At 36.5% G+C, this 54,691-nt stretch overlaps 4 protein-coding genes and 1 long non-coding RNA gene across 5 annotated transcripts; 3 read left to right on the top strand and 2 right to left on the bottom strand.

Moving 5' to 3' along the window:
• Positions 1–5,409: 5,409 nt before the first annotated feature.
• LOC141817988 (cytochrome P450 94B3) lies at positions 5,410–6,917 on the top strand. Its single transcript, XM_074705590.1, has one exon. It carries the CDS (start codon positions 5,412–5,414, stop codon positions 6,915–6,917), a length of 1,506 nt encoding a protein of 501 aa, XP_074561691.1. The 5' UTR covers positions 5,410–5,411.
• A 676-nt stretch (positions 6,918–7,593) lies between these two features.
• On the bottom strand, positions 7,594–10,198 carry LOC141817984 (uncharacterized). Its single transcript, XR_012600890.1, has 5 exons — positions 10,097–10,198; positions 9,193–9,308; positions 8,060–8,136; positions 7,907–7,969; positions 7,594–7,816 (listed from the first exon to the last, which is right to left on the bottom strand). It is a non-coding gene; the product is annotated as an uncharacterized LOC141817984 (long non-coding RNA).
• A 13,994-nt stretch (positions 10,199–24,192) lies between these two features.
• LOC141817986 (6-phosphogluconate dehydrogenase, decarboxylating 3, chloroplastic-like) lies at positions 24,193–25,971 on the top strand. The gene has a single exon (XM_074705587.1). The coding sequence runs from the start codon at positions 24,271–24,273 to the stop codon at positions 25,759–25,761; it is 1,491 nt and encodes a 496-aa protein (XP_074561688.1). The 5' UTR covers positions 24,193–24,270; the 3' UTR covers positions 25,762–25,971.
• A 2,576-nt stretch (positions 25,972–28,547) lies between these two features.
• LOC141817987 (uncharacterized) lies at positions 28,548–29,539 on the top strand. Its single transcript, XM_074705588.1, has one exon. The coding sequence runs from the start codon at positions 28,602–28,604 to the stop codon at positions 29,295–29,297; it is 696 nt and encodes a 231-aa protein (XP_074561689.1). The 5' UTR covers positions 28,548–28,601; the 3' UTR covers positions 29,298–29,539.
• Positions 29,540–39,300: 9,761 nt separating this feature from the next.
• Positions 39,301–43,967, bottom strand: LOC141817985 (uncharacterized). The gene is given in 7 exon segments (XM_074705586.1): positions 39,301–40,868; positions 40,946–41,125; positions 41,211–41,369; positions 41,443–41,549; positions 41,552–41,863; positions 41,948–43,639; positions 43,776–43,967. Coding segments are annotated over 6 exon segments (2,715 nt in total). The 5' UTR covers positions 43,632–43,639; positions 43,776–43,967; the 3' UTR covers positions 39,301–40,595.
• Between the last annotated feature and the right edge of the window lie 10,724 nt (positions 43,968–54,691).

The following is a 54,691-nucleotide window of genomic DNA, read 5'->3' as shown; positions in this document are numbered from 1 at the left end:
AAAGAATAAGAAAAAACAAAACAAAGAAAACCACTCTCGTGAGATCGACAAATAATGCTCGATCCATGTCGTCGTCACACAAGTTGTCGCTCTCAATCATAGAGATGATGACGATGATGATGGATGCATATATATACAGATAGCATGCATGTCGCATGCAGCTAGCTAGCAACGTTTCCCACGTGCACCGGCACACCAGTCGCATTGCGATGCGAGTTGTAGAAGAAGCCGGGCGAGCTAGGGCACTTTCGTCGGTGAAGTCGACGCAGCTAGCGCGACGATCGAGTTTGGTTGAATTTCCACATCGATCTAACGGTGTGATGCATCCACTGCACGCTAGCTGAAGAAGATGAGAAAGATCAATGTGTTCCCGATCCTGGCGGGGAGACCGACCGGCCGGGGACGATGGCGACTGGGCAGGACAGAGCAGGGCAGCGCAGCTTTGGGGTTTTGAGGGAGATGGACGCTGCACTGCAGTATTAGGGTTAGGGTTCCATCGCCTTTCGAGGGAATCTGCTGCGCCGCCTTTTCGAGTTCGGGCTAGGACTAAAGAAGAGCACAGGACTTTTTGTAATAGGGCCAAATTAAAACCGAGTGCTTTCATTTTATTATTATTATTTTTTAAATTATCTCGTTTAATTTTATCCCTCTGTTATATGATCGAAATTAGATTAATGAAACTTAAAGAAGAGGGCAAAGGTTCGAATCCTGGCGAAGTCAGGTAATTAATACCCTCCTGCGTCATGATCAACTGCAGTTTCTCGATTTACCTCCTCACAGATGGTCATGGGACCGACCGTATGGGGCCGCTAAGGTGGCGAATTACACCTTTTGCAGAAGGAATTAGATTAATGAACTGTAGAGTTGGTTACGACGTAGTAGAGAGTTGTAGAAGAGGACAAGGATTCGAATCCTACGAAGCCAGGCAATACCCTCCTGCGTCGTGATTAATTATAGTTTTTCGATTTACCTCCTCATAAATGGTCGGGGAGCCGATCGTGTGAGACCGCTAAGGTGGTGGATTTCACCTTTTGCAAAAAAGAAATTAGATTAATGAAATATCTACAATTCGAATACAGATTATAATGTTTTTTTAGTGGAATGAAAATTTTAAAGCTGTTAAATAAGAGTTTATTTGTACTTTTAAATTTACTCCATGAACGAATTAATAGGGAAAAACCGTCCGTCTATCGAATTAGATGAGCTAGAGGCTCAAATATTGGATTATAAAAAAAACAAAAATATTATATAAAAAAATAGATTCGCTATCATCAATGTTGAAATAATATCGATGATAGATTAATTTTAATCAAGATTAAAATAATTTTAATCAACATATATACATTAATAAAAAGAAATATTTTTAAGGATGAAAAAAATAGAATGGAGTATTCTTTAGCCTTTTTAATTTTTTTGACACGTGTCATCTGCACATTATTCACGTGCTTGCTATTAGCTAGAGAGCATCCATTTGATGATATTAATATGGATGTTCTAATACTGACAGGCATGATTAAATTAATTAATACGGGACAGATTTATTAAAGTAAATAAGAGTTAAATATTGATGATCATGTGAGACCGATCATGTGATCGATCATGTGAGACCGATGGGGTGACAGATTCCACATTATGCTAAAAAATGATGTTATAATACTCAAATGCAAATATTCTTTAAACATAATTAATAAATAAGTAATTTTTTTTAAAAATCATTCAATTGAAAATATATTTATTTATTTAATATAAAATGAAAATATCTTGTGTGTTAATATTAAAATGAATGTGAGTGTGTTAATAAAAGAAATATATTAATATAATTGATCCTATGTTTTTTAAAGATCAGCTGATATATATTATTTTTTAAATTAAGGGTATCAATTCGGACGACTTGAATGGATTCAGATTTTGTAAATTAAAAATATTATAAAAAATCTCAATTAGAATATGAATCTGAATTCAACTTGAAAATCATAAATTTAAATTTAGATAACCCAACCAACCTAAATAACTCGACAGACCTAATTAAATTTTTTTTTACTATTTCATCTAATAATTCTTTACTTCTATCTTAATATTTTATATATTATTGTCAAACTAATTTTCTATGATCGATATAGGTAAAACATCTTAATTTTAAAAATAAATTTTAATTTAACTAAAATATATTTTTTATCTTAAACTCAAACCAAATCGAGGTAATCCGAATCTAATTTTAAAAAAAATTGAGTCAGATTTCGAATCCAATAAGATCTGAACTGAATCCTAAAGCTCCTAATCATAATTTGATATTTTTCAAATTAATTTAAATTAAATTGACGAGGGGATGCTTTTACAAAATCTCTATCCTTATCGTATTAATTTTCCATATTATATATTTTATTATAAATGCTGCAATTAATTAGCTTTAAGTGTGAATCGCCAACTGTAATCCGGAGGAGATTAGGAGACTGACGGCTCTATTTTCCCACGTGTTTTAATCGCAATTAATGTCGGGCACACGTGCGAAACGTGCCCCGAAGAAGACGATAAGATCTAGTAGCGGCTTCACTTCACACGGCTAGCTGTCCAGTCGACAACGAGCCGCAGTCATGGAACAACGCCAACTATTTTAACTTTTTAAATCAACATTTTCTAAAATGTGAAGAAATCGATATCGTCCACTCATAAACAATTCAAATCGATCACAAAAGATATTAATTATTTTTGTTTTTTTCTATTATATTAGTCGTGATCGCGATGACTTTGATAAGGAGACAGTCGACTGTTGCTCGCTGACCTAATCACAAAGTGAGAAAACTCTTGGAGGTTTGCCAAAGGTCACAAGGCACGATTGAATTATTTTTTTAGTTAGTATTAAGGGATTACTGACTATTAAAATAAATCGAAAAGCATTTGCAGTGGATAGTCCAATCAGAGACGGAACTAGAAAAAATGTTAAGTGCACGTAGTGGTCAACTCAGATGCCTAGTATCCTCTGATTGCGATCCCCATTTGGAGGAAAGAAAATTCCTACAAATACGTCATAGCTGGGGATCGAATCGTGGGTACTTGAGTGACAACCTGAATGTCCTACCACGGTACCATGACCTCGGGGACCAGAGACGGAACTAGAAGTTTATAAGGTGGTGGTCAATTATTACAGACCTAATCTCGAAGTGAGAAAACTTTTGTGGATTAGCCGAAGGTCACAAGGCACACAATCAATAGCTAACCATTGAATTATGAGTTTGACAAAGAAAGGTGGAATCGCATTTAAACCTCATGCGTAAATATTTAATCTAGAATATAAGAATTGACATTTATTTATTTAAATGCGAAAAGTATTATAATCTACCACAATTTCATGTCGACTTCGAGAAAAAGCCAGAGATCACGTACCAATCATGATGCTCCACGTGGGAATAAGGAAATGTCATAGTCGTTACGGTTGTGACTTCAATTGTGACTCGTGTCGCTTCCAACAAGATGAGCATGTCTACATTGTAACGTGTATCATATCGTCTTCCTCTCTTTGTATATTATTTTTTAAAATAATAATAATAATATTGTCTATTTGAAGGAAAGAATTCTTAAAGGATATCAAGATTGACCCCTAAAAGAACTGGTGCTAACATTTAATTTCTCATCTATTTAGTTCATAATCGATTGAGAAAAATGTTCATCATCCATCGTACCTAAGCTGCACACATAGGTTTTTCTTGCCCCTGGAGTTACAGTGCAACGGTTAAACCCTTCAATAAATAATCAAATATCTCAAATTTGAGGTTCAAGCATGGTGCATTGTAAGAGATTTTTCCTTCAATAAAAATAAATATGTTCATGTTGAGATCCGTTTCTGGATGTGCAGACTCTTCTCCGCACCACACTTGAGCGAGCTTGAGAAGGAAATGACGTGGAGCTTCTAGGACTTGAACCGTGACTCACACTCTGATGCTTAAGTCAGTTCGTGGAGGGAAGGCAGAGTGAGATGTGAAGATTGTGAGATTACATACCTCCCTCTGGTACAGAACCAACCTTTTATATAAGTCTAGGGCGTCATGTCACATCACGGATGTGATTGGAGTTTCATCATTGTTATGAATGTGTCAGAAGGCATGGTATAATCAGAGCATATGCCCCATCGCTGACTTGTATTTAAAAGGTCATGTCACTGCACAACCGTCCGAGTATTGCCATGATGGGTTGTAGAGATCGCAGGAGGGCATTCACAGCCGTATGATAGGGGGAGTGGTCTTTGAAAAAGGGGAAAAGTCTGTATTGGGCCAGGGCAGAATTGGGGAGTCGGCATAACTTGATGGGTCGACTCGACTCGGTCGGGGAAGCTGCTTTGAAGATCCGGACCGACCCGGGAGATGATGTCCATGCGAAGTCGAATTATCCTGGAGGGGCCTGTTTCCTTGCGAATCCGGCTTGGTCCTCGTGTCGACTTGATGAGTTCGACGAGGGGATATATTCGGCTCCGAGCGTTTGAGAGGACGAGACTTGATCCAGCTTCGCGTGGGGATGAGGAGTCGGCTCGGTTGATTCGAGAACAGAGAACCTTATTGAGAGGATTCAGACCCGTTGCGGAGGACTTCCATCAGGTCCCGACCCGATTTTCCCGACTCGACTTGCAGGACTCGACTCGTGTTGTTGAACCCGATAGCCGCTCTCGGACTTGACTAATCGCGACCCATCCCTTACGCCCATAACAGAATCTAAGAATGTTGGTTGTTTGGATGAGCCTCCGTGAGCATTTTTTGATTTATCATATGATGATTGATAAAAAATTTTCATAGGACCGGATCGATCATCTTCAAAATTAGTCGATTCTAAGAGTTTGATACGTGATGCTAATTTAAAAAAACATAAATAGATTTTTCCTTTGAGAGCAAGCTAATTAATAAAAGCATTAGTCATATAACAACCCTCTTCTTCTGCAAAAAGGTGAAATCCGCCACCTCACACGGTCGACCCCACGATCATCTGTGAGAAGGTAAATCGAGAAATTGCAGTTGGTTACGACGGAGGAGGGTATTGTTTGGCTTCGCTGAGATTCAAACTCTTACTCTCTTTTACAAGTCTACTTCATTGTAACCAACTCAACTATATCCCAAAATAACAATCCTCTTTCAACTTACATGATGCCCTAATTGTGTCAATTACTACACAAGCAATTTGTTTACTTGACCAAGTCAAGTACCCTATACACTATTAAAGTTGAATTCCACTACTAGCCATTGGTCAAGTTTTTATTGATGTTCTACAAGTATTAAATATTTATGAATTTAATTTTTAAAAAACAAACATATAGATATATATATATATATAAAATTACATTTATGCCCCTAGAGTTTTATTTTTTGCCTATAAATAATCAATGTTTGAAGCCCACTCTTGTACCTTCGACGGCTACTACTACAGCCGCAATGGCGCTGCTCTTCGTCTCCTTCTTCTTCTTCTCTTCCTCCTTCTTCTTCCTCTTCTTCTTCCTTCTGTTGCACCGCCGAGCTGCAACATCCAACTTCTACGGCCCCAAGAACCACCCCCTCATTGGCAGCGTCGTCGCTTTCTACCGCAACCGCCACCGCCTCCTGGACTGGTACACCGACCTCCTGGCGGCCTCGCCGTCGCAGACCTTCGTCCTCCGGCGCCTCGGGTCCCGGCGCACCGTCGTCACCGCGCACCCGGCCAACGTGGAGCACATCCTTAAGACTAACTTCCCCAACTACCCCAAGGGGCGTCCCTTCACGGACATCCTCGGCGACCTCCTCGGCTCGGGCATCTTCAACGCCGACGGCGACCTCTGGCTCACCCAGCGGAAGCTCGCCAGCCATCACTTCTCCACGCGTTCTCTCGCCCACTTCGCCCTCACGGTGCTGCACTGCGAGACCTACTCTCGCCTCCTTCCTGTCCTCCACTCCGCCGCCGCGGCCGTGGACCTCCAGGACCTCCTCCGCCGCTTCGCCTTCGATGCCGTCTGCCGCGTCTCGCTCGGCACGGACCCCGCCTTCCTCCACCCGTCGCTCCCCTCCTCCCCCCTCGCCGACGCCTTCGACCTCGCCGCAGCCATCAGCGCCCGCCGCGGCACCGCCCCGGTCGCCGCCGTTTGGAAAATCAAGCGCGCGCTTCGCCTCGGCTCTGAGTCCCGGCTCCGGGCCGCCGTTCGCCAACTCCACGCCGACGTCTCCGCCATCATCGCCGCCCGTAAGACTGAAATCATGGTCAACGGCGCCGGGAACGACCTCCTGTCGAGGCTCATTGCCGGCGGGCACAAGGACGAGGTGGTGCGCGACATGGCGATCAGTTTCGTGATGGCTGGGCGCGACACCACGTCGTCGGCGCTGACGTGGTTCTTCTGGCTGATGACGCGGCACCCGGCGGAGGAAGCAGAGGTAGTGGAGGAGGTGGTGAAGCTGGTCGGCCGTCAGGGGACGATCGACTACGCCGCCCTGAAGGAAATGAAAATTCTCGAAGCGTGCCTGTGCGAAAGCATGAGGCTGTTCCCGCCCGTGGTGTGGGACAGCAAGCACGCGGCGGCGGACGACGAGCTGCCCGACGGGACGCGGGTGCGGAAGGGGGACAGGGTCACCTACTGCCCCTTCGGGATGGGGCGGATGGAGGCGCTGTGGGGGAAGACGTGGGCGGAGTTCGACCACCGCAGGTGGCTCACGCCGACGGCGGACGTGGTGCGGGCGTCGCCGTACAAGTTCGCCGTGTTCCAGGCGGGGCCGAGGCTGTGCCTGGGGAAGGACATGGCGTTCGTGCAGATGAAGTACGTCGCCGCGGCGGTGCTGCGGGAGTTCGAGCTGAGGCGGGAGGAGTCCGACGACGGGCGGGCGCCGGAGCTCGTGCCGCTGCTGACGGCGCACATGGCCGGCGGACTCAGAGTGCGCGTGGAGAAGAGAAAATACAATAATGATGTAATTAATTAATTAATTAAGTAGCCCATTATATAATCTCGATGTCATCATATCTCGTCCCCGGAGTAATGGTGCTGTGGTAGGACATCCAAATTGTCACCCAAACACTTGTAGTTCAGGACATCCAAATTGTCACCCAAACACTTGTGGTTCGATCCCCAACTATGAACGTCTGAGTTGGTTACTGAGTGTACTTCCCGATTTACACCCTGATTACTGCGTGCACTTTCTGATTTATCCTGATGGCTGATGGAAAATTTTCGTGGGACCAAACCGAACCGATCACTCTCAAAGATAGTCAATGGGACTAACTTTTTATGCCATCACTATCTTATCTTTATGAATTATTATGTACATTAAAAATAAAATATATATAATTTTAAATAAATTAAACTTGTTATTTTAATACAAAATAATAATTTTAACTTTGTGTATGGCGGGACCATCTCAATTGGGCTTTTCACGTGGGGATTGAAATAGGACCAACAAATGATGTACCCACTCATAAAACGAATCTTGTGTTTACTTTAGAGGAAAATAGAGGGGAGCAAAATATCATTCATAAACTACAAGACACCAATGGATGTGTTTAATGTGGAGATCTACGTAATGATTAACTACACTTTTCCGATTTACCTCCTTACAGATAGTCGTGGGATCGAACCGTGCGAGGCCGTTGAGACTTTTGCTGAAATGTGGAGTTCTTGCATTGTATTCTTATGTGCCACAGGATTGACAATCAACAAATTGTTCCAAACCTAGCCACTCGAGATCGATTGTTCGGCGCAACGGGAGATCTAGACACAAACCTGGCCCTGCACAATAGTTTTTTTCTTCACCCCTGAACAACCCCACCCCAATTGTGCCAGATTGTTGTTGTAGCTCCTTATCAGAAGGCCTGAAACTATCATCTGTATCGTAAAGCCACAATCGAAACTCATTAGTGGTTGTCGCGAAAAAAAACTTTTCGAACAAAATAAGAGGAATATCAACCTCCATACCTCCCACCACAATTGTGCCAGATTGTTGTTGCAGCTCATTATCAGAAGGCCTGAAACTATCATCTGTATCGTAAAGCCACAATCGAAACTCTTTAGTGGTTGTTGCGAAAACAAACTTTTCGAACAAAATAAGAGGAATATCAACCTCCAAACCTCACACCACAATTCACCTATTGCGCAATGGATGAAAAGAGCACTGTAATTGGCATGGGCAAAACCTACTCTTTTTTCTGCCCACAGTATAACAAAGGCCATGACATGAGCATGCTTCATCATATGCAAACAAAATTATTTATCTACTACAATCATTAAATACATTTGACACTTTTCTTGTTAGTTCAAACCACAAGGATAATTTAGCAATATCAACAATTAGGAGCTCTAAAGTAGTTATAATTTACCAAATTGAAGGTGGGAGAGTTAGTCACCATTTATATTTCTGCATAGGATCTAATAACTTTGAAACCATGGTTCTCTCGGAGGGGTGTAAGCAGATCAAGACCTAAACACAAAAGAAATAACTAATGCAGACGAGGAATCAAATAATGCAAAAAGGAAATAATTTTGAACAAGTTAAAATTGAAGATAAATTTTAAGTTGGTACATCCGTGAAAAAAAAGTTAAAAATTATCAAGAACAAAAAATATTCAAAATTAATGCATCTACAATAAATGAAAATAAATAAAAATATATATTCAAAATTTTTTTATTTAAAATATTATTTTCATATTTATATTTTTTATTAAAATATTATTTTCATATTTATTATTGATCGAGTCAATAAAGGAGTACAGAGTCTTGTAGTTTAATCATATTTGAATTAATATAAATTCTAATTTTACTTTTCTATGTGAGTATTTTCTTTGTGTGAGGTTATTTCTTTTTTTACTTCATCTACTTCGTTCCTAGTTCCTAGGTGGTCCGACAGTTTGAATTTGTTGCTAGGTCAATAACATATGAGAATAACAATGAATAATAACTAAGAATACAAAAGCAAATCACTTGTTCTTGTTCATTTTGCCATTTACCCAAGGCAATCATTGTCATCAAAAGAAATTTCAACAAAATTAGTTTCTTAAATGGAGCTTGAATTCAACTCTTTAAGTTCTTGTAAGTGATGTGTAAACCTAAGCTCAATTCTTAAAGCCTGAACAATATGGAGCTTGATCAAATAACATGAGGACCATTTTATACTATGTTTTTCCATATTCTAGTATACTATGCAATAAGATAACAATAGATTAGATGTTAAACTAAGCAAGGGATTCCAGGAAGGTATGACTAACCAGCTGCCTTTGCAACGGCTTCTTGATAGACATTGGTTACAAACAAGATTTGCGATGGTTTATCGACTCCAACTGACAGTGAAATTTCAGAGTAACTGTGTGGCTCTCTTTTGTTGCTGCAGATGAGGAAGAGGAAAACCAAGTATAAAAGAATAAAATTGAAATTTAGACCTGAACTAGCTTATCTCATTGAACTGATTTACTTTTTAAATTATTTACTTTATTTGCATCATTTTTATCCTAGAATTTTATTCTGAGATGATCAAAAAATAAGGCATATTTTTATATCCCATGAAGATAAAGAATTCCATTCTTGATAAGAGCTAGAGCAACTTATTTACACACACTCTCTCGAACTTTAGCAATAGTTAGTAGTTTTCTTAATCTGAATCTACAAGATAAACCTCAAAACAGACATTCAATCAAAATGTTTTTAGAAGGAAAGGGTGAAGTTACATTGATTTATCCTTGAACTCCTTAGTAACTTTCTCTTGCACAAAACTCATTATTCCTTGGTTAAATCACATATTAATATTGTTTTTGCAGATTACTGGTCAGATTGAGACAATCTGAGAATCTAATAACGCAAACTATTCCATTTTTGGTCAACTAACTTTGAAAGACTTGGTTCTCTGTGTCACAAAAATTTAAATGAAATACATTGCTTCAAATCATGCTATTGAATTGACTTTTTTGAACACTCTTAAAACACCAAAAAGACAGCTTAATGCAATCTACTCCACAACTGTTTCTGAATCACAGATTTATTTTTTTAAAATGAATAAGGAATGAAGGCTATGCTAAAGCACAGAAGATGGAACTTCACTAAAATGAGCTACAAAGAACAAGTATTAATTTAAAAAACGATAAATGAATGCCTTTGTCATGAATGTTTAGATCTTACTCTGAACTCCTTTGCCGAAGGATTGACCATTGTTATGAGACAAGACTCCAGTCCATGACTGTGAATAAGCCCCAGCATTGGGCATTAGATATGCCTACAGAACAAAATAAGTAAAATTGAAGGCAATAATATGCTAATAGAAACATCTCAAGTTAGGTGCATTATCAATATATGCCAATTTATGCCATTTTAATTGAGATTTGGTGGATTGATTTCGAAAATACAATAACAATTAAGTCTAACATTGCCTAACAAGGAAGTTTTTAGAAAGTAACAAGGAAAATAGAAAAATACTGAAAAGGGCCAATATATTTAAAAATGGATCACCTAATTTTTTTTTGAATAACAAATATTTCAGAATTGCATTGCCTTGTGGCATCAAGAACACTCCAAATTTGCATTCTAAATGAAGGGCTTATGATAAAAGAGCCAAATTCATTTTTTAAAAGAAAAACACAAGTAAATTACAAACATGAAATAGTTCATGCAAGATGAACTAAGACAGACAAATTGTGCCGTATATTCTTATCTAGAGAGCATGGTCTCAATTTCCAAACATATATGTTCAAATAACACACGACTCTTGTTCGACTCTTTTGCCTTTCTTCCATAGATTTTTTGTAACCAATGTATTGAATGTTATAAATGGAAAACTAAAAAGCTTATAGTAAATAAGCAAAATATTGATGTATAAACCCCATTGATCTAGCAATTAACAAGCTATGACGCATATGTCTACATCATTAAGTTTGTCGAAAAACAATCTGTGTCAAGCTTTCAGGGTTTTGCTAATGTCGATAAAGCTACAATACTGAAATCCATGTGTTCAAAATTGAGAAGAACAAAGAAAACGGAGAGCAATTACCTTCATAAAGAGGGGAGCGCAGTCAGTGCACTTGGGTGGCTTATGTGGGTAGGGTTTGGACGATGAGGCAGATAGCACAGCGCCACTTCCAGACATGACGCATATATCCTCCGGCACCATCCGCTCCTTCTGAACCCCTGAATGCATCAACGAATCACTTAGATTTCGAGCAATCCAACTTTTAAACTAAAAAACTAGCGGCAGGAAGAACGATTCGAAGGGATCAAAGGGGAGCCGGAGGGGAACATGGCGATCAGCTGATGGGGATTGGGGACGGCGTCGTCATGGACCTTTACGGTAATGCTGACGCCGGTGCCGGTGACCCACCCGAGGTTGTAGAAGTGGCGGCAGAAGCGGCAGAACGTCCTCCGCCGTCGCCGTCGCCGTCGCCGCCGCCGCCGCAGAAGCTATCACTTGATCGAGATCGCTCGCGAGTGGGCCAGTGTTTTCACGGCGAAACGGGAGGGGAGAGGTACCGTCACTAATCGGTAAGCTCACCTCCTTGAGTCTACAATTGATTCGATTCGAGCCTCGGACCACTTCGCCGGTAACGTTACTCTGATGGTCTAGGGGCGGCCGCCAACTCAGCCCTCTGACGTGGAGACAGCAGAAAAAAAGAAAGGTTATTGTCATCATTTATGCGAGCTAGCCCTCTACCATTAGAAATATTCAAATCCGATCCTCTAATTTTTCAATGGAGTCATTTGCATTAGTTTTGATTTTAGATATAGGATTGTAAATTAATCAAGTCAAGTCAAGTTTTGTAGTATTCAAATTTATTTGATAAGATAATTAAGTCAACTTTAGTTAAGCCTAAAATGAACTAAACTATTGAAATGATTGTTCAAGCTTGATTTAATTTCTTTTTTTATGAGCTTGAGCTTGGTTCATTTAGGTTTAATAGAGCTCTCAATTCATGCTTATTTAATTATTTAAATTTTTTACATTTTAAATTTATTTGATTATTTTTTGAGGTTGATAGTACAAACTTATTTGTTCATTTTAAAAGTTTATTTATTTAGCATGTGGATAAGGACATGTTTGGTTGGAGGTTATTGTTGATAACTTTAATTATCTACCGAAGGTTATGTTGTTTAATCCTATTTGGTTCAAATAATGAATGATTCTTAGGTAATGGAGTATACCTGTCATGTCAATAAATGTGAGATATAACTCAGAATGTGATTACTTTAGAAGTCTAAGGTGTTCCATGATTCCGAGATTAACAAAAATAATTTCTCAAAATTATCTTCTGATTTTTTACTTGCATGCTAGTGTTTGGTTGCAAGGGTGCAAGCATAGCCCCACATCTAAAGTACATGGAAAAGATCATGTGGTTAAAATAATGGAATGTATCTCCATTAGTATGAAGCCTTTTGGGGAGAGCCCAAGAACAAAGCCATGAAGACTTAGGCCCAAAGTGGACAATATCATACCATTGGGGAGATATTTTGATTCCATCGGTTCTAACAAGTGGTATCAGAGTCAGGTTGCTCTTCACCGGACTAACCGCCTGATGAGTCATGATCCAGATCTAACCATGTGGTTTGAACCTTAAACAAAGGAAGTGGATGCTCCCGTGTCTGAATTAAGAGGACCAGACACCAGGTGAGAAGTCCTAGTAGGTCGGGTGGATCGAGGGGCAAAAAGTTTTAGTTGCGACTAGGTGGAAAGTCCTAGTAAGTCGGGTGGACCGAGGGGCAAAAAGTCCTAGCTGCGGCTAGGTGGGAAGTCCTAGTAGGTCGGGTGGACCGAGGAGCAAAAAGTCTTGGTGGGTCGAGGATTCAGACATCAAAAATGACGTTGAGGGGGGCCTGTGGTCCTTTATTTGAGGGGGGATTGTTGGGTTGCAAGGGTGCAAACATAGTCCCACATCTAAAGTACATGGAAAAGATCATGGGGTTAAAAGGATGGAAAGTATCTCCATTGGTATGAGGCCTTTTGGGAAGAGCTAAGAACATGTGGCCATCACCGCCAGTGTTCTCGTGGATGGCCGGAGGAGGCATCGGAAGATGTTGGTGGTGACAATGTTGACGAGCTCCTCCTAGACCTGATCAGAGAGGCACTCGGAACGAGATTAGACAAAGTCAACAATCGGAACCGAACTAGATAAAGTCAACGAGCTCCTCCTGGACTTGCTCAAAGAGGCACTCAGAACTGAATTAGGCAAAGTCGACGAGCTCCTAGAATGTCCACCACTTTGTCTCGCTCATGGGCGCGCGGAGGAGAGGGTGTCAGAGAAGTTGAAGACTATGGCGCAAAGCTAGAGCTTGCAAAGGAATGACTTGGTGCTCTTTGATGGTGACCTTGTTGAGTGACAGGAGAACCTTGATATTCAAGTTGGCAGGGGTTACGTTGCAGCAGGGGATGGCAACGGAGGAGGTGGTGTAGCTACAGTGGCCCAAGAGGCGTGATTAACAGTCACCACAGGGGGCTCCTCCGCTTCAGGTTTAGGGCCGAGGGGTCTCCAACCTCTAAACTTCATAAACCGGTTCAACATCTTCTCCTCCTCCTCCGCTACCTTAGCTTCCTTGCCCCCTTGAAAAATCTAGCCCAAATTGGAAATCACCACTGTCGATGACGACGTCGACAACAACGATGACAAAAGGCTCACAAATCAATTACCCGTAGAATCACATAACAACGATGAATTTAACAAATTCGAGAAGAGATTTTCAATCTATTATTATTAATAATAATATTAATAATTTAATTTATTCTAAAAAATTAATTAAATATCAAATTGAATGAGTTGTAAAAGTGTTTAAGGTTAAACCAAGGGTAATACAATAAATATTAAACTAGATTATATATTAAAATCTCTAAATAAATAAGTTGAACCAAATAATACTAAGTTATATTTTATTCTCCATAACCTTAGTTATATGATTATCTGATAATCACATAACTAAGGTTATATATGATAACTTGAATCAAATACACCCTAAGAGTTTTATTGATGAACATTATTCATAAATATTATTCACGAACGTTATTCAAGAATATTATTCATGAATATTAATGAGCTGAATATATATATGTTCAAATTTGTTCATTTAATTGATCTTGTATACATTGAACGAACATAAAAAAACTTTTATCAAGCGAAATATCAAACTTATTCATGAATATTTGATTCATTTATAATCCTATTTAGATGTGTCAAAACTTTTGGAGAGTATTCACGAATATTTGATTATTAAATACCTTAGTTAAAAACTAGATTGAGGAGAATGTTTCGAGGAGAGATCAGTAATTGTCACTCAACGACTCTACAAAAAGTTTTGGGGCAATGATTTAGTGTGCAACAAAAAGAGGCTCGAATAAACACATGGTGAGCAAGTTTGTAACACGACGGATCACACGGGGCAAAGTTAGTACATGTTGTTTCTCAAGGGCTCAGATGCTCATATTGTGCTTGTTGGACAATCTTCACCCAAGATGATGGAGATTTTTTTGAATTGAAATTATATAAAAATTAATTTCAGATTTATCTATCTATTGAGATGACTTAAGTAGATAATCTTAAGCAGCTAAGTAGGAGAAGATGAGCTGCTTGGGATGGTTGTGTTGCTTGGAAGAGTGAGCTATCTTATATGGGTGAGCTGACTTGGCCGAGTTGTTAAGTTTGTGTGTCGAGACAGTCGATGTCGAGTGTCGAGTCATTAAGTGCTAAGGCTGAGTCATTGAATGTCGAGTGTCAAGTCACCGAGTATCAAGTCAACTGAGTGCCGAGACTGAGTCACCGAATGCTAAGGTTGATTCACCGAGTATCGAGGCTGAGTCACCGAATGCCGAGGTTGATTCACTGAGTGCCGAGGCTAAGTCACCAAGTGTTGAGTCACCAAGTGTCGAGCCCGAGTGCCGCGGCCGAGTACCAAGTTACTGAGTGTCGAGTCTGTCGAGTGTCGAGGTTGAGTCACCGAATGCCTAGCCACCGAGTGGCGGGGCCAAGTGTTGAGGTTGAATGTCTAGTCAGTCGAGTTGTTGAGTACTTAGGAAGTAATCCCGAGTCTGAGTGGGTTTCTGAGGAGTCGGACGACGGGCGGGCGCCAGAGCTCGTGCCGCTGCTGACGGCGCACATGGCCGGCGGACTCAGAGTGCGCGTGGAGAAGAGAAAATACAATAATGATGTAATTAATTAATTAATTAAGTAGCCCATTATATAGTCTCTATGTCATCAATATCTGATCTTTTTGAATTATTATGTACATTAAAAATAATATATATATATATATATATATAATTTTAAATAAATTAAATTTGCTATTTTAATACAAAATAATAATTTTAACTTTGTGTATGGCGGGACCATCTCAATTGGGCTTTTCACGTGGGGATTGAAATAGGACCAACAAATGATGTACCCACTCATAAAACGAATCTAGTGTTTACTTTAGAGGAAAGTGGAGGGGAGCAAAATATCATTCATAAACTACAAGACATGGGGCCAGACACCAATGGATGTGTTTAATGTGGAGATTTACGTAATGATCAACTGCAACTTTCTAATTTATCTCTTCATAGATGGTCGTGGGGCCGATCGTGTGGAGCCGCTGAGGTGGCGGATTCTGCCTTTTGCTAAAATGTGAAGGTCTTGCATTGTATACTTATGTGCCAGAAGATAGGTACTCAACAAATTGTTCCAAACCTAGTCACTCGAGATCGATTGTTCGGCGCAACGGGAGATCTAGACACAGATCTGACCCTGCACAGTAGCTTTTTTTCTTCACCCCTGAACAACCCCACCCCAATTGTGCTAGATTGTTGTTGCAGCTCCTTATCAGAAGGCCTGAAACTATCATCTGTATCGTAAAGTCACAATTGAAACTCATTAGTGGTTGTCGCGAAAACAAACTTTTCGAACAAAATAAGAGGAATATCAACCTCCATACCTCCCACCACAATTGTGCCAGATTGTTGTGTCAGCTCCTTAACAGAAGGCTTGAAACTATCATCTGTATCGTAAAGCCACAATCGAAACTCTTTAGTGGTTGTTGCGAAAACAAACTTTTCGGACAAAATAAGAGGAATATCAACCTCCATACCTCACACCACAATTCACCTATTGCACAATGGATGAAAAGAGCACTGTGACATGAACATGCTTCATCATATGCAAACAAAATTATTTATCTACTACAATCATTAGATACATTTGACACTTTTCTTGTTAGTTCAAACCACAAGGATAATTTAGCAATATCAACAATTAGGAGCTCTAAAGTAGTTATAATTTACCAAATTGAAGGTGGGAGAGTTAGTCTCCATTTATATTTCTGCATAGGATCTAATAACTTTGAAACCATGGTTCTCCCGGAGGGGTGTAAGCAGATCAAGACCTAAACACAAAAGAAATAACTAATGCAGACGAGGAATCAAATAATGCAAAAAGGAAATAATTTTGAACAAGTTAAAATTGAAGATAAATTTTAAGTTGGTACATCCGTGATAAAAAAGAAGAAATTAAAAATTATCAAGAACAAAAAATATTCAAAATTAATGCATCTACAATAAATGAAAATAAATAAAAATATATATTCAAAATTGAGAGATCTACAATAAGTTAGAGTTTTGATTTGTTTGTTATTTGATAATTAATATTTTTCTATTTAGGCAATACATAGGAAATTAATTATAATCTCTACTAAATTATCATATTTTTTAGTTAAAATATTATTTTCATATTTATTATTGATTTGAGTCAATAAAAGGAGTACAGAGTCTTGTAGTTTAATCATCTTTGAATTAATACAAATTCTAATTTTACTTTTCTATGTGAGTTTTTTCTTTGTGCGAGGTTATTTAATTCCTTTTTTACTTCATCTACTTCGTTCCTAGTTCCTAGGTGGTCTGACAGTTTGAATTTGTTGCTATGCCAATAACATATGAGAATAACAATGAATAATAACTAAGAATACAAAAGCAAATCACTTGTTCTTGTTCATTTTGCCATTTACCCAAGGCAATCATTGTCATCGAAAGAAATTTCAACAGAATTAGTTTCTTAAATCGAGCTTGAATTCAACTCTTTAAGTTCTTGTAAGTGATGTGTAAACCTAAGCTCAATTCTTAAAGCCTGAGCAATATGGAGCTTGATCAAATAACATGAGGACCATTTTAAACTATGTTTTTTCATATTCTAGTATGCTATGCAATAAGATAACAATAGATTAGATGTTAAACTAAGCAAGGGATTCCAGGAAGGTATGACTAACCAGCTGCCTTTGCAACGGCTTCTTGATAGACATCGGTTACAAACAAGATTTGCGATGGTTTATCGACTCCAACTGACAGTGAAATTTCAGAGTAACTAATAGAAACATCTCAAGTTAGGTGCATTATCAATATATGCAAATGCCAATTTAATTGAGATTTGGTGGATTGATCTCGAAAATACAACAACAACAACTAAGTCTTTATCCCATTATGTAGGGTAAGAAATATGGATCCTCCTATGTCATTGGGCTCGATTCCCAACTATATCATCATCTATATTTAAATGAATTTTATCTTGTTTTATCGTTACTAACTAAATCTTCTTTGGTCTCTCTTTTCCTCAATTAATGTGTCTATTTATCAATGTCTAACATTGCCTATCAAGGAAGTTTTTAGAAAGTAACAAGGAAAATAGAAAAATATTGAAAAGGGCCAATATATTTAAAAATGGACCACCTAATTTTTTTGAATAACAAATATTTCAGAATTGCATTGCCTTGTGGCATCAAGAACACTCCAAATTTGCATTCTAAATGAAGGGCTTATGATAAAAGAGCCAAATTCATTTTTTTTAAAAGAAAAACACAAATAAATTAAAAACATGAAATAGTTCATGCAAGATGAACTAAGACAGACAAATTGTGCCGTATATTCTTATCTAGAGAGCATGGTCTCAATTTCCAAACATATATGTTCAAATAACACAAGACTGTTGTTCGACTCTTTTGCCTTTCTTCCATAGATTTTTTGTAACCAATGTATTGAATGTTATAAATGGAAAACTAAAAAACTTATAATAAATAAGCAAAATATTGATGTATAAACCCCATTGCTCTAGTAATTAACAAGCTATGATGCATATGTCTACATCATCATCAAGTTTGTGGAAAAAAATGTGGCAAGCTTTCAGGTTTCTTCTAATGTTGATAAAGCTACACTAACTAGGTTTTCTCGCATATTATACTGAAATCCATGTGTTCAAAATTGAGAAGAACAAAGAAAACGGAGAGCAATTACCTTCACAAAGAGGGGAGCGCAGTCAGTGCACTTGGGGGGGGCTTATGTGGGTAGGGTTTGGACGATGAGGCAGACAGCACAGCGCCACTTCCAGACATGACGCATATATCCTCCGGCACCATCCGCTCCTTCTGAACCCCTGAATGCATCAACGAATCACTTAGATTTCGAGCAATCCAACTTTTAAACTAAAAAATCAGCGGCAGGAAGAACGATTCGAAGGGATCAAAGGGGAGCCGGAGGGGGACATGACGATCAGATGGTGGGGATTGGGGACGGCGTCGTCATGGGCCTTGACGGTAATGCTGACGCCAGTACCGGTGACCACTTCGCCCGGTAGTGTTACCGGGGTGGTCTAGGGGGGCCGCGGCCGGCGGCCGGCGGCCGCCAACTCAGCCCTTTGACGTGGAGACAGCAGAAAAAAAGAAAGGTTATTGTCATCATTTATGCGAGCTAGCCCTCTACCATTAGAAATATTCAAATCCGATCCTCTAACGTTTCAATGGTGTCATTTGCATTAGTTTTGATTTTAGATAAAGGATTGTAAATGTGTCAAATCAAGTCAAGTTTTTAGTATTCAAATTTATTTGATAGAGTAATCAAGTTAAGTTAAATCTAAAATGAACTAAATTACTGAAGTAATTATTTAAGCTTGACTTAATTTATTTTTTATGAACTTAAGTTTGGTTCATTTAGATGTTATAGAGCTCTTAATTCAAGTTTATTTGATTATTTAATTTTTTTTATATTTTAAATTTATTTAATTATTTTTTAAGGTTGATAATACAAACTTATTTATTCATTTTGAAAGTTTATTTATTTAGCATGTTGATAAGGACATATTTGGTTGGGGTTATTGTTGATAACTTTGATTATCCACTTAGGTTATGTTGTTTAATCCTCTTTGGTTCAAATAATGAATGATTCATAAATAATGGAGCATATCGGCCACGTCAATAAAATGGGAGATATAATTCAGGATGTGATTACTTTGGAAGTATAAGATTTTCCATAATTCTAGGATTAATAAAAATAATTTCTCAAAATTATCCTTCCATTTTTTTTTCCTGTCCGCTAGTTCTCCGTATATGGCCTTCATGAGTTCGCCATTGGCAGGCCTTGGGACTCTGTGGGCATCACCGCCAGTAGTGGATGGCCGGGGGGAGGCATCGAAAGATGTTGGTGGTGACAATGCAGACGAGCTCCACCTGGACTTGCTCAGAGAGGCGCTCAAAACCAGACTAGACAAAGTCGACGAGCACCTCCAGGACCTGCTCAAAGAGGCACTCGGAACTGAACTAGACAAAGTTGACAAGCTCCTCCTGGACCTGCTCAAAGAGGCGCTCGGAATCCAACTAGACAAAGTCGATGAGGTCCTAGAACGCCCACCACTTCGTCTCCCTCTTGTGGGCCCAGCGGAGGGAGAGGGTGTTGAAGAAGTCGAAGACTATAGTGCAAAGCTAGAGCTTGCAGAGGAAGAAGGCTTGGTGCTCTCTGATTGTGATCTTGTCGAATGACGGGAGAACCTTGATATTCAGGCTAGCAGGGGCTATAGTAGGGGATGGCGATGAAGGAAGTGGTGTAGTGATAGTGGTCCGAGATACGTGATTGACAGTCACCGCAGGGGGCTCCTTTGCTTCAAGTTTAGGGGATTTTCGACCTCTAAACTTAATAAATCGGTTCAGTGCGGGGGCTCCTTTGCTTCAAGTTTAGGGGATTTTCGACCTCTAAACTTAATAAATCGGTTCAACATCTTCTCCTCCTCCTCCGTCTCCTTAGCTTCCACGCCCCCTTGAAAAATCTAGCCTAAATTGAAAATCACCACTATCGACGACGACGTCAACAACAACAATGACGGAACGCTTACAAATCAATTACCCGTAAAATCACATAACAATGATGAATTTAACAAATTGGAGAAGAGATTTTCAATCTAGTATTATTAATTTAATTTATTCTGAAAAAAATAATCAAATATCAAATTGATTTAGTTATAAAGAAATCTAAGGTTAAACCAAGGGTAATACAATAAATGTTAAATTAGGTTATACATTAAAACCTCTAAATAAATAAGTTGAACCAAACAACAGTACTAGTTTATATTTTATTATACATAATCTTAGTTATATGATTACTTGGTAATCACATAACTAATGTTATATATGATAACTGCTATATTTGAGAGGTGTTGTAAGACAATCGTTTTATGGTTATATTATTTATTGTATAAATAGAAATTCATTATTTGAGTGCACATTCTCTAGGTCTTTAATTATATCTTAAACTTATTTATTGAATGTCCGTAATATGATTTATAGCGTGAGAGAATTTGTGATCGGATCACAACTAGTGAGCATCTCTATATGTGCAATTATGAATGTATTGAAATTATCCTTAGTCGAGGAATTAATAAGCACAAACATCATCGATTCTGTTGAGACTAGCACGTTTTAAACTCCTTGGTTTACCAGGCAATCGATCTCACTGGCGGGAGACATTAGATGTTGAGAGTTAAACGTGGATGCTAGTTAAAGGTAATTAGTTCATTGGAGTGACATGCCATGAGACTTCATATGGTTCGATACATATGTCAATAAAGGTCTCAATGTAACTTAAATGCGAGTTTCCTTTGATTTGCAATATTCAAGTTACCTTGGTCATGGAAGCTTATACTTTGACATTTTAAGCAAACATCTCTGAGGAGATATGGACCCAGGATGATTGGGTATAATTCAAAGTGCCCAAAGGTGTTTGAATAACCCAGAGAGTATTCACCACTTCTTGAAAAGAGAGATGTATACCCTACGATTGCTTGTTAGGATTGTTACTGAAAGTCTTTGGCCAAAAATCACATGTCACTCTTGGACACATGTACAAGTAACTTGAATCCATAGGACAAGAAAGCAAGCTTGGGTTAGATCTGACGTAGTCAGCCTAGTGGGAACTAACACATATAGACCAAGTTCTTAACTAAGCGGATATAAAATGGTGAAAGGGATGAGACACGTTTCATGATAGTTGTTGAATGGTTTAAAAATTGTTCTAGAATCAATCATTGATTTTTCAATCAATTGGGAATCATGTTGTACTACTAGGTGTCACTCATGATCATTCTATAATTAATAGTTAATTACGGACGACCAACATAACTGAAAACATATTAGGTCACACACACTACAAGTTCTCTGAAGGACTTAAAATGAGTTTGAGAATTAGATTGTCAAATCGAGAGAAATAAAATTTGGTTAGATTGGACAAAGGCAAAATAATGAACTTCGTCTTATAAAGATGAAATAAATCAAATTGGTTCAGTTTTGATGGAAGAGATTTTGGCAGATTGGAAGCAATGATGGGCTTCTTCTTATGAAAATGAAATAAACAAAACTAGTTTGGTTCAAATTGGAGGTGGTTTGGTTATCGAACCAAACATTTCAGTTTTGAACCAAATTGAACCAACTTGGTTTGGTTCATGATGGAAGATATTTTAGCAAAATCAAAAGTAATGAGGGGTTTCATCTTGTAAAAATGAAACGAACAAAACTGATTTGGATCAAATCGGAGATCGTTTGGTTATTGAACCAAGTGATTTAGTTTTGAACCAAATTAAATCCAATTCGCTACAGTAAACCCTAAAATTCCAGTTTAAGCTGGTCTGAATTTTTTCTCCTGTTTCTTCATTCGGTTCACGCCGGCATGACTTGTTCGCTCGGCCCCGCACATAACTCCTTCTCATGACTCGCGTTTGTCGGCGACGATATTTCCAGTTTCCCTCGCGCAATAAAATTGCGAGGAGCACGATTTTAAACGGTGTTGGCCGCATGGGAGAGGAAGGAAGTTGAGAGAAGCCCTAGCATCGTCGCCTCGTCTTTTCTTCTCCCGATCGATGCGCCGCCCCTGTTCTTGTGCCGTATGCAGAGAGGAGGGACCCGTCGCCAGCCTACCTGCTGTCTCTGGCTGAAGTCATCAAATGTCGAGTATTGAGTCAACCGAGTGCCGAGGCCGAGTGTCGAGTCAACCGAGTGTCACGTCATGGAGTACCAAGTCAACCGAGTGTTGAGGCCGAGTCACTAAGTGCCGAGGTCGAGTGTCGAATCACCAAGTGCCGAGGTCGAGTGTCGAGTCACCAAGTGCCGAGGCCGAGTCACCAAATGCTAAGGCCGATTCACCAAGTGTCGAGGCTGAGTCACCAAATGTCGAGGTTGATTCACCGAGTGCCAAGGCTAAGTCATCGAGTGTTGAGTCACCAAGTGTCGAGCCCAAGTGCCGCGGCCGAGTACCAAGTCATTGAGTGTTGAGTCTGTCGAGTGTCGAGGTTGAGTCACCGAATGCCGAGCCACCGAGTGGCGGGGCAAAGTGTTGAGGCTGAGTGTCTAGTCAGTCGAGTTGTTGAGTACTTAGGAAGTAATCCCGAGTCTGAGTGGCTTTCTGAGTGCTCGAAAATAGAAAAATCGAGGCTTGCATTCAACGTAGATTCCTTAAATAGATTCGTCCCCTCAGGCGGTACTTAGAGGTCAAAACAGATGTCTGTTTCCCAGGATACAATGATAAATCGTAATCACCACCAAGTATAGATCGGTCAAGGTGAACTGAGATTGCACTCGAATACTATTATGGATAGTCTATTGAGCGAAAGATGCACGACAAAGAGACAAAAATGGAGGAACAAAGTGGATAGAATTTTCTTTCTACTTTTCGTTGTATGTTGTCTTCTTTTATGGTCACAACCTCCTTATATAAGAGCTCAGATTCGAAGCAACAATCAATGACCGATTAATGATCATTTATTGCTTTTACTCGTTGACATCAAAATATTAGCCATCAACTACTAATGGTCAACCATTTCATTCGATCAATTACCGATTCATTATTAATCATCGATTAATGCATTCGTTACATACTTAAGTAGTCCACATAACAAATTCAAATGGCAAAATATTAGTTTATGTACTTCGATAAATTTTGTCATTATCGATCTATATTCGACGAATATAAATCGTATTTGCATATGAGTCAACTAAGATTAATGCAATTCAAACTTTGAATTTGCACCCTTATGCACACACATGCGGGAGACTCTCTCTTATAGTGAGGGGATGTCTTCCGATTAGACCAAATCTTATTTATTTCCATTTAAATTTTCAAGTAGGCTAAATATAAATTACAGTTGATCACAACGGAGGAGGGTATTACTCGACTTTGTCGAGATTCGAACCCTCTCTTCTATAAGTCTGCTTCGTCGAAACTAACTCAGGCCAAATCATTGCATCCACAAAAGTATCATGTTTTTCATGTGCCTTTTAATTAATCAATTAGACACCTTGTTTGTTTACCAACAGCAACTCGAAAGAAGCTATTTATTAAGTCAAAGGCAGTAAACGATTTGACCTGCCAAAGTATCGGGATCGACACGGTGTTTTCCAAAATTGATTTTGGTCAAAAATTCAACTGTTCATCGAATCTAACTTAAATTAGTACTTTATCTTTCTATTACATGTTTGCGTTTTAGCCCGTCTAAAAAGGCAATTCAGAAAGCACTACCCCTGCAGCTCCTCTTTGAAATCACCACACCGATTAAATAATGATTTAAAATAAATTTTTGCTCTCTATTTTCTTTATTATTAAAAGACCATTTAAAAATTATTAAAAAGATATTTTATTCTAATTATTCTTCTAATTAAAATTATTTCTTTTTATTAAATTGATATAATATTATTATACTAATTTTAATTACAATTTCTCCAATGTAAAAATTATTTTAATATTAATTCAAACTATTCTATAATTATTTTAATAATTTAGAGAAGAAATCCTCAATAATTTTTGCGCTTTATTTTAATCTATTAAATATTTGCCTTTTTCCCCATCCGAAGAGACAATTTAGAAAACAGCCGTCCGCTGTTCGCTGTTTGGACGAATCGGCATCGGGCACGTCTTCCCCTTCGCTTAGCTATTTAAAGCCTTCTTCCCCTTGCCCCGATCCACCGACTCTTCTTCTTCTTCTTCTCGCGCAGCTCCGCCCTCCTCCTTCCAACCCTAGCCCTAAATCGGAGCCACTCGCGGCGAGGAGGAGCAGATGGCGGTGGAGTCGGCGGCGCTCTCGCGGATCGGCCTCGCGGGGCTGGCGGTGATGGGCCAGAACCTGGCCCTCAACGTCGCCGAGAAGGGATTCCCCATCTCCGTCTACAACCGCACCGCTGCCAAGGTCGACGAGACCGTCGCCCGCGCTGCCTCCGAGGGGGGCCTCCCTCTCTTCGGACACCGGTCGCCCCAGGACTTCGTGCTGTCCATTAGCCGGCCCCGCTCCATCGTCATCCTCGTCAAGGCCGGCGCCCCCGTCGACCAGACCATCGATGCGCTTTCCCGCTACCTGGAGCCCGGCGACGCCATCATCGACGGAGGTAACGAGTGGTACGAGAACACGGAGCGCCGCATCCGCGAGGCCTCTGCCCGCGGCTTGCTCTACCTTGGGATGGGCGTCTCCGGTGGCGAGGACGGCGCCCGCAATGGCCCCTCTCTCATGCCCGGTGGTGCTCACCAGGCCTACAGCAACGTCGAGGATATCCTCACCCGTGTAGCCGCCCAGGTCGATGACGGACCCTGTGTCACCTTCGTCGGGGAGGGCGGCGCTGGGAACTTCGTCAAGATGGTTCACAACGGCATTGAGTACGGTGATATGCAGCTGATTGCTGAGGCCTACGACGTACTCAGGATTGTTGGCGGGCTGTCTAATGCCGAGCTTGCTGAGACCTTTGCCGAATGGAACCGTGGCGAGCTTGAAAGCTTCCTTATCGAGATCACTGCTGATATCTTTGGCGTCCATGATGAGCATGGGGATGGAGAACTCGTCGACAAGATCCTGGACAAAACTGGGATGAAGGGGACTGGTAAATGGACGGTCCAGCAGGCAGCCGAGCTCTCAGTTGCCGCCCCGACCATAGCTGCTTCACTTGACTCCAGGTACCTTAGCGGGCTTAAGGAGGAGAGAGAAGCTGCTGCCAAGACTCTAGAGCAAGCTGGAATAAACAGTGATGATTATTCCACAGTGCGATCCGTGGATAAAAAGCGCTTGATTGATGATGTACGACAAGCCCTCTACGCTTCTAAGATCTGTAGCTATGCTCAAGGTATGAACTTGCTCAGATCTAAGAGTGCGGAGAAGGGCTGGAACCTCAATCTTGGGGAACTAGCTAGGATTTGGAAGGGAGGGTGCATTATAAGAGCCAGATTCTTGGATAGGATTAAGCAGGCTTATGAGCGCAATCGGGGACTTGCAAATTTGATTGTTGATCCAGAGTTTGCAAGGGAGATGGTACAGCGACAGGCAGCATGGAGGAGGGTCGTCGGACTTGCAATTGAGGCAGGTATCAGCACCCCAGGTATGTGTGCCAGCCTTGCTTACTTTGATACATATCGACGGGCAAGGTTGCCTGCAAACCTGGTGCAGGCGCAAAGGGACTATTTTGGGGCGCACACCTATGAACGGGTTGACCGCCCAGGATCATTCCACACGGAGTGGTCTAAGATTGCAAAGCAGAGCAAGGTCGGTTCTGGAATCCTTAACTGAGGGATTTAGCTGTGATGATAATACCCCATTTGAGAAGCAAGTTCATCGTTGGTTTTTCTCATTCTATTCGGACATAATAAATATTCATCTTTTGAAATATGCCTCTAAGGAACATATTTTTAGTTATGATAGTTGTATCCGTCAGCGTGGTCTTGATCAAACAATGCTATTTGATTTTCTACTGAAATTTGATACGTTGTTTGTTCTGAATTTTCTTATTCTATCACTTTACTTGTTATGTTCTGTTTGCTTTGGGAAATTGAGCTTGTGGGAACTCTTGTCTACTGATGACATTTGTTGATCATTGTTAGATAAGTGCCTAGCCTTTAGAATCTTAACCAGTTGAATTTGATAGTACATGTTAAAAGGTTATGGTTTTTCCCTATAGGTGTTTTCCAAATGTTCATAACTTCAGAGATCCCTATAGTTGTATTGCTTCAGTTCTTTAATCATTGGCTCAATCTTACCAAAAGTAGTATCTAGCTGTATACCTTGAATTTTAGATTTAATGAAATTTTCTGTTTTATACTCCTCACATGTTATTTTTGACTTGAACACTTTTCATTTCTTATGCCTTTACAAATTGTTATTTGTTTTTCTTTTGTTATTTGAATTTCCACAAAGATAATAGTGTAGCTTACTTATGAACAGAACTTAGATGCATTGTAACTCTACTTAGGTTGCAACAAGTGACTTGTTCTCTTTCATTCTTTTTTTCCCCAATATAGAGAGACTCTGAAATATTGGCTTAAGAACTCAGTCAGCAGCATAGGTTTCCCTAAATTATAAAATGTATCTGATAGAATTCACTTATCTTTATTATTTTGCAACATAGATGAAATTTCTTCTTAAGAGGACTAACAACAAGAACTTCTTTTGCAACAATGAGATACATAATGATGAAATTGCTTCAGAAAAGTGATCTAATGTAAAACCAGAAGCTTATTCTTTGTTCTGCAGTCAGGAGTTTAGATGATTAACCTTGGTGCAATAAAAACTTAGTCATGCTTCCATTGTTTTAGGTGGCTATATCAAACCAACTGTAGCAAATGCTGTCATAACAGCTTGAGTTCCTTGTTAGATCAGAATGGGGCAAGGAATGGCATAAAAAATGAAATCAGGGACACCGGCTGGGTGTCGATGTACCTTTGGGTAAAAGAATAAACCATCAACTGTTGGCTCTGTATTGAAAGGTCATATATTGTCTGACACGATTGGCATTATGGCAAATGCCTGATATATGGAACCAAGAATCCCTCCTTGGTTATTATGAATAATTAATATCCATAATAGAATATGAAAACATCATGCTAATTGTATCTTGATACTCAAAAATACATTTTTACAACGCGAACTGTGCTCTTCTATGTATCTTAATTTTAATCTGTAAAAGTATATCAACCAGTTGATCTCAAATATAGAGACTAGAGGAACCCAATTTCTTGTCCTTGAAATGCCCTGCTAGTCTTTTGCAAGCCTAAATAACTTGTATTGTTGTTGTTTAGTGGGGATCTGTATGCATGTAGTTTCTTATTGGAGATATTACGTTCTTTATCCTCCACTGCTCTTGTTTCCTAAACTCTTCTTGAAGGCATCACCATGTAGGCATATGCATTATTCTTATGTTATTGACTTGCTTGAGAGAAATCTGCCCTTTGCTATTCTTTTCATTTGACTATTTATACTTGCTGATGAATTCTAAGTAATGTAGAATCGCCAAACTGTAGAGTTCTCAAAGATTGATTTTTTTTCCTTCTGTTTCTTTTATGCATTTGAAATTGTTGAGTTCAGTTCCATCTCACCTTTTCTTCTGCTGTTTGAGTTGAGCCTCATCATTGATGCCTTAATTGATAAAAGTAAAATGTTAGAATAACTTATCATGATTGTGAATAGGGTTCCTGTTCTGATATATTTGCTACCTTTATTGATGTCTTGAGTATCTAGAATCATGTGTAGTTATGAATTTGTAATGCTAGCCAGAATCATAACTCAATATTATGATGTAGGCATAGAAATTGACTTATTAAAGTTTTTTTTAGGAAAGCTCACTTCAAAATTACACTTTACATGCATATGTGAACTGAGCAACTTAGGGCCCTTATAATGGAAAATGCCCAAACTGGGCAAACTCTCAAACAATAAAAATAAATAAAAATAGGAAGTAGATTTGCATATTATTTTGTAATCTTTATATGCAAGCTGTAGAAATTTTTATGGTGTTGCCATGAAGCTAGGAATCTAAAGGGGTCATGCCCCAAGTTGAGTTATTGCTTGGAAGCACCTAAAATGGCAATGGGTGACAATTGAAGCATATTTTTGAGTATTTTGGTCCTAGCTTGGTTGAATGATAGGTGAGTCTTGGTTTGTCCATGGGATGAAGCACCAGTTTCTAACTTTGGTTGCGTGGATGATCTAGGATTTGTGAGTTGTGATAGTTTACGTGGGATCGGATCGATCATCTACGGGATTAGTCGGATAGTAAGAGTTCGATATAATTTATGTTGTCTAATAAATGTTATTCTTGAATGATTTCTTGATTTTAATCAATTTAGGCTCATTAAATTTTGAACATTAGTATGGCAAATTGTAAATAATTTAAGGGAACTAAATTGATTTTGAATATCTAAACTTATTTGGGAAATTTATTTTATGCGGCATTGTGAGGATATTAAAAGTACAGGGTTTATTTTAAAAAAAATAAACATATACGGAGGTCACCGGCAATAGGCAGTCAACGCTCGGTCCAATCTCCTCTATAAATGAGCTTCCGATCCGACTCAGCTCTTCTTCCTTATTCGCTAAGCTAAAATCGAAAGTATCGCTTTTTTAAGCGAGCAGAGATGAAGGGGAAGGGGAAGGGCAAGATCCATCCGTCGCCGGCGCCGGCGCCGTCGACGGATGCGGGCGAAGATCAGGGAGTCGAGTTGCTATCCGTGTTCGCCCTCCTCCCCGTGGCGATCCTCGCCCTCACGGCGGCGCTGAGCGACGAAGACAAGGAGGTGCTCGCCTACCTCCTCACTCAGTCGATCGAGGGTTCGCCGGATGGGAAATGGAATCACCGGGAGCCGGGGAAAGGCCAGCACCGCCCGACTTACGGCTGCGGATGCTTCGACTGCTACACCACCTACTGGTCGCGCTGGGATCGGTCTCCCCAGCACGAGTTGATCCACCAAGTCATCGAGGCCTTCGAGGAGCACCTCTCGAGCTCGGAGAGTAAGGGAGACACCAGCTCGAAGAAGAAGGGCGGCGCCAAATCGAGGGGTCGGCGGAAGAAGCATAAGTCGGCAGAGAAGGGTCGGGAGAAGGCGGAAAAGAAGGAGACGAGTAAAGATTCCGATTCGGAGATGAAGGAAGAAGCGGAGAACTTCGTGGAAGAGGAGGCTCCGGCGGGAGCGGTGGACGCCGAGGCAGAGGCGACCAGCACCACCGGCGGGCGGCGGCGGAGCTGGGCGGACGCGATTGGGATCTATAACTGGCGTCTATGGGGATTTTGGGGGTCCGGAAACCAAAAACTAGCCGGAGAAAAAGAGGAATAATTAGGAGAATCACTGGTATTTCTCTATCATTATCTTGTAAATTTGTCTCACTAATCCTTGTTGTAGGTGATTGATTTCTGCTTAGGCCTTTCAATTCTCGAATCATGTACTTTATGGTTGTCTATTACTCGTATCCCCAGTAGATAATCACCTACAAATTCCTAACTTTGAGTTCTTGCCTCAGCTTATTGTGCTTGGTAGTTTCTTCCTATGCATGCAGTGATGATATCAATGTTTGGTAAGAGTGGTTGCTTGGTCTTCATTTGATGTTGTCCCATCTGAATTAGTCCACTTCAGTGGAAATCAATGCAACTGCATTGTTGATGGAGTAGGATTGATTTGTGTATATAATAGTTAGGAGAGGTGAGTTTAGTGTGCAAGGGCTTACCAGTGATCTTTCTGAACTCTATATTCTATGATTATGAAATTGAACCAAGTGGACTAAACTAGGCTTGTAATTTGTCCTGAATGAGATTACTCCTTAGGTGGTGGTTTGAGATAGGATAGAGAAATTAATTAGTGAGGTAAGATTAGGGATCTTCATATATTATATGCTTGTTGAAATTGAACCAAGTGGACTAAACTAGGCTTGTCATTTGTCCTGAATGAGATTACTCCTTAGGTGGTGACTTGAGATAGGATACAGAAATTAATTAGTGAGGTAAGATCAGGGTTCTTCATATATTATATGCTTGTTGAAATTGAACCAAGTGGACTAAACTAGGCTTGTCATTTGTCCTGAATGAGATTACTCCTTAGGTGGTGACTTGAGATAGGATACAGAAATTAATTAGTGAGGTAAGATCAGGGATGTCTTGGAACTACATATATTATATGCTTGTTGAAATTGAACCAAGTGGACTAAACTAGGCTTGTCATTTGTCCTGAATGAGATTATTCCTTAGGTGGTGACTTGAGATAGGATACAGAAATTAATTAGTGAGGTAAGATCAGGGACATCTTGGAACTACATATATTATATACTTGTTGAAATTGAACCAAGTGGCACTAAACTGGGCTTGTAATTTGTCCTGAATGATTACTCAGGTGGTGGCTTGAGATAGGATGGAGAAATTAATTAGTGAGGTGTGGTCAGGGATATCTTGGAACTACATTTCATATGCTTATTGAATTTGATCCAAGTTGGACTAAACAAGGGATGGCAGTTGTCTTGAATGTCTACTCATTAGGTGGATATGAACTTGAAGGAAATTATATTGGACTGAAAAAACTTGCGATTGTTTTAGTTTCAGATAGGATATGAACTTATCAGTTGGTCTTCTTGAATCAGAAAGTAGTAACAAATTCATTGGAAAGACAGAATAAAAGCAAAATGATGCTTCTTTAATGCTTGTCAGTCAGTAATTCCAGAATCTTAATATGTCAGTATAAGTTTAATGCAGTAATTAATGCTTTCGGACAATACCTGTCAATGGTTGTTGGAACTTTTCACTGATTATATTTCTTATGGCTAGTGCAATAAATGATCTACCTGATGTGTTCACTCTTGTTTAATAAGATAATTTAGTCAAATTAAGATGAGCCTAAAATAAACTAAATTATTAAAATAGTTGTTCCAGCCATTTAAGATGTTATTTGAGCTTGTTTACATTTTTTTAACTTGTGGTTGGTGAACTTGTAATATATTATAAAGTTGTTTGTTTGTTTAAATTTTAATAAAAGTTTGTTGATGAATATAGTTTTCAAGCCTTGTGAATATTATTAAGTTGCTCCTGAGGTATAATTGAGTTAGTTAGTGCGGCACAGACTTGTTGAAGTGAATATTATTGATTTTATTACCTATTGTAACTTGATCGAACATAAATAAATTCTTGCTCATACAACTCTACTCATCGCATCTTTTTCTACCCTTGTTAGAGGTTTCGCATCAAGTTCATACAACTACATGTGCATCAAGTGTGCCAAATTGTTAGGATAAACACCCAAAGGAATTGAAAAGGACCTCATAGTTTTCATATCCTCCATAATTCTTATCTAGTGGATATGGGTGTATCTCTTTGGCCCTTTCTTCTTATCTTGTCGCTATATTCCCCGTAACCGGGACCGGTTTAGTTGAGCGGATGGAGAGGAAAAGAAAAGGAAGACAATGCGGGAAGATAGGCGAAGAGAAGAGGAGTTAAAAATGGGAATATTTTGGTTAAGGGGTCAAAAACTAGTTTTCAAATAATAATTCTATGGAGACTATTATTAACAATTAATATAATCTAGGGTTTATGTTACTAGGGAACACAAAATAAATAACTAGTGTTAGGTAAATCAAGATCCTCCTAGCTAGAGAAAATCTCAAAAAATTTTATTACACCCTTAAATTTGAGAATTTGCAAATGTAGATAAAGTTTCACTTTGTTTCAATGGCAAATAGCAAAGGAACCTTTGCATTGCCAAATCGTAAGTACCTCCTTTTTCAAAATCTCCATAAAGTTTTAAAATTTTCAATTGCTCTTAGATTTCTAACTTGTTGCTTTCAAGGAAGATTTGAGGCCTATAAAGTAAATCATATTATCTAAAAATAGTTTTCAAAAATGATTTTGCTTAGTTATTATTTTAAGATTGAAGCGGAGTTTTTGTATAACGGTAAAGTTGTTGTCATATGATTTTATAGACACGGATTCAAAATGCGAAAATAATCTATTATAATGTAGGATAAAGCTGTTTAGAATTACGAACGCCATCAACGATCGACGGAGTCTGGACAAGTGGGATCAGACAACGTCGATGGCGAGAGAGCTCGCTTGAGGTGCAATAAATAGCGGAGGACTTCGGCCGTCGTGATCTAATTCATGCCTTATGTCTCCTTCATCCACCTCTACTTGTTTATATTCAAATTTTCAACAATTTTCCCCTCCGACCATTCGTTCAATGTCGAGTTTGGGCATGTTCCAGTCAAGGCTTGAAGATGCAACTCTACTTTCCAAATCAGAAGGCATGTTAATTAGTTGATTTAACATCAACTTCTTCCCTCTTTTTAACAAGCTAAGTAAGTTAAGCAACAACAACAACAATCAAGTTTTTATCCCATTAAGTAAAGTCGGTTGAGACGATGAACTATACTGATTACTCGCTTACTATCTATGCTTCTCACAACTACATGGCATACATACTTCTACTTAATTTATCCTAGTTGAGACTTTGTAGAGCGAGCAATTGAATGCCAAATTCAGCAAATGTGTCGTTTGGTTGTCGAGTAGTGATTTCTTTGCCATATCATGTCTAGAGATGGCATCATTGCCATATCTTGACTAGCTAACTTTCCTAATATTTGTATTTAACATATGGCTTGTCGCAAACTCCATGGTGTTTTGTCCTAAATGAAATTGTTAATGAGAGTTGGTTGTATTCTTCAATCATTGCGACAATATCTAGTTTCACAATATGATTAACTACATTTTATATGTTTCGTATGTGTTTACTTTGCTCGGTATATGGTTGAATTAGTTATTACGGGGTAAACTTGCTAAAGTGAGCAAGAGTCGAATCTTAATGAAGTCGAGACAATGCCCTCCTCCATAGTAGTCAACTGTAGTTTCTCGATTTAATTTACCTCCTCACAAATGATCGTGGGGCCGCTAGAGTAGCGGATTTCATCTTTTGCTGAAGTATGTATTTACTTTCTTTGGATAGTCATTTGTAAATAAATGAAATTTTCAAATTACAATAAGAGATAACTAAGAGTGAATCAAACAAAATAACATAAAAATATTGATATTTAAATTTGAATTAAAAATATATATATGATATTCCAATTCAAAAATATAAATGATCGTGATTCAAGCTCAATTCAAAATGAAATTCGAGCTCCACTTTGACTCGAATTATTCAAAATGTTGATTCAAATAAAATTAAATTGTAGTTGAAAATGATTTAAATTTGAATTATTCGAATTTAAAATTGAGCATATTTATATTATAATTATGAAAAAAATAAATAGAGCTCATCTCTCAAATGATTCATGAATAATTAAATAAAATATTATGACTTAAATTTGATAATTTCAAATACAAATTAAATATTTTTAACAAAAAGCTCACCAACAAACTTGATTTGTTTGCACCTCTAGAGATAATAGAAGGCAAGAAAAAGAAGGGTAGAAGAGAAGGCAATCAAAAACCAAAGGAAGAGGAAGAGAGAATTTACTTATTTAGTTATTTTCCTTTCCCATCTAAAAAAGTTATCTCCTTTTTCTTCCTTCTAAAATTCATTTGGATATAAAAATTAGGTTCATTACTTGAGAAAATTAAGATTTTGCTTGTTTCATATAAAATATTTTTTAAATATATTTTTTTAATTTTGTAGTATTTAATGTGATGTAATATCAGGAGAAATAAAAAATACATATCGGTAAATAAATAAATAAGGGAATTTAGTTTTAAAAGAAAATAACTTTAACATAAGTTTTTTTTTATCTCGCCCATTTACTATCTTCTGGTCTCCCTCTTTTGTCCTTATCTATGAGTATTTTTAAAGGTGTCAAAAAAAAATGAATTGGATTTGTCAATCTGAATCGAATTAAAAAATTTTGAATTAGAGTTTCGAGTTTTACGATTCAGATCAAATCGGATTGGATCTGAAGTTGATTTGAAAAAAAATTCAAATTTGAATTAAGTTTGAGTTTCATTCAAGTTGACTTGAGTTAATTTAAATTAGAGTTTTAGAATTTACTTGATATTTTTCATGGCGACTTTATCGAATTGGTGGATCGAGTTCATTTCTTATATAGTTTGGACAATTAAACTTTTAAATTCATTTTGAATTAGTTGAAATAGTTTGGACAATTCGATCTATTTGAGTTGATCGGATTAGTCAGATTATTCAAGTTGATTATAATTTCAGATTTGGATTAAATTTTTTTTATAATATCTTTGTTTCAATTCGGTCTGAATCTATTCGATTTATTCAGATGGACACCCTGATCTTATTAGTGAGTCCGGAATATTATCTGTGAGCCCACTTAGATACTATAGACACACCGAATCATTTAGCCCATCACATATATGTCAATTTAACTTTAATATTAGAAAGATAAAATAATTTTCTATTAAAATATTTAAAATAAATTTATTTATTTATTTCAAACTACATCATTAATATTATTAAAATATTATAAATATTTTTAAATGAAAAGTTATATATTTTAAAATTAAAAAATTTAAAATAAATACGAATGAACCGACAATTGAACCGGGTCAACTCTTAGAACTGTCGTTTGCCAATTTATTTGGGGTTAATTCTTAGAGACTGTCCGATTACAAGTCGAACCGGGTTAACAAATAATCAACTCGTTGACCTAATTAAAGTTTCTAGTTGGAATCAGACCTGACTTGTGAATCAGGTCTGCCTATTTAGCTTGCTCAAACTCTGAGACTTGCTCGATCGACTATCCTACACGATCGAGGAGCCTAAATAATCATACATTTTTTTCTAAAAGAAAACCATAACATACTTAGCCGATAAGCAAAGAGCTCGAGATCAACAAAACCACTAAAACCTCCTTTCCAAAACAAAGTCTAACCTACTCTCGATCGATTAATGACCATTCGACATGTGTACGATGAACTAGTTAAAACTCTAATTAATTGCTCCATAATGAAAAAGCGATCAAAGGAGACAACGAACTATATATGTTGTTCACTTCATCCGTCCATTAATTAAAACAATTAATCAATGTCTTTTAGTTTGATGCCATGCACCTCTTCCCTTAAAGTAGAGTTGTTGCACTCATTATTGAACCCTAAAAGTCTTCCTTTAAGATTAGTTTATCATTAAGGCTAATTGTCTTCTTACTTAATAGTTAAAAGGAATCGATTCCAAAGCTTCAAAATCACTAAAAATCATTGGAGAGAGGAAATGATACAAAAGTATTGCTTGGCACAGATCTCGAAGTCAACTAAACACATAAAAGAAGGGGAAAAAATAATTAATGAAAAGATAAGAAAATATTATGCACTGATCCTAGTTTATTCGGGGTTCTTGGTAAAAATTAAAAGTACACTCTTTTTTTTATTGAAATCGTCAAAGGGTTGCTATTTTTTAATACGTCCCATCTTACATATCAATACAATTTTAACTGTTATAGTATAAATATTAATAATAATGTGTTATAGCAAATTTTATTGAAATTTGATCCTTATCTATTTTAATAAGTACTTTGTCCCACAGTAACTAACTTAATCATGCTCCGAGGACACATTGTAACAACTACAATTCATAGCTTTTATAATATGATGAATATTTTATTGGAATGCAATCAAAATCCCATATTAAAAATACATGGAAAAGATTATGAATTTATAAGATGGAAGATATCTCCATTAGTATGAAGCTTTTTGGGTTGAGCCCAAAAATAAAAACATAAGAGCTTAGATTTAAAATGGACAATATCATATCATTGTGGAGATATTTTGATTCTATCGGTACTAACAAGTGGTATCAGAGTCATGGTCTATGTAGAGTCATATGTGGACCCTCAGGTAAAACGAAGGAGGTAGGGGAGATCCGGACCATGAGGATAATGGTAAGGGACTCTTGAAGGAATTCGAACCCAGACCATGAGAATAATGATAGGGGCCTCCTGAGGGAGTTTGGACTCAGATCATAAAGATAATGGTAGGGGGCTCCTGAGAGAGTTCGGATTCGGACCATAAGAAAAATAATGGTAGAAAGGCGAAGGGAGAATTAATGATATACAATCAAAATTCTATATTAGAAATACATAAAATTATAACTCATAATTATAATATATTGTAGCAATTATAATCTCATAATTATTATAATAGGAGTTTCAATTTTCTTTGATGTGAATTATAACTTTTCATTTAAACTATTATTTCATAACTGCTTATAGACAATTAATTATGATTTAAATTACATCATTAATAAGTATTACAATGGTATAATTTATAAATAACAGTTATGAAATTATAAGTATTATAATTATATAATAGTTATAGATGGTATCTACTCTAATAGCATAAATAATAAGAATAATTTTAAAAATTAAAATGTATAAAAATGAAAAGATTCCAATAAAAAATGTCTGTTTTATTTTTGTCCTTCTTTAGTTTTGGTGGGTTCAGTATCACTTTCATGTGTGTTCTAAGTTAATAATTTCTTTTTTAATAATAATAATAATTAATTAGGAAATTTAAAGTTTAATACGGATTTGACCTAATGATATTTTAAGTCAAATCAAAAGAAGAATAACTAACCGACTAATTGGTAACTAATTTTTTAATTGAATACAAAGAAATCGGCGCCTCGGGGAAGTTAAATTATTAATTTGCTTAATTAGTGATTAATTAATTAGAGAAACTTAATTAATTTTATATTAGAGATTATAAAATAAAGGAATCGTGGACGACAAGCCAAATGAGATTATAAATGATTCCACACTTGCAATTCAACGAATGTTTTGATTTTCGGTTCAATAAATCTTATTTATATTCGTTGAATATTTAAAAAATACATAAAATAAATAAATTTAAACACTAATATATTTAATTCATTAAAATAAAGTGTATGAATAAACTTATTCATTAAATTGTATTCATTTATTAGATAAAAAAACTCTAATTCTACTAAACTCAATGTAAAATTTTCGTGAATTGCGGCCCTACCGACTACCTGTAATGAGGTAAATCAAAAAATTACAATTGATCACGATGAAGGAAGATATTGTCTTGGCTTCACCGAGATGCAAACCTTTATCCTTTTTTGTAACTCTACTCCGTTGTAACCAACTCAGTTATGCCTCGAGGATACTTACTTCACTTTCAAATTTCCTAAAGAGTGCATTTGCTTTTCATTTTGTACCTTCCGTCAATCATTGTGATACTCTAAATCCTAAACTCTAATGCTCTCGGGGCATAATTGAGTTAGTTACAACACAATAAAGTTGCTGAAGTAGACAAGATTTAAATTTCATCGAAGTCGAGGTAATGTCCTCCTCCGTCGTGGTCAACTGTATCTTCTTGATTTACCTCTTTATAGATGGTCGTAGGACCGATCGAATTATCGGAAAGTGTAAAATGAAAAATAAATACATTTTTTGAAAAATTTAAAAATTAAATGCGTCTTTTAAAAATTTTACAACTTTAAGTGTGTCCTTTGATGGATTGTTGTAAAATGTTTATTAAATAACTTTGAACAAGTAAGATTGGTTGGACTCATGTACACCCCTATAAAAATATATTCAAAAAAGTTATTATTATTAATTTAGAAAGACCCTATTAAATAGCCATTTATTTTTAAAAATATTTATTAAAAAAGAGGCAAACGTGATTAGGAAAAATTAAATATTTGTCAGGAGTTGTTAGATCTTGACTGGTTGTGCCAATAATTAATTACTTGATTATTTATTTTTATTTTAAAAGTATTTATTTTACTTTATGTTTCTTGCTTAACTATCCACCACCAAGAAATTAATGCCCTATGGCAGACCAAAAGTATACATTCCACAAAACAATAAATAATTTAATATTTGCACCCAAAAAAAATATTTAATCTTAATCCATGTTTCAAGCTTCTTGTCCCATATCATTAAGGAGTTAATTAGTGCTAATCTATGTTTTAAATGGCCGACATCTCCATATTTGTAATTTTATTTTAGAATAATGACAACTACACATTTGGTGTTAAATTTATATTTATAAAAATAAATTAAAGTAATTATATAGTTATCTATTGGATGTCACACTAGTTGTTAGATTTAGCTCTTAATTTATGTTTTAATTAATCAAAAGTACACCTGCCATGAAACTATTTTAGAATTCAAGGTGTTATTTGTTTCTTGTGAGATTTAGATTCAAGGTTTAAAAATAGCAAGTGTAGTTATGTGATAATGTATATTAATTATAAAAAAAAAATCAACTCCTTATTTTTATTACCTATTGTAAAAAAAATCACTATTAAATTTATTACATATTGATTCTTTTTATAAATTCTTTTTACTTATCCCGCTCCTTCCAACCTACTTCCTCTTCTTGAATTCGTCCCTGATGCTAGTGATAGAGTTTAGTCCGACTTTTATTTCAAATTCAACAGTCAACTCGACTAAAGCACTCTAGTCAATTGTCTAGTTGATTGAGCCCAATTAGAGATCAAATAGAGTATGTTTATTGCAAATCAAGTCTTAATCAACTCTCTAATTGGCTTAGTCTGTTAGTTAATTGAAATTCACTTTCAGATGATTAAAATCTTTATAAAAAAATATTATTTCTTGGTTGAGTCTCACATCTAAGTAAAAAAATTTACCTGATCTCGAAATATAAGTCACTTGATTCTCAGAACCCATTTACAAGTTATCATATGCAACTCGACTTTGCCACCGTGATCACCTCTAACTAGGTTGTGTAGTTTATTTCCCTGTATCTATCATCAATCAGTACGCCCTTGATGCTCTTCTTCTTATGGTCCCTTAGATGGCCAACTTCATCCTTCTCCAAACTCCAACATCCTTGAGTTATCGAACTGCCAATTTGGCCATGCTAAGTTTGTTGGGTTGCAAGGGTGCAAACATAGTCTTACATCTAAAACACATGGAAAAAATCATGGATTTAAAAGGATGGAAGATATCTCCATTGGTATGAGGCTTTTTGGGGAGAGCCCAAGAACAAAATCATGAGGGCTTAGGCCCAAAGTGAACAATATTACACCATTATGGAGATATTTTGATTCCATCGGTACTAACAAGTGGTATTAGAGCGAGACCGCTCTTCAACGGACTAACCGCCGAAAGAGTCATGATCCAGATCTAACCATGTAGGTTGAACCTTAAACAAAGGAAGTAGGCGCTCCCGTGTTTGAATCAAGAGAACCAGACACCAGGTAAAAAGTTCTAGTTGCAGCTAGGTAGGAAGTCCTAGTAGGTCGGGTGGACCGAGAGGCAGGAAGTCCTAGTTGTGGTTAGGCAGGAAGTCTTAGTAGGTCGGGTGGATCGAGGGGTAGGACTAATGCATGCATTCACCATAAGAAAGGTCATAAACTGGGCAAATGAACTGAATAAATCTTGTCATTTAGAGATTCAATGTCCATAGGTATGACTTCCCAATGATTTTAAGCATGACATTTGAACATGATTAAATGGAAACAAATGCATTATAAAATAGCTCAGTTTCTCGCTTAACAGCAACTTGGCTTATGGCAACAAATGATAAAAGATGGGTAGAAATACAGTGCACTAAGGGAGGTCAGAAAAAGATCCTGTGAGTAAAACAACCAAAATGGAAACAGTGCAAAAAATTCAGCATCAGTTGAGTCAGCCTTATTGAGCATGCATGATAAATTTCATACGATTAAGTGATGTGCACAAAGAAGTGACATAATCAAGGTTCAGACCAAAGTAGTCATTATTTAAAGCAACACTTAGAATTTATATAGTTGTGATTAAGCTAGCATAAGAATTGCTAATTAATGATTTCCTGGCGTAGATTAACAATGCAAAGAAATTATGAACTTGGAGATGAATTTTTGAATTTTAAGTGTGGACACCAAGTTTTGTGATGAATAAAGATACAAGGCTTTCTATTGAATAAACAAGAAAATTATATAGTGAGTTTTAGTTAAATTTAGAGAAGAAATTACTGAGTCAATACCATCTCTACATCATGACAGACTATCATCACATTGTTGAAGAGATTAAAAGTATGGGCAATTACCTAGATAATCAGAGAACTTTTAGAAATCTCACATTGCACAAACCAAGTTTGCGAAGAAGATACAAGACTTTCTATTGAATAAACAAGAAATTATACAGTGGGTTTAAGTTAAATCTAGAGAAGAAATTACTCAGTCAATACCATCTCTCCATCATCATAGAGAGACTATCATCACTTTGTTGGATATGTTAACATCATATTGTCGGACTAAAAGTATGGGCATCTACATAGATAACCAGAGAACATTAGGAATCTGACATTGCACAATTAACATTTGACTGAAAAATATACAGCAAGAGAAAAACAATCTATGTTGAAAGTCTGAAAACATATGTACTTAGATAAAGGGATCTCACAATAGTTCATCGGTTAGCCACTCATCCAATAAACTCGTATCTTTAAGAAAGAGACCAATTATATAATGGATTAATGGGGAATGGATCATCCTTATATCAATAGCTGTAGGAGTCAAGATATACTTTTGCATTGGAAAATGGAGGTCTCAAATTGTTTGGCCATATTATCATGATAAAGATATATACAATGGATAGAAAAACATGCAGCAAAGAAAAAACAATATCTGTATTTAAAAGATATCTACTAACATATAGAAAAGCAATAATAGTCAGATCATATCACTGCATCTGCTCTTGAAATATCCAGGATTAATTAAATTACAATAAAACAACAGAGAACAGCTTACCCTTTCAGTTAACTTATTTTTGAGTTCTCGCCAATGCCCATATGCTTTCTGGCGAAGAGCATCAGCATCCCTGAATTGTTGTTGAAGACCTCTCAAAATTTGTTGTTCCTCATCATATTTCTTCCTTGCAGCATTTGCATTGGCTTCAGTTCGCAGCACCTTAGTTCTAAGAGAATCCAGTTCCTTCTTCAAAAGCTGCAGGCAAAAAACTAGTTTGTAAGTAAAGATGAAAGGAAAACATTAAAAAGATTACAACAGTTCGACTAAAATACATTAAATTGCTCATCAATCTGTTCCTTTTGGTCAACTGCCTCATTGATTTCAGTACTTGAATATGTTTTTGAAGTGAGTTGGTCACGCTGTTGTCTCAACTGTTTAAGCTCATGAATATACTTCTTTTCTTCTTTCAATGGCATGGTTACATGCTGAAGCTCAAATTCCATTGATTGTATCTGACCAAGAAAACATATAACTGAAGATGAATAAAAAGAAAACTAACAGTTGAAACACCCTCAACCAAGATCACCTGAAACTCACCTTGGAATCAAGTTCCTCAATTGAATGTACATTTTTCAACTTGTTTATCGTTAACTGGAGAGACTCCATCTGCTGGCGTTTAGCAGTAACCACAGCTCTTGCAGCCCGGTCTTCTGCTTTTTCATCTTCAAATTTCTTCCAGAATTCATTACATGTCACCTGAGGATAAAACAGAACAATAAAAAAACTAAATAGAAAAGTAATCTAATGAATCATCAGGATCCTCTGATACCTTCTGCCTCTCAATAGAAACTTTTATAGAATCCCTTCTTTGTGTTTTCTCATTCACTTCTGACTGTGCAGTTTGTATGCTTACCGAAAGTTAGTTGTCGATAAATCTGGAATTTTAACTATGTAACATGCTTGTGGTTTACCAAAATTGGTCGTCACCTTTTCAACAGCTAAATTTGATGCGGTATGATCTTTGACTAGCACCTGACTCTCTTCTAGAACTCCAGATTCTCCATGGACACTATTGCTTCCACCATCGAATGACCTCTCAACTTCATTTGAACTTTCCAAAGAAGTGCTAGATTCTACAGACTCCTTTGAAACAGCAAATTCAGATTCAATGGCATCAACATCATTTACAACTGCATTTTCATTAGTTTCATTTATACAACTACCATTTTCAGCTACATCATGTCTACCTGCTGCACATGTAGTAGCAACATCAGAAAAGAAAATTTCACCTGAATTTATAAATTCTAATGCTAGAACTGTTTTGTTAATTGTACCTGTTGGGCTGGGAACATCTACTGCACTCAACGTGACAGCTTCCTGTTCTGAAGGGCATGCATCTTGGCAGCTAGATAATCCATTGCCAGAATCTGACAGAATCTGGGGAGAAATAGAAATTTCCAGTGACTTGCTCTCAGCAACACAAGATACATCTGAGCTGCAGCAATCTTCTTTCGGATGCAAATCAACGGACCGTTCAACAATCAAAATGTCACCAATGGTGTCACCACTTGTTACAGCTTCATCAACCATGGCACTAATCTCAGGGGCAGGAACATCGGTGTGAGCTTTGGAACATCCACTACTATCTACTGTTTCTAAATTGGTTATACTATTGGCAACTATATGTGTCCTATTTTCTTCTAAACATTCTTCTGAAATAGGATGACCCATATGCTCATGATCAGCAGAATATTCAGAAGGCTGGCTCTCTGTAACCAATCCCTCAAAATTCTGTTCTTTTTGAACTTCAACAGCTGATATCAATTCGTCTTGGTTACTAATACACGTCCTTTGATCCTGAGGCTCCGCAATCAGTTCTACTTCGGTAGCTAACTCTAAAGTTTCTTGCTCTTTATTGTTTGAAACATGAGTTTCAGGAATTACCAGCTTTTCTTGGTCATGCTTTTTTGTTGCTTTAAGCACAGACCCAGACCCCTCTGTCTCCAGCAATAAAACATTTATCTCCCTATATGCTTGGCTAGTATCATCTGTATTCAAAGTGAAAATTTCTTGCTTTTCATCAGCTATGATAACTGTCACCTCTTCCTTCTCATGGTGGGTATTGTTGAGCTCAAGTTCGTTTTTGCTTTCTTGTTTATCATCTTCTACAGAAGATATTTTGGATTCCTTTTCTAGTTGTGTCCCAATACCTAAACTCTCACATTGTTGATTTTCATCATAAACTGATAATTCTAAATTGCCCTGTTTGTCAATTGCTGTAACCAGAGCATTGCTCTCCTTCCCTACTTCAGCAGTTGATTCTTCTTTTACAAAGTCTGCATCCTTGACTAGAATTTCACTTTCTTGTTTTTCTACCTCAACATGCAAGTCTGGCTTAGCAGTTTCTCGACTACTATCATCCTCAACCTGATCCTGACCATTCTCCATGTTCAGCTCCATATTGCCCTCTTCACTGCATGCCTTTTCGTTCACTCCACAGATTCCACTTTTAATGTCTGGTACCTTCTCATCTCGAACCTCATTACCTAGACTTCCCTCGAGTGCTTCACCTATTCCTTCCTTGGCCACTATTCCTGAATCTGATTCGACTCCTTCCTCTTCCGCATCACGATAGGTGGTAATATGTTTGCAATCATCATCCACAGTCACTGCTGCATCTGCAGTGGGATCAGCATTTCCATCGAGATCACCCACTTTCTCAGGAATCAATTCCCCATTTTCTCTTTTCACCTTGATCGGCTCTAGATCTCCTACAGCAACCGGATCTAATTTGACATCCACATCAAGATCCCGCTGCCATGATTCGTCCAAATTACCATTCCCCATCGCGATCAATCCTCCAGTCCAACCACTATCCTTCTCCTCACCAACCAAACAAGCAATGGCATTAGCGTCCCCTGTAACCTTTCGATCACCGTCCTTCCCTAAACCCAGACCAACCGACCCCTCGATTTCGACCCGAGATCCAACACTAAACTCGCTCAAATCCGCCGTCATTGCTCAAGCTACGATAAATTAGCACAGGAATTAGTATAACAACTCTTCAAAAACTAACTCGTAACTGCATCGCTGATAAGCAAATAGTCCAAAGCAAAAAAAAAAATTAAATTAAATTAACCGAGTCAAAAAAAAATAGCAAACCTCTGGAGATCAGGAGCGATCACTCACAGGATCCGCGTCGTTTTAGGAGAAGCGACCTCAAAAAACCACAGCACGGTCACACCAAAAACACCTCGCCGGAGATCCCAATAGTTACCTCAGCCAGATCTCACCCTTCCATCGACAGATCCGAGATCCCGCACTCGTACCTCTCCCACTCGCGCGCGTTCTCCACTCGCTTACCAATGCACGAAGCAACGAGGAAGGCGACGTAGAGAGATGGAAAGATCAAGCGAGACCAAAGCGAGCAAGGAAGGGGTGAGGAATTTAAAACGGGAAGAGCAATCCACGGTTTGTTTGAATAAAACACTGCTATTCCTCGAGGATATTTCGGATCGTCACGTCCCCGTTCCCCGGTTTTGTTTTTTTCCCTAGCCAATGCCTCCAGTAACTTCGCGGTCCCCGCCGCGGGGCCCACTTCGTTACCAGCAAAAAGGGTAAATGGTGAGTTTGGTCGAGTACTTACTATATTAAAAAAAAAAATGATAAATCTCAATCAGTCTCATACTCAATCTCTGAAAGTGATCGGTTCGATCTTATGAAAATTTCCACCGATCATCAGAATAAATTGGGAAGCGCATACGACGACCAATCCAGATGCCCAACTAGTACTTACGATACGATGGAATCGATTTATTCTTACGATATAAGAATAAACCGATTCCATCGTCACAAATACGGAACATACTAATTATCAGACCTAAATCCCACGTGCCCAAATCAAAGAGCCCGCTTCGGAGTCGAGTCGGAACTGAATTGATTATATGAATTGATTATTTTTTAAAAATATTAAAAAATGCTAATAAAAAATTTGATTTAATTAATTTTCAAAATTCAAAATCGAAACGGAATCATAGATATTTTAAAAAATTAAAATAAATTGTTGAGTTATTTTAATCGAATTGAAATTTCATCGAACTAATGGTCAACCAAAAATGGGAGCCGGCGTGGGCCCAGGTTTCCCGCGGTTAGGGTGTTTGTTGGGGTAGCGGTAAAGCCGAAAGGGGCATTCAATTGAAAGCGAAAGAGAAAAAAAACACGGACGACACATTCGAGAACAAGGCAAACTCGTCAATAATTGCGGCTTCCTTGCGCGCCTTCACACTGTTCGCGTGTTGCATAGGTGAGTTGGTTACGACAGCAGATTTGTAGAAGAGGGCAAGGGTTCGAATCCTGGCGAAGCCAGGCAATACCCTCCTGCGTCGTAACCAACTGCACTTTCTCGATTTACCTCCTCACAGATGGTCGTAGGACCGATCGTGTGGGGCCGCTAAGGTGACGGATCCACCTTTATGCAGAAGAAAAAGCGTGTTGCACCTCAGTATTTATCCATTCTGTCAAGATTTTTTTTTTTTTGCTTTTTTAATCTTTTCGATGTTTTAAAAACAGGATCGGAGGCCAAATCGAAGATTAAACATCGCCATGTGGAAACATCAATTTGGCATAAATATCGCGTTGACAAGGACGTCGAAACCTACGACCACCCTAAGATCGACGTCGGGTCCCCAGCTAACCTACCGTGCCCTCATTTGTGTTTAATGATGGATCGATCGTTCTGAGCTCGAACTTGGTGTTCTTTTTCATCCATCCACAAAATATTTATACAAAGACTATTTTAAGGGGGGAAATCATTAAATTCAATAATTGCACGTCTTTAAAAGCTACTGTATTGGATAGAAATGGCGATATCTGGTCGAGTTATTAGTGATTGAACGTTAATGTCATTCAAACGAAATGCGTAAATTCATGATTCTATTCCACGATTAATTCCTGCATACCAAAGAATAAGACTTTCTTTTTCATACAGAGAGTAAAAATTTTACAATGCTCTCTGATAAGATAATTCAAATGTACGCCTAAGAGAGTAAAAAATGTATATATCATTTTTAAAATTAAGTGGTAAAAATTTAAAAATTAAAAATATTTTTAAAGAGAAAATATAAGTATAAATATTAGATGAAATATATTATGACTCTAATACAATATGAGATAAGATGATATTAAAATTGAAAATAATAATTAAGAGTTTTAATCGGTGAGTCAAATTGACATCTTGATGGTGGAATGAGATATCGTGATTGTGGAATGAGAAAGTAAAAGGGAAAGGGAAGAAAAATAAATCATCTATAAGGAATTATATATTTATAAAAATAAAAAAATTTTTAAAAATATTCAAGAGTCAAAAAAAAGAAAATAAAAAAGTAATGAACAAAATTAAGAATAAAATTTTTGAATAATTATATAAAAATGCGATACAAAAGAATGAAAAATAGATATTTATAGAATAGCTTATAAAGTGAAAGGGAGAAAGACAAAAGATTTTATTTAAATAAGATGTATTAAAGATAAATACAATATGATAGTAAATGATGGAGAAATAAAAAAATGGTGAAAGAAGTATTTTTATCAATTTTTTAATGAAGATTTAGATGATCAACTTAACTTGGGTAATTTAAGTAGATTAAATGAGTATAAAAATTTAAAAATTTATCATAGAATTCAAATTTTAGAAGTAAAATAAACTTTAATTGGGATGCAAAATAAAAAAAGTCATCAGACCATATGATATTCTGATAGAGATATGAAATTACGTACCTAGGAAAATAAAGTATTGAATGACTTACAAAATTATTTAACATGATATTAAAAATGAAAAAAATATCTGATCAATAGAGAGTAAGTACTTTAGTATGTAGGATTGGTGGGCGTACTAGAGGGGGTGAATAGAGCTTTTGTCGTTCATTCATTCTATTAAAAACTCACAATGGATATTAGAATCACAAGCATAAGGGATTCGTGGATTTATTTTGTTTATAACCTCCCAGGATTAATATGTCCAAGGTCTATGCACGGGAAGACGATCGTCCACTAATAATCTCCTTTCTGAAACTTTTTCAGAGAAGAAACCATCTTACAATCCAAAATATATAAATAAAAGTATAAAATATAAGACTAAAATGAAATAATCAAACATTCGTGTTAGTCGATCCGGAAATCTAAGCGTAACGCACCTTCTTGGAGCTTTTTTGGTCGTACGAGCAAGATCCGTTTACGTTCACTAGCACCGTAGGATGAAGAATATGGAGAATTAGAGTTGCTCCTTATGGTTCACGTTGAAACCCTTATATAGACTTTTTCGAGCGCCTGGATTCTTATCCGGACGCTTGGAGTCGATCATATCCTGATCCAATTCCGTCGGTCTATCGAGGTCAATTCTTCCTGATCCGAGCACCTAGACCATCCAGGGGCACCTTGACCATCCGAGTGCCTAGAGTAACATCCAAGCACCTAGATCCAGTTTACTCAGATTTGACCTGAGTTGACCCTGAACTTGGTTCAGATGTTTTTGTTTGCTCCTCTTATGCTTCTTCAGTCTTGTTTTCAGCTCCTGGTTCCTACAAGATAAGCATATAAACACGCAAGCAACCTAAGCCTACCTTGTAGTTTGTTTGACCTACTAGTCTTACCTGAGCCTTACTCTGTAGGTCTAACCTATTAGGTTTACCCGTGCCTAACTTCTAGTTAGGACTAGTCACTTCCATAGGTAGACTTTCATCTATCAAACATCTAATCACTCTTGACCTGTTTGAACTTTCCCTTACTTAACCTCTAGTTAGGACTAGTCACTTCCATAGGTAGACTTCTCACCTGCCAAATATCTGATCACCCTTGACCTGTTTAGACTTTCCCTTATCTAACCTCCAATTAGGATTTCCTTGTCCAGCTTCACTCACTAGGACTTCCTGCCCTAGCTTCACTCACTAGGACTTCCTCCTCAACTTTACTCACCAGGTCTTCCTTGCCCAGTCTCCAATTATGACTTTCCCTGCCTAGCCTCCAACTAAAACTTCTCCTGCCTAACCTCTAAATAGGACTTTTCCTACCTAGCATCAACTAAGACTTCTCCTTTATCTAGCCTTAACTAGGACTTCTTTGCTAGTTATCTGGTCAAACTGACTTGACTAAACTTCACTCATATCAAAATATTATGTCATGTTTGGATCAACCCTTGGTCAAACTGACCAGACTTAAGTATATTATTAAACATTGAAACCTTAGAGACAGACTAGTGCCCCTTGTACCAACATAGTACCCTTATATAAGAATAAGGGAGGCATACAAAATTGTACAAACTATAGATATATTAAATTAATGAGTCATATCATAAAATTTTAGGAACAAGTAATAGAAAAAGATTAAGGAAGGAAACAACGGTGATCGAAAATAAATTTGGATTCGTGTCTAGAAGGTCAACAATAAAAGTTATACATGTCCTTAGGCAACTAATTGAAAGTATCGGGTATCGGGAGCAAAGTATCATTTGTATTCATTGACTTAGAAAAAGCTTATGATAAAGTCTTAAGAGAAAATTATATGGAGAATTCTAAAAAAGAGAAATGTTAGCGTAGCTTATATTAAACTAATTAAGTATATGTATGAGGATCTAACGACTAGAGTGAAGACTTCAAGAATTGAAGTATTTGCAATAAAAATATGATTACATTAAGGATCAGCTCTAAGTCTTTATCTTTTTTACATTAATCATAGATGAATTCACTAGACACATTCAAGACATAGTACTATGTTGTATGTTGTTTGCAGATGATATTATTTTGGTAGATGAGACATGTGAAGGAGTAAACGTTAAACTAGAATCTTGGCAGAAAACACTAAAAGTGAAAAGTTTTAGACTTAGTAGAGTAATACATAATATATGAAATTTAAGTTTAGCAATATTAGACATAATAAGATAATTGTTAAGATAAGAAATGACGAATTGTCTAGTTATGAAAGCTTTAAGTATTTAGAACCATTTTTATAAAATGATGGAGAGATTAAGAGAGATGTCTTAAATAGAATACAACCAGAATGATTGAAATGAAGGAGAGCGTCGGGTGTTTTATGTTATTGTAAAATATCTCTAAAATTTAAAAAGAAATTTTACAAAATGACAATTAAACCTGCTATATTATATGGCGTTGAATGTTGAGTTATAATTCGAGCACATAAGTAAAAGATGAGAGTTGCAGAAATGAGAATGTTAAAATGAATATGTAGAAATACAATGATAGACAAAATAAGAAATGAGAACATTAGAGAAAAAATCAAAATTACAACTATTGAGAAAAAACTTCGAGAGACACATTTAAGATGGTACGAATATGTACTTAGACGACCATTAAATGCTTTAGTTAAGCGATGTAAAACTATGACAATTATGTACATCAAACGAGGAAGAGGAAAATCAAAAATGATTTAGTTAGTAATAATAAAATAAGATAAAATTTATTTAAGTATATATGATGATATAGTTGGGGATATAATCTAATGGCATAGAATGATCCATAAAACTGACCCCCTAGTAGGATAAGGTTTGTTTGTTGTTGTTGCTCTCTATATGATAATTCAAGCTTAAAATTACTATAACAATAAAAGATGACCGGACACTTGATAAAAATAAAATCCAAATGGGTTAAGATTGATCAGACACTTGGCAATAGTTAAAGTCCTGATAGGTTATGAAGGATCAAATGTTAGATATCAAAAGGGAAGTCCAAATAGAACTAGATATTTGACGATGATGAACTCCTAGTAGGTTAAGGTAGATCGGATGCTAGGTGAGAGATGAGAAATTCTGGTAGGTCAAGGTTGACCGGATGCTAGGCGAGTAAAGTCCTAATAGGTTGATGCCCTAATAAGTCGGAGTTAACCTATACTAATCATACGAGAAACTTTTGGAGACATGAGGGTCCCATGATATAAGGGACTTCGATGTGAACAATATTTTTAGCATAGTGACCCGTGTTTTCAACACTATGAAAAGTGAATTAGTCAAATGATGAACAATATCAACCAATTGATGTAAATAGTATTTCTGCTATAGTATTTTATACTCTAAACTCTAAATTCGAGGTTTAAGAGGATTTGATCAAACCGCTGATGACACTATAACAACAAATAGAAAGTTTGAAGCTCGACTGATAGGGATCAGTCAATTGATGGACAATAACAGTGGATTGTTGGCATTGTTACATTGAACAAAAGGTGTTTGGGTCGAGTTGGAAATTAAATTGATACAGTAATGATCGATTGATAAACAATAACAATCGATTAATATTACTATTGCAACGAATAAAGGATTTTTAGATTGGCTATGACACTCGATAGCTCAGACATCAATCGACTGATAAACAGTAATAGTCGATTATTGTTGGTTAAATCAAAGTTGGTAAGAGTTATTTTGCAGGTGCAACTGTCGAATTTAGTGGAGCAATCAACTGATGGTGATGATCAATCAACTGATAGGTAAAAATCAACTCTGACTTAAAAGCTATAAAATAAGGATTTCTAGGAGGTTTTTACTGTCAATTCTTGGGAGTTTTAGAGAATAGTGATGCTACATTTTCAGACCTCAATAGACATTCTAAAGCAATTACAAAGCACTCAAAGTAAAGTTTCTTTCATGTAAATTTACAATGTTCACATTTGTATTTGTATATGTCTTTTTTTATTTTTGTATTGTTTGTATAACAACAAGAGTTGTAAGAGATTATTCCATCTCCGAAAGGTATTCAGCAAAGAAAGAGCTAGTGGACTATCACTAGGATAGTAAACCGTGGAGTAGGAGCTAAAATTTCAAACTATATAAAAATCTCATGTCTCCTATATTTGTATTTTTGGTTCTTATATTTATTTCCACCACGTATAACCAATTGTGGACGAGAACACAAGAACGATTGAGTGAAGTGAATTGCTATTCACCCCCTTTAGTAACGTCATCGGTCCCAACACCCATGTGATCTAGCCGCTTGGGTTCTCCATGGGACTCAACATTCGAATTCTCTAAGTCAACTTGAACTCATCTACCTTGACTAAATTGTCACCCTAAAGGAGCGTTTGGTTGGGGGTTATTGTTAATAATCTTAGTTATCTATCCAACGAGGACATTATTTGATTTAGGTTATGATCTATTCTTAAGTAATACAGTATCACTGGCACATCAACAAATGTATTATAACATGGAAATGTGATTATTTTAGCAGCCTAAGGTTTTCTGTAATTCCGAAGGTTAATAAAATTTTTTTCCATGATTACTCTTCGATTTTAAAATTCAGTTAATTAAATTTTATCATAAAACCTAATTAAAATTAAATTAATTAATTCAATAAATTTTAATTTAAATACTTATAAATTTAAAAAAGATAATTTATTTTAAATTTAAAAAATAAAATTAATGAATTATATTTATTAATTTAATGAATTATTTTAATAGAATTTATTAAATATATAAATTTATTTTAAATTTTATAAAATAAACTTAATGAATTATTTTATTAAAATAAAATTAATGAATTATATTTATTAATTTAATAAATTATTTTATTAAAATAATTATTTTAACCTATTATTTTATTAAAATATATATAAATTTATTTTAAAATTTAAAAATAAAATTAACAAATTATATTTATTAATTTAACTAATTATTTTAATAAATTATTTTATTAAAAATATATAACTTTATTTTAAATTTAAAAAATTATAAATAAATTATATTTATTTATATATATATTATCAATTTATTATCATCATTAATATTATCAATATTAATATTATTAATTTAATTTATTCTAAAAATAAATTAATGACAATACAGTAAATATTAAATTGTTATATTTTATTCCCTCCCAATAAATAAATTGAATCAAATAATATTAAGTTATGTTTTATACTCCATAACATTGGTTGAGAATCACATAACTAAAATTATATATAATAATTTGAACCAAACACACTCTAACAGTTATCAGGTTGACCGTGATCCTGATGGTGACCCCTCCACGTCCTGATCCTGGGCTTGCAATGGCGGAATAACTAACACCGTAATTGAATGGCAATTACGTCAAGATGTGTCGCTATAACGGACAAATGGTTCTGGATTGCGAGGAGATTGTAGGCACTATCTCCGTGGATATTTCTCTTATAAATATAGAGGTGCACAAACCTTTGTACCATATATGAACTCTTGGATTTCTACACATTTTCCTTCTTATTCTCAAACATTAATGGAGGGCTTTGTCAAATTAATCTATGCATGTAGGAGCGCGATCATCAACAACGGTCATCGGATGTTGATTGGCGTACATCCAACAGGCTACAAGCCCATCCACATTGTTGGAGGAAGCTAATTTGTCGCCAACGTCCCGCAAGGAAACAAATTTTTGGATGCATCAATAATATTATTTAATTTAGAGATATATACCTCTAATTAAACAAATGATATTTTGTTTGAAAGTATTGTGTTTATTCATTTACAGTTGCACACGATTTAGAAGACAAGAGAAATTAAAGAGAATAGAGAGAAGTTGTTATAAGTCGTAGCATATATATCTTATATTTTAAATTTTGGTAGGCAATAGATATTGTTATTATAGTAGCATATATGTTATTTCAACTATAATGATTGTAATCCAACATTCAACCCTGATAAGACCTGCACCCAAGTTTATAGGTGCACCTTCAAAGGATTAAGCCTCCATTATTAGGGGATTAAGTCTTTATTTGGTGGATTTATATTTGAATTAACACCAATCATATTTGTCATTAAGATTAAATTTCAATTAAGTAATCTAATACTAATAGCATGAAGAAGATTTAGATATTGAATGTAGATTCAATGTGTAAATACAATAACTTAGTTCGTTAACCATAATGGATTGTTAATAGGTTATGAGATTTTATGATGGATGATCCTTGTAGAATGGGCCTTGGTAGAAGAAGTGAGGTTTTTTGAGGTTGTTGCCATTGTATCAATTCAAACTTGGTTTTGTAGCCTTATTGATGATGATAACTAGATCCAATTGATGCATCCTTTGTTTGTTTTGATGTATCACTATAGTTTACAATTGGTATATCACTATCGCTATTTTCAACGATTGGTACATATATAATAATTTTGCATTCAATTTCATTTGGATCAGTGAAATTGATGTACATTAGTCAAATGTAGCATGAATAGCTTAGGATTTAACCTATTAATCGAGTTTTTCGCATTATCTTGTGAAGAACGTGAATAACAACACAATTTTAGATTTTTTTAGCTAAAAAATCACGTTCAAAAATTAAATTTTCAACTACTACTGAATGTAAAACTAAGTGCAAAATGGTCTGAAATCTATTAGTGGATTCGACTGACACATACCCATTGATTACCATAAGAGGCCAATCGATTGTTGAGTTGAGAGTTGCACACAAAATGGTCTGAAATCAATTGAACAGTTCGATTAGTTATCACCAATCAATCGTCATGATGACCAATTGATTGCTAAACACGCCGGATGTTGGACATGGAATGGTCTACAAACAATTAGGCTAATTGACAAAGTTGACATCAATTGATTATCATAAGAAGTCTTGTAAATCTCTTATATATATCATGCCCTTGTATATAAATTAAATAAATAATTTGAGAACAATAAATTTTTAAAATTATAAAAAAAAACACATATGAAATGAATAACAATTTTTATAAAATAAAATCAGAAATTAGAGCACACACGAAACAAAATATTCACATTTGAGCATTTAGAAAAATTACTTAATTTACTCGCATAAAATTTTTAAATATTACGAATGATCTTAAACCAAAGAGAAAGAGAAAGGGATAATGTACTCAAATAATTAGGTGATCATTTAATGGCATCTATGATACAAATTAATAAGATTTATAATAAAATTAAAAACAATTTACCAAAAAACAAACTCAACTTTCAAAAATACCTAAAAGACACACTAACTTTCATATTCCTCTCATTAAGTGGGCTCTTAGATTAAATATAATTTAATGGTATATAAATTGCAATTTAGCCATAGCTTTAACATTTGTACATAGATAAAGGATTTCATTACGCGTTAAAGGATAGTGGCATTAAACACTAAATAGAAAAGCAAATGTGATAAAAAAATTATAAAAAAATATATACAATTGTAGATGTGATTTTCAGATTATTATTTTTCCCCATGCAACTAATGAGAGACTAAAATTTATATACGATAAAAATTAAAGAAGCACTAAAAGTATGTGTCACTTAAAACTATTTTGTCATAAACAATATAATCTCAAACTAATTGCTAAACCTTTCTCCGCCCACTTTTGTCCATCCACCTTAAGACCCTACATGATTGCTCAACCTTGAGTTAAAATTGGTACATAAAATATAAGTTTAAAAAAAATATATATCTTTAAAAAAAATAGAAAACAAAGCGATATAAATTTTGTAATAAATTTTAAAACATTCTTAAATAAATAAAAATCATTTAAAATATAACATATAAAAATATTAAAAAACACACAATAATTTTAATTAAGAAGTTATTTAAGTACATTTATATTTTCAAAATAACCACAAATATTAAATAATTAAAATTTTAAATAGCATAATAATCAAAAGAGCACCCCTTTTTATTAGAATCGTCAAAGGGATACATTTTTATTCTTTCTTCAAAAGAATATTTTATATCCTGAAATAATCGAGCACATTATAACAACTAAAAAATCATAATTACAGATTCATAACTGCTACAATATATACTTAACTTGTTCAAAAAATATTCACATTGTAATAATTATGATTTCATAATTGTTACAACATCTATTTACCTAACGATACGACGGAAACCTAAGACTATCACGTGACCTTAGATTTAGAATGATATGGAGCTATTAGTCAAGATCAAGGAGGATTAGACAAATCTCGAAGGGTAACAAGTTTGCGACCTCAGTCTTGGATCAGTGACCTTGGCCTTAAGCCTCTCGATCTCGAACGCCAGCCTCTTCTCAACCTCAGGTACCGACCTCATCCTCTGCCTGACCTCATGCACCGATTTCATCCCAGTCT

Source organism: Curcuma longa, unplaced genomic scaffold (assembly GCF_044706935.1).
Source record: "Curcuma longa cultivar G26 ecotype Majalengka, Jawa Barat unplaced genomic scaffold, ITB_CL_G26_1.1 contig_22813, whole genome shotgun sequence".
In the NCBI taxonomy this organism is placed as follows: domain Eukaryota; kingdom Viridiplantae; phylum Streptophyta; class Magnoliopsida; order Zingiberales; family Zingiberaceae; genus Curcuma; species Curcuma longa.
The sequence above is the reverse complement of the archived record's forward strand: the minus strand, read 5'-3'. Positions and strand labels throughout refer to the sequence as shown.

What these genes read in the sequence shown, in the direction of transcription:
- LOC141817988 (XM_074705590.1), top strand. Translation starts at nt 5,412, where the DNA reads ATGGCGCTGCTCTTCGTCTCCTTCTTCTTCTTCTCTTCCTCCTTCTTC.
- LOC141817986 (XM_074705587.1), top strand. Translation starts at nt 24,271, where the DNA reads ATGGCGGTGGAGTCGGCGGCGCTCTCGCGGATCGGCCTCGCGGGGCTG.
- LOC141817987 (XM_074705588.1), top strand. Translation starts at nt 28,602, where the DNA reads ATGAAGGGGAAGGGGAAGGGCAAGATCCATCCGTCGCCGGCGCCGGCG.